The sequence below is a fragment of the Phoenix dactylifera genome, chromosome 4 (genome assembly GCF_009389715.1).
Source record: "Phoenix dactylifera cultivar Barhee BC4 chromosome 4, palm_55x_up_171113_PBpolish2nd_filt_p, whole genome shotgun sequence".
Taxonomy (NCBI): Eukaryota; Viridiplantae; Streptophyta; class Magnoliopsida; order Arecales; family Arecaceae; genus Phoenix; species Phoenix dactylifera.
Window position 1 is genome coordinate 6,388,868 of NC_052395.1, and position 71,170 is coordinate 6,460,037.

At 43.2% G+C, this 71,170-nt stretch overlaps 4 protein-coding genes, 1 long non-coding RNA gene and 2 pseudogenes across 7 annotated transcripts; 3 read left to right on the forward strand and 4 right to left on the reverse strand.

Annotated features, from left to right (window-relative positions):
• Nucleotides 1-2,726: 2,726 nt before the first annotated feature.
• LOC120110442 lies at nt 2,727-4,873 on the forward strand. The gene is made up of 2 exons (XR_005511406.1): nt 2,727-4,148; nt 4,296-4,873. It is a non-coding gene; the product is annotated as an uncharacterized LOC120110442 (long non-coding RNA).
• Nucleotides 4,762-11,557, reverse strand: LOC103721273 (dual specificity protein kinase splB-like). 3 transcript variants are annotated; one of them, XM_008811412.4, is made up of 4 exons: nt 11,388-11,557; nt 9,306-11,073; nt 6,020-6,475; nt 4,762-5,293 (listed from the first exon to the last, which is right to left on the reverse strand). In XM_008811412.4, the coding sequence occupies exons 2-4, from the start codon at nt 10,842-10,844 to the stop codon at nt 5,030-5,032; spliced, it is 2,259 nt and encodes a 752-aa protein (XP_008809634.2). In that variant the 5' UTR covers nt 10,845-11,073; nt 11,388-11,557; the 3' UTR covers nt 4,762-5,029. The 3 variants fall into 3 exon arrangements, with proteins under 3 accessions (XP_008809634.2, XP_008809635.2, XP_038981332.1); XM_008811413.4 differs by having other exon boundaries at nt 9,306-11,076; XM_039125404.1 differs by having other exon boundaries at nt 9,306-11,557.
• A 2,416-nt stretch (nt 11,558-13,973) lies between these two features.
• On the forward strand, nt 13,974-29,070 carry LOC103721278 (annotated as a pseudogene).
• A 727-nt stretch (nt 29,071-29,797) lies between these two features.
• Nucleotides 29,798-31,773, reverse strand: LOC103721272 (pentatricopeptide repeat-containing protein At2g27800, mitochondrial). The gene has a single exon (XM_008811409.3). It carries the CDS (start codon nt 31,573-31,575, stop codon nt 30,169-30,171), a length of 1,407 nt encoding a protein of 468 aa, XP_008809631.2. The 5' UTR covers nt 31,576-31,773; the 3' UTR covers nt 29,798-30,168.
• A 2,308-nt stretch (nt 31,774-34,081) lies between these two features.
• LOC120110408 lies at nt 34,082-37,183 on the forward strand (annotated as a pseudogene).
• Nucleotides 37,184-37,711: 528 nt separating this feature from the next.
• Nucleotides 37,712-38,446, reverse strand: LOC120110409 (non-classical arabinogalactan protein 31-like). Its single transcript, XM_039125232.1, has 2 exons — nt 38,240-38,446; nt 37,712-38,136 (listed from the first exon to the last, which is right to left on the reverse strand). Exons 1-2 carry the CDS (start codon nt 38,439-38,441, stop codon nt 37,823-37,825), a joined length of 516 nt encoding a protein of 171 aa, XP_038981160.1. The 5' UTR covers nt 38,442-38,446; the 3' UTR covers nt 37,712-37,822.
• A 27,395-nt stretch (nt 38,447-65,841) lies between these two features.
• LOC108511871 lies at nt 65,842-67,075 on the reverse strand. Its single transcript, XM_017846663.3, has 2 exons — nt 66,791-67,075; nt 65,842-66,458 (listed from the first exon to the last, which is right to left on the reverse strand). Exons 1-2 carry the CDS (start codon nt 67,008-67,010, stop codon nt 66,151-66,153), a joined length of 528 nt encoding a protein of 175 aa, XP_017702152.2. The 5' UTR covers nt 67,011-67,075; the 3' UTR covers nt 65,842-66,150.
• Nucleotides 67,076-71,170: the final 4,095 nt, after the last annotated feature.

Sequence of the window (71,170 nt, forward strand, 5' to 3'; positions counted from 1 at the left end):
TGGTCATACAAAGTCACAGTGAATAAAATTATATTTTTTTCTGCTTTTACTATATTTTCTTTTTCTGCCACCTAAATGCTATGAGCCGAAGAGAGAAGGGCGTCAACCAGAAGGACCCAAGTCCGTTAGCATCATTAACAATGAAATCGATTTTTTGTTGCAAATCCCGAGCTAGCAAAATGAAGGCCCAAGAAAGATTGCAGTAATGGCCAAGAGGACGAGTCCCTTTCCATTACCTTGTGTACATGTAGGCAGCTCACCGTTGCATCAAGCAACAACCTTTCCGGATCTCAAAACCACAGCAATTGAATGATCCATAGATACTTTGGTCGAAGGATTTCTTTCTGTAAATTATTGAAGCAACCAAATTTTCAATAGCTGCTAGGAGGCAATTAATGAATTAATTACGGGTGCCCCACGCCAATGCATGCACAGAGGTTGGAAAGTGATGCTTCTCTGCAGTCTAAAACTGGAGCACTACTTTTGCCCGGAGATGGATACTTTGGAAAAGATAGAGCTGGGAAGGTCTGCAGATGGAGAAAACATTATGGGCTCGTTTGGTTCGCGGGAAAAGAAGGGGGGAAAGTGTGGTCAACGGGAAAGTAATGAGATGCCTCTTGTTTGGTTGGAGTTTTCAAAGGAGAGAGAAGGGAAAGTAGTATTCCCATGGGAATGTGATTCCCACATTTCATGGGAAAGTCTTTCCCATGAGAAACATGGGAAAGTTACTTTCCCATGAGGCGGGAATCACTTCATTTTTACTTTTTCCCAAAAAGTCCCTTCAGCATTAAAGAAGCATTAAAGAGGCATTAAAAACTTAATTTTTATTAAGGGCATAATAGGAATTATATATAACTTTCCTAGGAAAGTAGATGGCCAACCAAACATAAGCACCTTGGAAATTTGTCACTTTCCCATGGTCAACCAAACATGCCAAAAGTACTTTCCTAGGCATCCTCTTCCTAGGAATTTGTTTCCCAGGAATCATATTCCTAGGAAGCAAAATGCTTCCCGCGAACCAAACGAGCCCTATTATATGAAACATGCAATAGAAGCTAGCCGCAAGCCACCCAATACAGTGAAAAAACAGTCTATAAGAACTTGCCTTTATCCTTGAATCCATTATGCACCTTCTCAAATTAATAATCTTGTCAACTCTGATTTTGATTAGAAAGCACATTCAACTTCAAAACTAGAAATTTATCTCTTTCATTTAATTGAATATAGTTCCTTTTGAAACACGAATGTTGAGGATCATGTGTGAGTTTAGTCCTATACAAAATAATTAGTGACAGATAGGCTAATATAGATGACTGGATTTAAAATTTAATGGCCTAAGCTTTTATGCTAAATTAGGTTCCAACATACAAATTATGGCCCGTGATATGTTTGGTCAAATTCTATAACGAGTGAAATCCTCTTTTTATGTTGCTGAGAATCGGCATGTGCCTAAACAGAAATTGTCATCGAAGTGAGCCGAAGAATCAAATGACGTGCCAGCACTATTATTTGTAGCTATGCTTTCAGCAAGAATTTTATCATTGAAAGCTAGCGCCTTCATAGTAGACAGCAGTATACTGAATAGGTATGGCAAGTAGACTCGATGGGAAGAATGTTGAGATCATATGTATTTTTTGGGGAGTACATATCAAGATCATGGTTTAAACTTTTATGTTATATTGCATCCAATGTACATAGCATGACGTTGTCATAGTAGGACTCGAACCAAACATTGCAACAAAAAAAGACGTTTTTTCCTCGCCTTTCACGATTAAGTCACGTTCGTGCGGCGTAATTAGGACTAGAGCGCCGGAGAGAACGAGGATGGGAGGAAAGGGGGAAAAAAGTGAAAAAAAAAAAAAAAGACTCGTGTCTTCGCCAGGATCCCCACCGATGCGTTTCCTTCAATGCGGCCGAACGGTCGGCAAAGAGTTAAATTAATGCTGCCGAACGGTCCTCTTGAGGACAGTTACACGTCAATCTATGGTTAGGAAGACGTTAACATCCGAGTCCTTCGAGTCTTAAATTTTTGGAATCTAGCGGAGGTTCGCATTCTTCCCCCTCCAAGGAAGGTGACGAGGCCCACAGAAGGAACAAACCCGTGCTGCCGGAAGGAACCGTTTGACCTCGCCACCGAGGCGGGGTTCCTTGACTCCCGTATATTAATTCTAGCTTTACCGGTTTGATTCCCCCGATCTAACATTTGGATGGCTTCTGAAGGCGAGCTGGAATACCCGCGTTTGACTTCTAGGATGGAAAATCTTGGGCGTCCTTCCATGGGATTGGCTTTTAGATTCCCATATCCATGCTGCTCCTCCTCGATCACTCGCCCACTGACCTCCGTGGCTATAACTGCGAGCAACAATCCATGGAAAAGTATTTGGAAATAGGATGGGAAAAGGAACAAGGATAAACTAGCCATTGGTGATGATGGTGGTGAGCAATGCCTATATGTGCTCTCATTCAACAGCTCTTACCCGAGACCATATGCTTGTGGCGTGGCGCCACATCCTTGCCCTCGTATCCTTGGTTTCCATTCCGTTGATCCCAACCTTCAAGGCTGTGATGGGACTAATGCCCATTATGGTCAATATGGTCGGCCGATTCTAGGTAAATTAATACTTTTCTCAGTGCAAGAAGTTCTAGTGAGAATTGAAATTGATTTTTTTTTTTTGAAAAAAGAGAAAAAAATGGCTTTAATTGTTTGTTTACCAACATGAAGCATTTGTGGCGAGGAACAACCGTGCAACGCTGGTTGTGGGGACCCCATGGGTTTCAGGAGGTGCAAGTCTTGGGTGAAGCTAGGCATAGCCTTCAAGCGACAGCCCGTTTTGGTCATTGCATTCGTATCTTAATCCTACTTGAATGGGGAAGATGGAGGAACCGTGCCCTTTTATTTGGGTGGCAGGAATTATGTTCATCTAACAGGACTGATACTATACCAGCGATATGTAGCTTCCACGGCAAAGAAAGACCAAGAAACCATGTTTGCTTGAAGTAGATATGGCTTGAGCAGTTGGGAGAGCTGGAGTTCCCTTCCTGTAGTAGTTGTGCATGAGGTAGATTCAGTCTTCTATGAACCAAAATGCTCTCTTTTGTTTCCTTATACCTCTCGCGAGCAATCAAATATGATGCAGGTTCCCACCTCTTTCTCAACAATGAAATTGTAGATGAGACCTGTTCATCTAGATGCAACGCTAACTCTAGATGAGACCTTTTTATCAGTGGAAAGTGCGGCCTGTTATGAAAGCATCCAAAACATGACCTTCCAGGTTCCAGCTACTGAGAGTACCTATTAGTAGATATTATCCATTAGTTTTTGTTTTTTTTTTTTTTGGAGATGATAAGGGAGGCTGCAAGGCGCAGCCACCCTGCTTTTATCAATTTGAAGAGAAGAACCAAGTTACAAAGAAGACAAAAGAGTTTCAGGAGCTTTGTCCAGTCAAAAAAAGAAAACCAAACGGACCAACAAAAAGCTCTATGGGACAGCAGATACACAAGCATGAGAGACAGAACAGATAGTTACAGTGAGATAGAGCAACCAAGGCAGACAAAATACAAACGAGAACAAACCAGCAAAAAGGCCACAGCGATTGATCAGAACTGCGATCGACGTCGAAACAGAGGCTGTTTGATGATTTGAGTCAGATATTTCCTCAATTTCCCTCTTTGAGGTCCAAGTGAGATTTTCTGTGGGTCGCCAGAAGCATATCAGCTGATAGAGGAGGGCACAAGCAGCGAATCTAGTAAATACAAGCAGCGAATATCGAAGTCAAGCTCCATTTAGCAACCTGGGCAATCTTTTTTAATCTTGAACCAAAGCTTTCCATGCGCCACCACTAACGCCTTGATATTACAGACATTCTACCAAAGATTGAACAATTGAATACATGGAGGAATGCTTGTTCAAGAACAATCTAGCGTTCCTTTCTTTCCAAGAGACCCATCTCATGGCCGCGATCAACATATATAGTACAATCACCTGATGACCTGATGTTGAGAAGTTCTTCATTCTCTATGCCAAGCACAAACCTTTGCAAGTCTCACGGGATTGCAAAACTTCCAAGAGTTCGTAAACGGTCCTCCCAATGGTGCAAAAGAAGCGACAATCCAATAAAAAGGTGATCGACGGACTCCACAAAGTTTTGGTAAAGAATACATCTCCTATCCATTAGAATAATTAATATCATCAAACTGACAATCTTGTTGAGATAGTTCTGAGCTGATATAGATCTTATTATTTTATACATTTCAACTACATTTCCACTGACTGATGCTTGGGTTCTTCTCTCCAGGAAATGCGTTTTATTTTCTTTAGAAGATGAGAGAGAGAGAGAGGCAATGAACTGGGATGGGATCTACAGGGGCTATTGACGCGTTCCCAGCCCACCTTGGCAGACGACAGAGTGAAACCGGTTACGTTATACTACGGCACAAGAGTTCCAGTTCATGGAAAGCCATTAGGTTCGCTAAGGGTTCTGCTGACCACCTTTTTTGTTCAAAAAGGCTGGACGGGCGTTTAAAGACTCCAAGTAGGCGAGTACCTCCATTCATGCAGGGCTTATCATATGATGTCACTGTTCCTATGATAAGCAAGTTAATAACCCAAGGAGAATAAGTTAACAAGGAGATGTGAAGTCAGGAGGAATACATACTTATATAACTCTGTTACCTGTAGTGACAAAAGTGGGTCTTGAGTTATCATACAAAAGCCTAGTCTACTTGCTTACATGCAAAGCATGTGCCAGAGTGCGTGCAAACTCCCCGTAACTATGAATTCTTTGACATATACAAACAACGAAGTTAGAAACCTCTTGAGGGCAGACAGACTGAGAACTAACATGAAACAGAATCTGTTTCCTTACACAAATACTATGGATATGTTGTGTGTCCAAAACCAGTGATGGCTTGTTCGGCAGAACCAGCTGTTTACTTAAAAATTTTCTGAAAGCAACCTGCAGCTCTATTCTGTTGGAAGGTATAATAAAAGACGATATAATTACAAAGGCAGAAAAGCTACTTAGTTGATTCAGGGGAGAGATTCTACAGCAGTTTGAACATGCAAGGGTTCGAGCTTTTGGATCCAATGGAACGGCGGCTTCTTGTCATTCTGGTTGGTCAAGTTGTGAAGCCCGTCGAGTGTTCCATCACAAGCAAAGGCAGATTGAAACTGCTCTAAGACCTTCACTATCTGCCAAAACTGAGGCCTCTTCTCTGGATGCAGAGCCCAACATTGCTCAATTAAGCCTTGTAAGGGTGCTGGACAGTTCGCAGGAATGACCGGCCTCAGGTTCTGAAAAGTGCATTCACAGTTGTTAGGGCATCATAGCAAGCTGCCAGCAATGTTCTCCTTTTTTAAGTTAAACTGAGAAATCTAGACATACAAACATGGTGAAGCTTGTTCCACTGTATCAAAGAACTATGAGAGTAGTGATTAAAACATACAAAGGTATTACAAAAACTTTTCCCTGGGAACACTAAAGTGTTATATAGAGGAATGAAGGATACAGAACTAAACGCTGTATCGAAATGGCATGTGAATAAATTCATCTACAAAGATGGCTCATTTGAACTCCACATAATAGCAAAATAGAATAATGGTCGTGATTTTGTATTTTGATCAATTTGTAAACAATGATGGAAAGGTCAATAAACTATTCTCTTTTTGAACAGAGTCATCACTTCCTGTACCATCATCTCTGTATATTAATAAATGGATTTTACAATGCAAATGCAGGTAGTGAAAGGAAAATTAATACAGAATAATTACTTGCAGAACACTGGCCAGCTATATAATTGAAAAGAGGTGACTTTTTCGAAGTACTGACATAAATTTGCAATCGCACCACCAGAAGGTTTTTGGGCAATATGATGGGTGGATGTCAGAAAATGCTACCTTGATGAGTCTATTGCCATCGATGAGATTGCATAACAGTAGCTAAGACAAAATGCTATCCACAAAAATGATATTGGAGTAAAGATCTTAAAAAGGAACATGTGTGATACTAGAAAATCATACCTTATTAACCACTGCAAAAGCAGCCTGGATAGGCGTCATGTCTTCATAAGGGACAGTTCCTGTCACCATCTCCCATAACAGTAATCCAAAGCTGTAAACATCAACTTTCCGCCCATAAGCTTTGTGTTTGATCATCTCAGGTGCCATCCAGCGATAAGTGCCAGGGTCCTCAGCTAATGCATCACAATATGCTTCCTCACATGCTATTCCAAAATCAGCAATTTTTACACGAAAGTCTTGATCGAATAGAATATTCTCAGGTTTCAAATCACGGTGGATGACCCCTTGTGAGTGAATATACTCCATTCCACGAGCAATATCCAAAGAAATTGCAATCAGCGTTGGGAAAGGAAGGGATTTGTGCTCAAGTTTGTGCAAGAATGCTCTCAAAGAACCTCCCGATAGATATTCTGTGATGATGCAAAAGACTGGTGGATTTTTGCATGCCCCTGCCAGCTGCACCAAACCAGAAATAATCAGATTAAGATAACACAGATCATTTTGACATGTAATTGTATTATAATAGAATTCCATGTCTTTTCGATCAAACTTGATTATTCAATAGTATAGAAACATTAGCAAAATCAATCTGACAGAAGACAATATCTATGTTGCAGCAGCATATGTGCTAATCCACCTCATATCATGTTATTTTATACATGCTAGGCTACAGTGTGCATCTGTACCAGCTTGTAAAGATATATAGCATTTTTGTATCAGCCCATACCATAACATATTACTGCATTATGCTACAGTTAAGCTTGTACAAATATAAAGGTGTGATTTAACTGCACATTCATACAAGTGAACTTTTAGTGCTTCATTGATAGTATTCCTCTTCCAGACCTTCTCGATCTCCTATGAGTACTTTATCTTTGTTTTTGCTTTTCAAGCCCAATATAGTGCCATCCAACGTAGTTTATGAGTTGGATTTCTTTGCACGTGTGCACTTAGAACATATAGGTGAGCAACAACAAACATTCCTAGCATCTTAGAATGCTACACTTGTTATGTTCAGGTCAAAAACTATGTTTGAGTGTTCACATGTGTAGCTTTTAGTAGAATGAATCACAAGTACTCTATATGAGAAAGAGAGAAAAAGAGTGGTCCGTCATGGCATGCTAGTTAAATATCTCTAACAGTTTTGCTTATATTCTTGATAGCAGTTCTTGGCCCCTTGCTGAATGCGGCTGTGTGGTACAATATGCAAGATGTGCTAGCTATGGACTGGAAAGGGCACCATGCATGACTCTAATCCTTGTCTCAGAAGCAGGATTATGATGCATAACCAGCGGCTATAATTAGATCCCTAGATATTCTCTCTTCCCATGTAAAATTCAAAATACTTGCTACGTATATTAACCCTGGCACAACTTTAAGACTAAAACTGATGACTAATCTTTCTTTTTCCTTATGCATCCTCCATCATTCATTATCAACGTAACACAGTTAAATCTTTCCTTTTCCTTAGGGGTGCCAGGTTACTTTAAGAGGAAATAATGTCATTTCTAGAACAGTTGAATTTTTTTTTTTGCCTTTTGCATTATATTCTTTTATTTCTGAAACATATTCCTTTTGTCTCCTGATGTCAGATTCGAGAATAATCAATTTTTTGAGTAGAGAGACATGGTAAAGGGCACAAAGGAGTATGTATTTGATAATACTAATCAATTTTTTAGCTATTAGGTTCAAAAGAAATGCCTTGGAGAGGCCCCTACCTTTCCAAGCAAAGACCATGATTTCTATCAAAAGAACTTGGGGCAATTTCAAGGCAAATTGTAACAGAGTGAGGTTTGGACCATGACTATGGGAGATAATCTCAATGAACAAACAATCACCAAGATTATAACAGTGCATTCAAGAGAACCAGGTCGAAGAGAAAATAGACAAGTCAAGGAAAAAACTTAAAAAGTTACCAATTAGACTCCAAAAAGATAGGCCCCTGCTAAGGGGGTGTCATATATGGGAAAAGATCTTGCGGTCTCTAATTGCTATCTTCCAGTTCCTCAGTTGTTTAGAACAGGAAAAAGAAAAATAAAAATCTCTAGGAAAAAAACTATTTAGAGTTCAAAGAGATAAGATGCCTACTAAGGAGCTGCTATTTGAAGGAGAAATCTATTTTATCATGGGATCTCAAAAATCCAAGTTTAAAGGTGTGGAAGAGTGGCGATTGTTAACTGAAAGTCCTATACGGAAACAGACTAGGGCTGAGCCGGGTTTTAATGGGAGATGACATTTATTATTTTGAAAAGTGGGGATGTGCTTTGTCCTCTAGTCTTCTAGCCAATAGCTTATAGATATTTAACCTGTACCAGTTAGGATGCACGCGGAGTGCACGTGATTGCTAAAGATTTTAGATTTAGGATAATATAACTAAAATCTAAATTCTGATATTCTGAAAATAATTAGTTTATAACTTGTCAATGCATTATATCTCACCTTTGTCTCGTGGTACTAAAATATCTTTTTTCAGAAGTTTTTGGAGTCCCTTCTTCTATAGTTCATATTATATAGATATGGTTATAAATATGTCCATATATACTTGGATAATAAATAGTTCGTTGGACCAATCCTAGTAGTTTGGAAAAAGAATCACGTATTCTTTGCTAAATATTATGCTAGACTTGAAAATTTCCTGATGTAAGAGCCAAAAAATCGATATGCAACTATGGTGGTATCGTAGTTTATCAACTTGAAGTGTCAAGGAGTGTCATGAAGTGTCCAAGTGTCAAGGCAAGAAAAAACACCCAGATTTTAAAGCGTCCAGGTAGCACTGCATAAAGATAAATCTTCTTTGTGCACATAACCAATCTAAAATTTGAGCATACAAACAGAACAAATATAACATAAGGAATCATATAGTGAAATCTCACTCTAGGCTCAAGGAATTTATCTGGAGAATTTTTTTTCTATTTTTTAGAGAAAAATACAGTGGGGACCCCACCACCAGGATTTGAACCCTGAAACCTTCTCCTAAGTGAGGAGTGCCAACCAACTGACCCTAGGCTAATTAGCACCCCACTTTACTAGTTTGCATCTTTTTAATAAACATAAAAAATAATTGGACTAGACCAATCAATTTATTAAGGATTCACTAGTTGGCACCCTTTTATGAAGTTCAAGATTGGTTGAAGATCACTGAAACTCAGTGGACAACTACAGGGAGGTGCTAGCAAACTAAGTCATATTGCATTTATCTTCTCAACATGCTGATGCAAAATTTATTTACAGATTATTAAAAAACTGCAATAAAATGTCAAAAAAATGAAGATAATAGAGCAAGTACCTTGATCACATTTCGATGATAAAGATGAGACAGAAAGGTGACTTCCCTAGTGAACTGCTTCTCCAATCGTGCAGCCATCACTCCATTTTCATCATCATCAGGTTGCCTGATAATTTTCACAGCAACAGACTGATCCTTATAAATACCGTGGTATAGCCTGCTATGAGCTCCAGAGGCAAATCGAAGCCCGACGTACAATTTGGAGAGATCAACTGTCCATTTCTCCATGGTCTCCAAGGCAGCAACTCTCCCTCCTCCATGATCAAAATATTTTGCCCAAGAAGAGTCCTTCCTGCTCTTCAACTTCTCAGAGGCTTTAACTGAAGACAAATGCCAAAGAGGACTCGGATTGAGAGGTGATGAGGAAGTGAGCTTATGATGCTCGTGGGTCTTATCAGCTCTCTTCCTGCTAGGAGGTGGAGTAGAAAATCTCTTTCCAATGGATCTAGCTTCTTTAAAGACATCATTGAGGACAGTAGTGGGAAAAGGAGATTTTGACCTCTGCTTGGGTTTAGTGTTCCTACTATTAGTCAATAGAACAGAATTATGAGAAGCAGGAAGTGTTTTAGTCCTCCTGGAATAGATAGAAACCATGCTTGAACCTGAAATGTTAGAATTCGAAGTAGTCTTCAAGTTCTCAGAGGCTTTAATTGAAGACAAATGCTGAAAAGCACTCATTTTTGGAGGTGATGGCAAAGTGAATCTATGACTCTGAAGGGACTCATTAGAATTTTTCCAGCTAGGTGGTGGGCTTAAGAATCTCTTTCCAATTGACCTCTGAAGGGGCTTATTAGAATTTTTTCTGCTAGGTGGTGGGCTGGAGAATCTCTTTCCAATTGATCTAGCTTCTTTAAAAACATCAGACAAAATGGTAGTCGGAAGAGGAGATGATGACCTCTGCTTGGGTTTAGAATTCTGCTTGTTGCCATTAGTAAACAAGCTAGATTCTGGAGACTTATTATTTGTTATAGCTCTCCCAGAAGATATAGAAACCTTACCAGACTCCAAGTTCTTCAGATTCGAGTCAGGTTGTCTGTCGGGACAGAAAGAGAAATCAGAATAGCGTAAATCTAAGGGATTACCATCTGGTTGGAAAGAGAATGGAACTGACAGCAAATTAGGAGATTCCAAGCTTGTATTCAATGTTTTTGGTCCCAGTCGTACCCGAGATGGATTAGACAGCACAGATGGACCTGAACTAAAGCTCTTCGCTTTCAAAACTGGCTCGTCATCAGGTTGGACAGAGAACTGGATCCAAGGCCCATTTGAAGACTCTAAAACCGACACCTTTGGCTTGAGTCCCAGGTCAGAATTGAGTTGTGCCGATGATGGAATCGCAGAGCTAGATGAATCCAAACTCGAGCTCCTTGGTTTCAATTCCAAACATGAACTCCTGTTCTTCAATTCTAGACTCAAGCTCCTTGGCTTCAAATCCAAATCACAATCACGAACCACAGGCAACCTTGAAGGATTCGACCGGTGATAAACAGTCTGAGAAAACTTCGCCCTCCTGACCCAAGAACTGAAGTCTTCCTCCATTTCTTCCAATTCCACTCAACAATACAACCACCGAACGATCAAATCTTCAACCCCAAATCCTTCAATCTGAAAAGAACCTCAATCAAAGAAACCTCGACGACCAGAACATGGATCCCAGAATCCCTCCAAATCCATCACAGAAGCACCAGCAGCGGGCCCTCTTGAGTCCTACGGCCATCCCCATTGAATCTTCCAAGCTCCACTCGGCTTCCTCACTCCGATCAAAATCCTCCTCAAATCGTAAAAGAAAAACATCAAGAAAACAAAGTCTAATAGAGGAAAAAGCAACATGAGTTCCATTCAACGAACGGGGGATGAACCCATCACTGTCCTTCACCTCATCAACATCGAAATAGGATCAAAATCTTTCCCTTTCTACGAAGTGCAGGGGGAGAAGAAAAGAAAGGAAATGAAGAGAAAGGAAAAGAAAGGAGCCCTTTTTACTGTCGGGGCACGGGTTCCTCGCCATCCGAGGGGACAAACAAAAAAAAAAGGGATTTTATCCGATGAACGAGGTAAGAAGAGAGAGGGATAAAGCGATACCTGGAACCAAAGAAGAAGAAAAGGGATAGTGTGAGAGATATTAAAGCAGCGCCGCCTCTTGCTCCTCGTAGGCTTGGCGTTCGCCCTCCGAAACGGGGAAGAAAGAGGAGACCTTCATTTGGCTTGGAGAAGGTAGAGACGGGTGTCACGGCTTTGCCCCTCCTCATTTGGCTTCGTTCGTTTTGTTTTAGGCTTTGGTTTGGTTTGAGAATGTGGCGCGACGGCATCAGCGACGCTGCTGGGTGCGCCTACGGGGGGGGGTGGGGTTGGTTCTATATACACCCCCCCTATTGCTCAGGACACCCCCCAAAAATTAAAAAAAAATTAAATACTCTCTACACCCCCCCATTTGCTAAGGACACCCCTAAAAAATTAAAAATTCCTAAATTACCCCCCACCCTCCCCACCCCCTCACCTAAATTGCTCTCTACACCCCCCAAACCCCCCCCACCCCGCTCTTCCCCTCCAAAACACCCGCCGGCTTCTTCCTTCCGCCCAAAAAACCTCGCCTCAAGCACCTTGCCGGCGGCCAAACCCCCTCCGTCTCCCTTTGAACTGTTCCGCCCAAAGCACCTCGCCAACGCCCAAAACCCCTCCGTTCCCCCTTCTCCCTCTCGTCACCGGCATTCTGTTCGGCTGCACAGAGCCGGACAGAACCCTTCTGTTCGGCTGCACAGTGCCGGACAGAAGCCTTCTGTTCGGCACTGTGCAGCCGAACAGAAGAGTTCGGTTGAGGGTTGCCGAACAGAAGGCTTCTGTTCGGCACTGTTCAGCCGAACAGAAGCCTTTTGTTCGGCGATCCAGTGTCGAACGGAGCACGAACCGTGAAAAAAAAAAAATTTCAAAACAAGGTGGAACACGTACCTTTGCGGCCGATTCTTCGTCCCAAATCACTAGTTGCTTGTCCATGCTTCGAATGGGGCTTAAATCTCCTTCAAAGATCGCCTAAACGATGTAAATGGATCGAGGGGTTTAAGGGGGGTTTGAGGGGTGTTTTTTTTTTTTCTTTTCAAAACGAAACGGAGGAGGAGGAAGGGGGGGTGTATTGAGAAAATTTCAAGGGCAATATGGTAATTACACTAAAGGTTAGTTTGGGTAAATTTTTTTTTGGTTTTTGGGGGGTGTCCTTAGCAATAGGGGGGGTGTATATAGAACCCCCCCTTGGGGGGGTTTCATGCGTCGTTGAAAGTTTCGGAGCCGTTTCGCTTGCGAGCACAAATCGATCATGCGTCCCACGTGCGGCGACCGCTGGAAAGGAAGCTGTAGCGGAAACTTGTAAGCAAATAAATGGAAGGAAAGCCGGAAAGCCGGACAAATTGGACCATTTTGATCATATTGTACTCGACGTAAGGATGCAAAGATGTAGGTCGATAGGGTTGCAAGTTTGATAATTTGAATAGATTTTTTTTTCACTGGAACTTGGATCCAAGAATTCAGTTCTGCTCAATTTCAAGTCCTTCGGTTTTTCATAGATCAAGGTTGGCTTGTTCTTGAACTTTATAATGCCAGTTCCATTTGAGTTCAGAAGTATAGGATTTATGATTCCAAGGCCCGCAGCCCCGTAACAAGGAATAAAATGAGGTACAATTCGAAACATGCAAAGAAATTCATAGGAAAAACCCATCCAAAATTAGGATAGGAAACTTTGTGCAAAGAAGACCAATTGTTAACTTGACCGACACCATTACTTCCATGGGCTTTTTCAACCTCTTTGTTGTCCTTCACGCCATCAAACTTGCGTAGTCGTTAACTATAGAATGTTGATTTCTCATAGGGACTAGACAATCATTCTTGTTTTTGTTCGGTTCGCATGCTTGGTAGTATTAAAATTAGCATGTAATACACACGATTCATATGCTTTATTCAAGAGAAGGAAGCGTTTGATGATCCCCACACTTAATCTCATCAACCTCTCTCTCAATTATTTTAGAGTGATGGGAGTCCCATCTCGGGCAGGAGACTATGGGTGGCGAAGTGCTCAGATCTGGTGCAGCGCATCTAGAGCAGGTTGAAGAGCTGGAGGACAGCCTCTCTCTTCATGATGGATAGATTGACACTGGTTAGATCAGTGTTGGGGTCCAGGCCAGCAAGGCGGGCCCAAGCTGCCCCAGCCCAAAGAAAGGCCCCCGTCCCTCCGCTGCCGCCTTCACCTATAACGACGACCGCACCACCACCCTCCTCCACGCCGAGGGCACCATCCCCACCTCCCGGCCTCCATCTGGCTCCTCGAGGCCTAACGGCGCCCCCCCCCCCCCCCCCCCCCCCCACCCCGCCGTCTTCCTCTGTCCCGTTCGGGGGACGCTTATAAGGCCTGACCACGCCCACATTGACCCCTCCGGTGATGTCGACGCCACCTACCTCCGCTCCTGGCGCTTCCCCACCTCCAACCTCGTCTCCTCCCTCTCCCTCGTCTTCATCCTCGATCCACCCCTCTACACTAAGCCCAAGCCCAAGAATGAGCCGATGGAGGTGAAATGGATCTTGGAGAAGGTGCAACGGGACCTCGCCGGCTGGGAGGCAGAGTTGGAGGGGTTTCTTTGAGTCCAGGTGGAGTTGAAGCAAAGAGAACAGGCGATCGCACGTGGAATGAGGGAATTGGAGGAAGCGAGGGACAACTTGGAGCAAGAGATTCAGGTGATTCGGATGAACACAGATGTGATGGAGGTTGGGTATGGGAGACCAAGGGGAACATCAGAAGGAGATGGAAGGGCAGGAAAGTGATCACTGATGATGTATTTGATCCGTCTGATGTGTATTCAAGGCAGATGATGGAATGCACAACGATGGATTTCGCGTTGGAGGACACCATTTATGCGCGGGATTGGGCAGCAACTGAGGGATGCGTGCCTTCTCACGTGTACTTAAAACACGTGAGAGCGCTATTGAGAGAGCAGTTCTTCCACCAGAGTATAGCATTTGAGGTCCAAAGCATGGCAGCCAGAGCGCCGCTTGATGTGGATAGGGAGTTACAGTCGTAAAGCAAGAGAAAGTACAAGAACATAGGTCTCAAAATAGAGAGTGGGACGATCTTCAAGACTGACAATCTTTGATGAGTCGAGAACGTATTTGAAAGAGTATGGATGGCGAGGATAGAATCAACTTGATCTAAAAAAGGTTATAACTGGCTATGGACGTAAATTGTTGGCACTTTTATATATCATGTAGATTATATTCAATTGCTCAATAAGATGAGACAAAGACATTCAAAAAAAAATATAAATCTGTCTTCCTTGATTATTGATGTAATATATATAAAGGGTTACTCCCAGGAATACAAAAGACCCATAAGGTCAAGCAAGATTCACTATATGTTAACGTAGATGGATAGTAGGAAGTTGCAAAGTGATACATTGACGTTATATCTAGGAACGTTTGTGTCTTGGAGAACTAAGATAGTAGGACGTTATATCTAGATGGATAGTAGGAAGTTTGTGTCTTGGAGAACTAAGATATTATCTTTATGGATTACAGGCGTATCTCTATAATTACTGAAAAACATAACTTATTCTATATCAACTGTACAAGACAAAGTAGTGATTGTCTTACTTGCTTTATTTGATAATATTATTTTTAGATTCAAATGTCTAATAGAAAATATTAACGTGGCTATAAAAATTTTGCACTTATAAAAAAAAATTTCCGCATTTTTTTTAAAAAAATGCCTTCTTTTTAGTGAGTTCGCCTTAGGCCGCCAAATGCATTAGGCCGCCAAATGCAGGCCAGTATATCTTATGGCCAACACTACAGTACCGAAGACGGTTCTGTTGAGGATCGAGTGACTTCTTCGGAATTTCTTGTGGAGGTCACACAGCAGAGGTCATGGGGTGCACTTGGTGGCCTAGGAGCGGTTTGCCTCTCCCTAGTGAGGGTAGTCTGGAGGTGCAGTCCCTCTTGGAGAGGCACGAGGCTTTCATTACTCGGCATGCAGTTTGGTTCATGTTAGAGCCACATGGGCTCTGGAGTCAGTGATGAGAGCTAGATATGGTCGAGGGGGCTCAAAGCGGGTAGCACTAAGTAGTCGTAGAGTCTCTTTCATGCGGCGGGAGATTGGGAGGTACTTGCCGACTACTTAAGCGCACACCAAGTGGTTGATAGGCGATGGGCGAAGCATCGATGTGACCGGTGACCCATGGATGGACACCCTCCCCCCGAGGAGCTGGCCGACTATAGTTGATGCTGAGGCAATAGAGGGATTGTGGGTGTGCGACCTCCTAATACCATAAGGGGCAGAGTGGGATGAGACTAGGTTATGACAGCTGTTCGGGGTGCATCTTGTTGAGAGGGTTTGGTCCATTACAATACTGAGTTGTGCGAGGCCAAATATCCAGGTTTTGGACACCTCATATAGGACCAGTGTTAAATTGGGGGACCTTTCTCGAGTTATCTAATGGGAGCACAAGCCAGGGCCAGACTGCACTTGGATCTGGAGGTCTAGGCTTCATCCGAGGACAACATTCTTCTTATGAAAGGTGATATGAGACCGCCTTCCGACGAGAGCAGTGTTGAATAGACGTGGCTTGGAGATTCCCCCTGAGTGCGGGATGTGTGGTGTTAATGAGATGGTAGACCACGTGCTATTTCAATACACATGGGCGAGGTTGACATAGCAGTGGGTAGGGATTCACCAGGAGGCTCGAAGTCGGAGGACGCAGTTCCTACAGGTGATTCGCCAGTAGTTGGGCAGCCCACTGACATGTCAGAAAGCCGTTAGAGCAACTTGCACAGCGCATCAGATTTGGCTGGCAAAAAACATCCGTACTTTTGATGAGCGCAGAATGTCACCGAGGTTTGTGGCGGAGTACGCCCGAGTGCAGACGGTAGAGATCAGTCGCACCTCTTTTTCAAATGGACTTTTGATAGCTCGGGACACCTGGGGTTTTCCTTCTTCTCAAGCAGCCTCTCAAATGGAATTCTTCATCTGGGAGCTCCCACCTCCGAGTTTTCTCAAGGTCAACTTCGACAGATCTATTCAAGATGGAGGTACGAGGGGAAGTATGGATTTTGTCATACGGAACCCGCACTCTAGGGTGGTGGCAGCGGCGATTGCCAATTGTTCGACACGTCGATTCTCAAGGCGGAGTTGCGGGTTGCTTGGGCAGGTCTTCGACATGCGAGACGGGTGCTGCAGGCCAGTTCGGTTATCTTGGAGGGCGATTTAGCCACGATGATCGGTTTGATCTAGGGGGTCCGAGAGGCATGAGCACGGACCACCCTTTGTTCCGGAACATTGGGCCTTTCAGGCCAAGCATACTTTTAGAGAGGCCAACGGAGCGGCCGACTGGGTGGCTGCCTATGCGGCTCACCACTCAGGGAATACTTTGTGGTCAGGAGAGGGAGAGTTGCCTCGGGCACTCCGTGAGCTTGTGTATTTTAATTTTATTGGGTGTAATCGTACACGTTTTGTATGATGGACCCGCCCAAAAAAAAAAAAAAACCGAAAGAGAGGTCATATATTTTCTTTTTCTAAACAAAAACTGCATAGAAGGTACATAAACAAAAAGACACCGTAAGCGATGCATTTAGAGACTAATAGTAGGAGATAGACCATGGAATAGCATGTGCTGTAATACTACAGATTTTTCTTATTATTTTTATTGTTATAACAGGCATATCAAAAAAAAAAAATAAAAAAATCAAATAGAACTACTGAATACTAAACACCCACAACGGCTTGCAAGAAGGAAAATTCAAAACTAAATATAGACAAATCCTACTAAAATTTGGCCCGTTCTTGTTGTCGACCATAACTACTTAATTCACCAAAGCTCTATCAAATAACAATTTGATCCAACAAACCAATACGCAAATAATTTGATCGCCTATAAAAACAAAGAGGAAATCAGAATCTCATATCAAGACCTGTTGAAAATTTCAACCCAACTTGACCCAATAAGCTGATCGGTCCCGATTCACGTGGATGAAACCGGAGTAGGAACTGGGTATCGGCAGGTGTATTCGTATCCTTTGTCCTCTGCGGCTCGAACACTCGTTCGATGCCCGCCTACTGTTCGATCCAATTCCTCACAGGCCTATTGGGCTCCTCCGTCGCCCTCCCTCACCAATAAAGCCTCCTTCCCCTCCTCCGGGCTGCGAGAAACCCCCATTCGGCGACATCAAAGGGAGTGAAGTTGGAGCTTAACCTCACGAAGCCTGACGATTGGCACCTCCACCTTCGCGATGGCGACCTCCTACAAACCGTCGTGCCTCATAGGTTTAGCTTTCTTTTATTTTTTTCTCCTCCTTGATCTTATTCATAGCCTATGGAGCTCTAATGCTTATTCTTCACCTAAGCAAATAGTTTGCGTTGAGTGCAGTGCTAGTCATTTTGGAAGGGCAATTGTCATGCCCAATTTGAAGCCTCCCATCACCACCACGGCCGCCGCCATGGCTTCCCAGGAGTCTGTACTGAAGGCGTTGCCTCCAAACAGTGGTTTCGATCCGTTGATGGCTCTCTACCTGACCGGTAATACAAGCCCCGAGGAGATCAAGCTTGGCAGGGAGTTCAAAATGAACTACACTGAACAAAATGTATACCACCTTGAAGGTTCTGCAAATAATATTGCTTTATCCGTTGCATGATATTATAAAAATTGTTGACGAAATTGGATACTACTACATTTATATGTTTGACTGACCTCCACGTACCTATCTACGGGCCATGGACTTAGGCATCGTTTGGTATCGGTTTTGCTTTTCAGTATTTGTTTTTCAGAAACCCAAGAAGAAAAATGAACTAAACTGAACAGCATGTATACCACCATGAGAGTGCTGTGTATTGCTTTATGCTTTGCATGAACTTATAAAATTTGTTATGGAAATTTTGACACCACCACATTCATATGTTGACGAACCTTCACATACATAGAGTGTGGAGCGGCATATTTAATATTCGATAGCATCTCTAAGATCCACCCACCCCCCCCTCTTTAAGAATTAGCATCTTTGCATCAGATCAGTAACCTGGCTTATGATGGTGGCATACAGCAAATTTTGTAATTAGATCGACTATTTTTCTTTAATTTCAGGACAACTTAAACTTTTTTGCCTGCAGTTCTTCATAATGTTATGCGAGGATGGGACTTTCTTTGCTTTTGATATTGTTACAATCTCGTGCTGTTTTAGCTATTGTATTGTCTTGTTGACAAAGTTGATGTCAATTGTCAGGAAAGAGTGGAGTGATGTTTGCTGTGAAACTCTATCCTGCTGGAGCAACTACCAAATCAGAGGAGGGGTTGCAGATATTTTTGGGAACTGTCTAACAGTCCTCGAGGAGATGGTAGAGCAGAGGATGCCTTTCATGGTAGGTAAAATCCAGACGTACAGACACCAGTTTTGGTGTCATGGACAAGAAGAATGAATGCATGTCGAAAACGTCAAAATAAAATTTGTAGTTAAAGAGCAAGGTTAGTGTAAATGGTTCCAAAGCATGCTTTTAATTGATACTGAAAAGAAAGTGCTCCAGATAAATGCTACCAACTTAGGGTTACCAAATGAAATGGTTTCTGAAGTAGTATAATAAAAACTGCAGGAATTGGAACAACCATACCCTGCACTGTTCCTATTACAGTCTATGTCGGTATATGCAATCAAATTTTGGTTTAGAACTGTTTGATGCTGACCCTTTTCAAACAAAATCATTTAATTCAAACCCATAGACATATGATTTTATCATTTTGTCCTGTGATCAAGGACAGATGAAAATGGCTGGGTTTATCTTAATTTGAGTTGAAGACCACGAAAAATAATGTGGAGGGCTGAAGCTTGCATAAGTTGCACTTAGCCTGATACTTATATTTCAAAATTTTGTTGAACATTTGTTTAAATTTCATAATTTACATGTAAGATCTTCATTGCATATTTGCATGTTTTTTGCTGTTTGGATAAATTCTGGAATTTTTTTGACTCCCTCTGTTGTTGTTTTAATTTTAACCATTTACAGAAAAATTTAAGGAAATCTTAGATCCGTCCAAATTTAGTACAATTTATCTATTAGAAATTTTGGATTTTTAAGAATATTTCCATTTTTACTGGGTATTGATGTTTATTAAATTATGATGTCACCAAGAAATGATGAACTTTATGTGCTAAATTCAGAGATATGCCTCCATTATGATTTGTGAATGAGAGCTAGGTTGCACTTGCATTTTCTAAGCCATGTGCAGCAAAACTGAACTTTTAAACGATCATCAATTTTGTTCTGGGAGTTTAGAAATAATATTTCTGGTTGATATGTAACTATTTCAATCATTACTTGACTGCAGAGTGTTGGAGATTTTGAGACACCATGGCCGAAAGAGGATTATCGAGTCAAAGAAACTAAAAAGAAGGCCATTTTCTATCTAATCAGTCCAGAAACAGTTTTAAAATTAAAAAAATTAAAGTCAAAATTTATAATTCCACTTGTTGCCCATCAGTTGCCCATTCATATTAGGATGCATGGCAGGTTTATTAAAAACAATCAGCCTTATGTTTGTTGGCCATGGATGATGAATGAAGATGTTTGCTAGTTTCGTGTCAAGTAAAATTTCCGAAATAAGTACATTTTGAACATATATATAAAGCTTTTATGAGTTTAAACAGTAAAATGTGTTGAAAAAAAAAAACTTAAATGCGCACGCGGCCAAAATCTCGGGCCGCGTGCGCGTTTGAGAAAAGGTAACGCCCAGCGGGCGTTACGCATTTGAAAACGGACGCGTTTGAAAACGCGTCCGTAAATGACCAAACGGCCCCTGTAAAAACCCCTATTTAAACCCCTTGATTTCATCTCTTTGTGAGCACGAAAAATTTCAGAAAAATAGTGGAAAAATTCTTCTCCCTCTTAGCCACTTCCAAATTTTATTTTTACATTTTTATTCAGTTTATTTAGTTCTTTTCATTCCGTTCTTTGCTGGATCTGCAAGTTCGATAGGGTTCGCTTTGACTTCTTCCGAGACGTGCCGAAGAAGAAGTTGTAGGGTCGTCGTATCTCCGAGAAGGATTGCCGGGTGACCCGTACGTGGGGGCAAATACTTCTTTGGGACAGCGTCTACGCGCTTCGACCTGCCTTCAATCAGGCTACTTTCTTCTACTTTTATTTTTAATTTAATATTAGTAGATTTGTAGGATTTGAAATTCTATAATATAAATTTATTAAATGCATAGATTTATTTTGTGCTAGAATAGATTTATTTTGCATTAAAATAGAATTATTTGGATGCCGAATGATATGCATGTATATTATTCCCTTTAAGATTTTCCATTAATTGAATTAATAGAATTATTGTTTATTTATATGATATATTGCTAACAATCCAAAGAAGTATTTGCTTTTGTTAGTAATATATAATTAATTAAATTTTTTTTATTACAATTATGGCATATTAGATTTTAATTGCAATAATTGTTTTTGCTAGCACATCATTAATAATAAATTATTCTAAAGAGGTAATAATTTGGTTAACCTCCAAGAGGTTTATTATACCTCCATTTGGACTCCTCAAGGAGTAATTTCCAGATCCCATTCAAACGGAAAATTCGGAAATTGGTTGATACATAATAATTAATCTATTGAATTGACCTATTAGATCTCAATCAATTATTTTAATAAAGGAATAAATCTTTTAATTCATTGAATTGACTTATTAGATCTCAATCAATTATTCTAATAAAGAAATAAATCTTTTAATTCATTGAATTGACATCTTAATTACATAATTGATTTGCTACAAAATTAGTAATTAATTATTCTAATAAGAAAATAAATCAATTCTAATATATATAATTTATTGAATTGATAAATTAGATTTCAATTACAATAATTGTTTTGCTAGAATTAAATTTAGTAATCAATCGTTACTAATTCGGAAAGGTCAAACGAAAAATTCAAAAATTAGTTAATTCGTTTAAATTTGCATTTAGGTTATTTTAAATATTGAATTTGTGTGATTTCTAGTGATTATATCCACTAACTAATAGTGTCTAAGAAAAGCTTGTCAAAAAGGCATACGTGCCTAAGAAAGGCTGGTACTTAAGTGAGCCTAGTGCTCCACCACCGATCTGGAGCTGATCTGGCTATTAGTTTTTTGAATATATCAATTAGACATCCAAAGTTCAATATAAATATTAGTGCAACCTTTTGACATAGATTTTTTGCCTTCAATCAGGTTTCTGTCACTATTCTGTAACCCTGATCCTATGGCCTCAAACACTAGTGACCATCTTAGTGCCAAACCTGAAAAATTTGATGGCCATAACTTTAGGAGGTGGCAGAATCAAATGCGGTTCTGGCTCACCACATTAGGGTTAATCTCAGCCATAGGTGAAAGTACGACCGAAGTTGATAATGGGTCAAACCCAACTACCTCTTCCAACACTGAACATTCTGCCTCCACTAGCACACCCTCTAGGACACCTGATGAGATAGATTATCATTGTATCCATAGAATCCTAGGTGCTCTTTCTGAGAGGCTGTATGATATCTATTACACAGCCAAGAGTGCCAAAGAACTCTGGGACACCCTAGATAGCAAATATGGTCTTGATGATGCTGGGGTAAAGAGGTTCAAGGCCTCCGATTTCAATAAGTTTAGGATGGTGGACTCAAAGCCTATGAATGACCAAATTCATGAATTTGAAACCCTGATCCACCAGCTTAGGGCTAATGGAACCAATTTGGATGAATCATTCCAGGTAGCCTGTCTGATAGATAAACTACCTACTTCCTGGTCTGATTTTGCCAAGACCCTGAGCCATACCCAAGGAGTTCTCACCCTAACCCAAGTCTTAAACTCCATTAGGATTGAAGAGCAGCATAGGCTCAGAAATAATACCTCTACTGGACCCAAAAATAATGCATATAATGTAGAAGCTCCTCCTAAGAAAAATCAGAACCGACCCTTCCGTAAAAATTTCAAGAAGAAACCCTACAACCCTAGAAACCCTAACCACCACTACAATGGGAAGCCTATTCAATCCCAGGAGCAGAAGAAGAAAAAAAAAAGGTGGTGCTCGTTTCTGTTATGTGTGTGGTCGGACCAACCATTTGTCTCCCCAGTGCTTCTATAAGAAAACTGCACCTCTTCAATCTAAGAAGAAGGGTCCACACACATCCAGTGCTCAAGTCAACATGGTGACTTCCGGCGCTGGCTCCTCTGAGACAGCTTTCAGGTCTGTTTCCTTCACTCCTGAAGTTAACATGACTTTACAATCACTAGATTGGTGGATTGATACCGGAGCTGGTATTCATATTTGTTCGGATCGCTCCTGGTTTTCTTCTTACCAGATCTCAAGTGGAGGAGCTGTGATCATGGCAAACAGCTTGGAGGCGCGTGTGTTAGGAGTAGGACGTGTGGACTTAAAGCTTACATCTGGAAAAGTCCTGTCCTTGCACGGCGTCCAACATGTTCCAGTTGTTAGGAGAAATCTCATTAGTGGTTCCTTGCTTGTCCAGCAAGGCTTTCGTCTTGTTTTTGAGTCCAATAAGGTTGTAATTTCTCATGGTGTAATGTTTATTGGAAAAGGATTCCTTAGTGAAGGATTGTTCAAGTTGAATGTAATAGCTCCTTTAATAAATGAAAATCATTTGATTATGAATATAGAACCCCCTTCTATTTGGCATGGTAGATTAGGTCATGTAAATTATAATTCAATTAAGCAACTTATGAACCTAAATCTAATACCAAAAAGTGATCTTAAGAACCATGAGAAATGTCAAATTTGTGTAGAAGCTAAACTCCCTAGGAAGCCTTTTAAATCCGTTAAGAGGGATTCAGATCTATTAGAGTTGATCCATAGTGATGTTTGTGACTCTGGTAGAACTTCTAGGGGAGGTAACAGATACTTTGTAACATTTATAGATGATCTATCGAAGTTCTGTTACATCTACCTAATTAAAACCAAGGATGAGGTGCTCAGCAAATTTAAAATTTTTAAGATTGAAGCTGAGAACCAACAGGAAAAGAAAATTAAAATTCTTAGATCAGATCGGGGAGGTGAATATACATCAAATGACATAACTCAATTCTGTGAAGATCATGGAATCATTCATGAAGTGACTGCACCCTATTCTCCCCAATCAAATGGAGTAGCAGAAAGGAAGAATAGGACTTTAATGGATATGGTGAACTCCATGCTCAGGAGTGCCAGAAAATTTGTGGGGGGAAGCTCTTGTTTCAGCCTGTTATATCCTTAATAGGATTCCCTCTAAAAATAATGATCTAACCCCATATGAAGTTTGGAAACATAGAAAACCTAATCTTAGCTATTTAAAAGTGTGGGGGTGCTTGGCAAAAGTAAAAATACCTGATTTTAAGAGAAAGAAAATAGGCCCTAAAACAGTGGATGCCATATTCATAGGTTATGCAGCCAATAGTAATGCCAATAGATTTCTGGTGATAAGTTCAGAAGTAAATGATATTAGTAACAACACTATCATAGAAGCTAGAGATGCAACATATTTTGAAGACACCTTTCCACTTAAGACTAGAGTAGATAGCGGTATAGCTAGTAGCTCTAGTAGAATAAGGACAAGAAAAATAGAAGTAGAAGCAGAACCTAGGAGGAGTAAAAGATCCAGGGTAGAGAAAACATTTGGAGATGATTTTTATACCTTCCTAATAGAAGACTCTCCAATTACCTTTGAGGACGCAATGAAATCCTTGGATTCACCTTTTTGGAGAGAAGCTGTGGATAATGAGATGCAGTCAATTATCCAAAATCATACTTGGGAATTGACTGATCTTCCTCCTGGTTGTAAAACTATAGGGTGCAAATGGATCTTTAAGAAGAAACTCAGGCCTGATGGCTCTGTAGATAAATTTAAGGCTAGATTAGTTGCCAAGGGCTTTACTCAGAGACCTGGGGTAGATTTCTTTGATGTTTATGCACCTGTAGCTAGGATTACTACTATTAGAGTCCTTATAGCATTAGCCTCCATTCATAAATTAGTGATTCATCAGATGGATGTTAAGACAGCTTTTCTAAATGGAGACTTAAATGAAGAAATTTATATGGACCAGCCAGAGGGATTTAAAATTCCAGGCCAAGAAAATAAAGTTTGCAGACTAGTCAGATCTCTTTATGGTCTTAAACAAGCACCCAAGCAATGGCACTTGAAATTTGATGAAACCATACTGACATTTGGATTTGAAATCAATAGTACAGACGAATGTGTATACCACAAGAGAGTTGGACACAAATTTGTGATCTTGTGCCTCTATGTAGATGATATACTGATCTTTGGGACAGATCTTCAGATAATTGATGAAGTAAAACAATTCTTAACTCATAAGTTTGATATGAAAGACTTGGGACAAGCTGACTTAATTTTAAATACCAAAATAATTAGAAGTGCAAAAAGTATTGAGTTATCCCAAAGTCATTATGTTGACAAGATACTTAATAAATTTAATTATTCCGATTGTCAGCCTGTCTCTACTCCATTTGATCCCTCTACTCATCTTAAGAAGAACTTAGGAACTCCTGTCCTTCAAAGCCTATATGCTCAAATCATAGGCTCACTAGGATTCCTAACAAACTACACCAGGCCAGACATAGCATATGCTGTAAATAGACTTAGTAGATATACTATTAATCCAAATAGAGATCACTGGACAGCATTAGAGAGAATTCTTAGGTATCTTAAGGGTACCAAGTCCTATAGTTTGCACTTTAGTGGGTTTCCTGCTGTTCTAGAAGGCTATAGTGATGCCAACTGGATCAGCGATACCTTAGATGTTAAATCCACCACAGGATACGTCTTTCTCCTAGGAGGTGCTGCTGTGTCTTGGAAATCCACCAAACAAATCTTAATATCTAGGAGTACCATGGAGTCTGAACTGATAGCTTTAGACACTACTAGTACTGAGGCTGAGTGGCTCAGAGATCTACTAATAGACCTTCCTGTAGATGAGTCACCTTTACCACCTGTCTCCTTACATTGTGACTGTAAATCTGCAATAGATAAGTGCAACCAAGAAAATGCCAATGTAAAAATGAACAGGCACTTAAAAGTGCGTCATAAATCATTAAGATATAAATTGAAAAATAATGTTGTTGCCTTAAATTTTGTTAAATCAGAAAATAACTTGGCTGATCAGCTTACTAAAGGCTTGTCTAGAACAGTAGTTCTAGAGTCGTCGAGGGGGATGGGGCTTAGCCCATAAAGATAGATCACCACGGTGGGAACCCAACCTTAAAAGGTTCAATGGGTAGAAACAAACCGGAGTGTGACTAAGAGGAGCACTATTTCATGTTTTCCTCATCCCTATGGCGCTAGTGCTCATAAAAGCAAGCGGTAGGATGAGTTCGTTTGTATAACTCTTAATGAGTCCGAGACCCAAGAGGCAGGAGCTTCCTTGCTAGCTTCCTTATTAGGACTCACCTATATGTGCAGTCGTGAGGCCGCGATTATGGAAAATGGGCGATTCCCTAAAAAGCACATGATAGATATCTGCGCATGGCCATAACAGCGCAACCCGCTTAGAACCCAGATCGGGCTATATTATGTGTGTTGTTGATTTAATCTGAGCCATGGACCGAGGTTCAAGGTTAAGACCACCTTGGCTCCACAGATGTAATCAATTGTCACTAAGTGAAGGTTCAAACCGAAAGGTACCTACACCTATTACATAATATAAGATATCCAGCATTTTATTTTGATTTTAAAATTATTTAAGTTTTTTTTTGTGGGGGATTGTTGAAAAAAAAAAACTTAAATGCGCACGCGGCCAAAATCTCGGGCCGCGTGCGCGTTTGAGAAAAGGTAACGCCCAGCGGGCGTTACGCATTTGAAAACGGACGCGTTTGAAAACGCGTCCGTAAATGACCAAACGGCCCCTGTAAAAACCCCTATTTAAACCCCTTGATTTCATCTCTTTGTGAGCACGAAAAATTTCAGAAAAATAGTGGAAAAATTCTTCTCCCTCTTAGCCACTTCCAAATTTTATTTTTACATTTTTATTCAGTTTATTTAGTTCTTTTCATTCCGTTCTTTGCTGGATCTGCAAGTTCGATAGGGTTCGCTTTGACTTCTTCCGAGACGTGCCGAAGAAGAAGTTGTAGGGTCGTCGTATCTCCGAGAAGGATTGCCGGGTGACCCGTACGTGGGGGCAAATACTTCTTTGGGACAGCGTCTACGCGCTTCGACCTGCCTTCAATCAGGCTACTTTCTTCTACTTTTATTTTTAATTTAATATTAGTAGATTTGTAGGATTTGAAATTCTATAATATAAATTTATTAAATGCATAGATTTATTTTGTGCTAGAATAGATTTATTTTGCATTAAAATAGAATTATTTGGATGCCGAATGATATGCATGTATATTATTCCCTTTAAGATTTTCCATTAATTGAATTAATAGAATTATTGTTTATTTATATGATATATTGCTAACAAAATGGAGATGGATCATATTTACTGAAAGAGAGAACTGATTGGTTTACCTAGTGTTTTCGTGTGTTGTGGGACTGCCTTTGACAGGCCTGATTACTTTTTGTGGTACAGTGACAGAAAAATTCCCCTTCTTTTCCAGGCCAAGTTCTTTGCAATATCCCTAGAAGTTGATTGTTCATTCAAAGAAGGGTATAATGCACGAAATATCCTGATTAGAAAAGCAGGTTACTGTGAAATATCATATGTTTAAAAGTGTAACAGATTTGATGATCCTTGTTATATTTTCAGAATACTATTTTTATATTTTGATAACTATGAGCAATAAAATAGCAGTTTTAAATACGTTATGCTAGAGATAGGAAACTTTTTGTGTTTGAAGACATTTTAACATTTGTATTATCAGTATCAGATAAAACTCACTTTTTGAACAACCTGCATCCTGAACTATTAGAGTTTGCAGAAATTGAGAAGCTGATCCTTTTTTCTTCATCACTTTTGTTCCTTAGAAATATTATTGTACCTCAGAGAACTAATTTCCACTTTTTATATCATCTCATATACCTGCTACCAGAATTGTTTGTTGGCTCTGACGAGGCTCTGCCATTAAGGTTTCATTTATCCAGTTTTCAAGTGGTCATTTTTATATTTCCTCTCGAGAATCCTTACTGCAGTCTTTCACAGTCTTTTCACTTCTGATCAGCGACCTTGTTATCGAGTGCATGTACTAATGAAGCTGCTTTATCTTGGTGAACTCTATTTACAGGTTCATGGGGAAGTTACAGATCCGAATGTTGATATATTCGAGTGAGAAAAAGTGTTCATTGAAACGATTTTGCACCATTGGTCCAGAAGCTTCCACGACTCAAAATTGTAATGAAACACATTACTACTATGGATGCAGTCAGGTTCACTCAATCATCCAGTGAAGGTATCTTTTGTTACAAAATTTCTTTTTCTATTTTCCTTTCCTTGTTTCTTTTGAGGGTTCATTTTCTTATTAACATATTGTAATTCTTTAGGCCATGATGCTGCAACTTTGATGCCACAGCAGCTTCTTCTCAATAGAAATTCATTGTTTCAGAATGGGTTGCTGCATCACAATTACTGCCTTCCAGTATCGAAAAGAGAGACTTATAGTATGTCCAGTTATTCCCCTTTGCTAGCTGAAGACAGTCTATACATATATACATACATATATGTACATATGTCTACACATGTGTATATGTCCATATGTATCTTGTTTCTAGTTTTCTAGTATATATGCAAGGACTTAAAGAACTTAATGCTAAGAACTAATGCAATGATTATTACCCGAATTTTCTATTAACCTCCACAGATGCCGGCACAACACCCTCCCCCCCCCCCCCCCCCTCCCTTCTTCTTCCCCACAAAAAAAAGAAAGAATTTAAGAAAATATAAGAGTGATAAGTAGAATATTTTTGATGATCATAAATCTATTTTTCTCAAACTGTATGAAAGACTTTAAAATGCCATTGCTGTCGTGTGAATCCAATACTAAACAATCTGTATTTTTTTATGTTTTGTCTGTGATGAGATAAGTTTTGGTTATGTTATAAATAAAGGTCACTAAACTAAATAGATCTCTAAATAGTTATTAGGAGTGTGAAATTTGACATTATCTTATCTTGCTTTCCTACATATTTATTAGATTAATGCTAATGCAAAAGCTTATTGTCAAACTTTTGCAATGAACAAATGTGATAATGGAACCAATTTATGTTGTTATTTTTCTCTGAGAAATTCAAGGGAACTAACTTCTCTTTCCTACTTTTGCACCATTTTCAATAATTTCAGTCATGAATTGTTTTTATAGGACAAGCTATAAAATATCAGCCGTTAGAAGTGGAAGCAGAAGATATTTTCTTGGGACCGACAGTGCTCCACATGAGAGACAGAAAAGATTGTCCGCGTGGATGTGCAGGCATATATAATGCTCCTGTTGCGTTGTCACTTCATGCCAAAAATATTTGAAGAGGCATCCAAACTTTTTGTTTGATGAAATTCTGAAATCCGTTTTCATTTGGTGGCACATAGCTCCAGCATGGTCAAAATGCTGTCACAAACAACTAGGAATTAGAAGCCTTGCCATCTTTCTGATCTCAGCTTTGGGAGTTTATTGCTTCACTGAGGATTCATGTTTTGAACACGTAATCCGACCCAGTACGACATTATGGGGCTTTCAATGTCTTACAAAGCTTGCCATCTTTCTGGTCTCAGCTTTGGGAGTTAATTGTTTCACTGAGTTAATTGTTTTGAACGCATCTAATCCAACCCAGTACAACATTATGGGCCTTTCAATGTCTCACAAAGACATTTATATACAAGTCTCCTCTCCATCTACCTTGTTTGGATTCTTTACAGCTTTTATTTATCTCATCATCCTTATATGCATAATATCTATGATAATGAAGATAATCGGAATGCAGTCTCTAGTTCTTTTTAGTGCATATATACATGAAAAGTTGGGCAGTTCGCCTGATGTTGATGGCGTAATTGGCAACCCTGTTGTTGATGATCTGGTAGGTTTCTTTCTGAGACATCTCTTGCAAAGTTAAATCTTACAGTATCTGTTTGGTGTTATCTTCATTAGGCTGGCGGTAGTGGGTTTTGTTTTGATTGAGAGGAAACACGAAGCAGGGATGTGATGCTGATCAATTGCGGTTGATAGAATTGTAATCGAGGACCCTCACATTTTGTCTAGACTTTTTTTAAAGTATTCATAGATGTTTCTGTGTCAAAATAATTTGTGACTTATTGCTTAAAAATAAAATTTATAACTCATTCATATTTTTTTTGTTAAATAAAATTAGTTTTTTTTTTTTTTGGTGCTACAACGGATGGCTTATATACCTCTAATATGGATATATCTAAAAAAAAGTTAAATGGCAATATATTACAAAGTGCACTAAGTAATTCTCTCTCTAACCTATAGCGTACTTCCAGAATGATCAGGCACATACGAGTCCACCTAGTTTGTACGTCTCTTGTTGTTTTTTTTTTTTTTTTTAAGATGATCAAGCTTATTTAAGTGGGTTGTTTCAGGTCTTCAAACATAAATGTGTAAATTTCTCATAAATATTTCCAAACATAAAAAAGAATATAAAAATTATAAATTACAACCTTCACAGCTGTTCTTCCATTCCGGCGGTGGTCTCATTTTACACCTATACATTATTGTCCTCCAGCCACCTCGCCAAACTGTGTGCAATAACTTTCCACCGAATCACTCCCCTCGGTCACTGCAACTTCAGCCAGTTTCATCAAATAACCTTCCGCTCGGTCCATTTCGCCGACCCGCATCTGTTTGCGAAAATGCCCCAATGAACAGAGCCGACCATCTAAACTCATCCTGAACAGAGGAGAGGTTTCTCTCGGTGCTTTCTTCTCGATCAATTGCCACCACCATCTAAACTATCACCAAACTCATCCTGAATCCCATGCAGCAGCTCCCGGTACATCCTCCCGTCCACCAACTCCTTCTCGTGCATCTCCCTCAACAGCCCCACCGCGTCGCCGACCCTCTCCTGCCGGCAAATCTCCTCCAGCAGCGTCCGGCACGTGATTCCGTCCACCGCCCGCCCGATCCACGCCACCTCCCACATCATCTCCACCGCCTCCGCCACTTCCCCAGCCATCGCTAGCGCGCTCACTATCGAATTCGCCGCCCTCCCGCTGGGCGCCAATCCCTTCCCCCTCATCTCCGCCCACAACTCGCTCGCATTCTTTGTCCGCCCCTGCGCGCAGAGGCCATGAATCAAACAGCTGTACGTGTTCTCGTCAGGCTCGACGCGGTACACCGGAACCATCTGGTGGAACACCCGGAGGGCGTCGTTGAGGTGGAGTGAGCTGGCGTAGCCCTTGATGAGAGAGTTGAGGGCGAATACGTCGGGGGCGACGCCGGAGTCGAGCATCTGGCGGAAGAGGGCGCGGACAGAGTCCATGTAGACGTGATGGATGTAGGAGTTGGCACCGCGGCCGAGGAGGGCGGCGAAGAGGAGGTTGTAGGTCCGGGAGGTGGGGCGGGCGGTGGGGTCGCCGGCGGCGCGCATGCGCTTGTAGACATAGATGGCCTTGGAGAGCATGCGGCCCTCGGCATAGAAATATATAATGGTGTTGAAGAAGGGCTCGGAGAGGCGGAGGGAGGGAAGGGAGAGGACGAGCGAGGTGACGGCGTCCATCTCGCGGTAGAGACGCGCGGCGCCAAGCTTCTTGATGGTGATGAGAAAGGGGGAGAGATGATCGTCGTCGTCGTCGTTTGCGGCGGCGGCGGGGGCGGGACCGCGGAAACGGGGATGGCGAAGGGCGGCGAGGAGGAGTTCGTGGCAAAGGCAGGGGTCTGGGTGGCGGGCGAGGGCGGCGGCGAGGTCGGCGGAGGTGAAGCGCGCGGGGAGCTCGGAGATGGCGCGGTCGATCTGGGCTTGGTCTACGGGCGGCGGGGCTCGCTTGGATCGTTTACTTCGCGGGATTCGCCTGGATCTGGTCGTGGAGTAGGGGAAGGTGGGAAGTGAATCGGGACGTGCAATGGGGGAAATTAGGGTTAGGATTTTGGGATGGGATGAGATTGGTTGTGGAGTGGATGGAGAGTGGAAGGAGGAGAGGATGAATCTGGTGGAAGAGTAGAGATTTCTCCAGCGATGGCTGAGAAGAACCCGACTCATCTCTCTTCGATAGTTTCCAGAGCAAGAGAGGGATCCTTTGGCTGCCGCCTGCCGGCGGTACGGCGACGAGTTATGTAGTGGACCGGGACGAGGGTGGTTGGGCTGGTGACCGGACCGGAGTCGCAGGACCCGGCTCATACGAATGGGAAGCTCGGACCGGGAATCACGGCCGTGGTTTGTAACGAGCTTGGATGCAGTTGGTTACGATGGGAATCGGTCCTTGTTTCGTCTTTCTTCTATTGGTCCTGACTTGGTTTTGGTCGACTCTCTTATTGTTTACCTTCGAATTCTTGTTGCAGGTTGCTGGGTTAAGAAACGATACGAAAGTCTTCTGTTTTCCTTTTCCTATCCCTTCTCCTATACAATGCCTGAGTATTGTTGTTGTTTCCTCCAATTCTTGATCTTCCACTGGCATTGTATTGTGGAAGGCTCGGTGATTAAGAACAATGCTTCACCAATTCAACAACATACGAGAGAGAATCTAAATATTAGGCCCTTAATATTGGAGGAAAAATGGATTGCCCCAAAATACGTAGATGCATCGCCGGCACGTGATGGCGAGCGCAACAGTAGCAACTCTCAAAGGCGTCCGACCTCAGGGGGCCCGACCTGAAGGCGCTTGACCTTAGAGGGCCCGATCTGAAGGCGCTCGACCTCAAGGCGTTCGACCGCAGAGCCCGCGGCCTTGCCGCTTTGATGTCGGCCAAGCCGAACCCGATCGACCTCAATTCCGAAGAAAATCCGGTCAAAGAACGAAGCAGACTTCTCCACCGGAAATCAAGCCCTTCTCCTCCTCATCCGGGATCCAATCCCGCGATCTCCGCCTGAGCGACTGTCAACAATTAAATGCGCACGATCTCCCCGGACCTCCAGCCAACCCGAAATTTCAAGCCATCTACGGCAACTCATTGATTCACTCAATCACGTCCAGTCATCCACGGCAACTCATTAATTCACACAATCATGCCCAATCATGACGATAACTCATTAATTCGCACAATCATATCGCAGGTAACCCTGGCACCCACACCTCGCAGTGCTTACATCTCTCGCCTATCGAAGTTCTGTTCAAAAACCTCGTACGAGAACTTGTATAGAGAAGGATTTCCCGCGGCGCAGCAGTTCTTCCTCCTATAAAAGGAAGACTCCCTCTTTTCAGAGGGGAGGACTTCTGACTTTTCACTTCTACATGCAATCTCTCTCTTTCTGCACAAGAGCCCCCCTCTGACTTAAGCATCGGAGGGCCGGCGCCGGAAACCCCGGCCACCGGCTTCTTGCAGGTCCCCTAGAGGACGCAGCCCACCACCGCACCACTTGCCGGAGCTCCTCCTTCTCAGCCAGTGGTCACTTCCGGATCTAATTTCCAGCAACAGTTGGCGCTAGAGGAAGGGACCGAGTTGTGACCATGAAGCTAAGGAGCAAAGGAGCCTCTAACGACTTCCGGCATCACGCACCAAGCCCTGGACACTCAGTTCAGAACTCACCACCAAAGTGCTCGACCACGGATCGCAGCTCGGCCTCGGCAGCCTCCATTTTTGCGGTGGCCTGCCTCCGCACGGCCTCGACTTCGCCGAGCTTTCTCTCGGCCTCCTCCTGCCCTTTTTGACTCCTCCGAGCCTTATTCTGACCCTCAGACACCACGAGGACCAATATGTCGACTTCATGAAGATGCTGTAGAGAAAGAAAGTGAAGGTGAGTAAAGGTCAAGGATTCAAAAGGATGCGAAAATTAAAGCAAGGAAATAACTTACTCGGATGGCGGAGTAGTAGGTCTGATCGACAAGACTGCTAAGATCGGCGGCCTCGAACTCGGCTCGGTCGGTTGGGAGCGGCGCGCAACGAAATACTTTGCATGCAACATTGCAGTCATGGAGGGCCGAATCGCCCTCGCAGACCGACCATTCCGGGCAATAGGGCCTCCTCTCAGAGCGGCTCTCGGCCCCTGAAGAGCTCGGAAGGTCGGGCCTTGCTGAGCTCGGCAGAGAAGAGCTTGGGACCCCAAGATTGCTGCCCAGCTCGGGACCCGAGTGCCGCAAACGAACGACCTGGCAACTTGGCTGCTGAGAAATAGGGGCCGGGCAAGCTGGGGCCGCTGGATCCCTCGAGCGCTCGGTGGGGGAAGCTTCCTTCCGAATGAACTCGGAAGTCCCGACCTCAGGGCCCCTCACCTCGGTGGGAGCAGAAGTCGAGGCCGACCTAGCTTTCTTCCTAGGCACGGGCTGAGTCCCGCCGGCCTCGGCTACCCTCTTCTTGTACCTGGCGAAGAGGGCTGCATTGTTGGTCACCATCTCTGCAATGTCTAAAAAGAAGAAAAAGCTCAAGTGTCAGATCAGCACCAAAAAAATGATGATAAAAAGAAAAAGAAACAAGTAAGACGAAGGACGACGAAACAGAGGAGGAGCAGTACAACCGCCCTTACTCTCGGGGCGTGCCGAGCTCAGGCCGACGTTCACCAGGGCCTCCTTGCTCAGGAGGTCGTTCAGAAGAATGTCTCCCTCGAGGCTACGAAGAGCATCGAGAATCCTTTGCTCGTTCGCCGAAAGCTTGGGGGGCTTGTTGATGGCCTTGAGCCGGGGCTGCCCCCACCTTGGGTCAAACTCCCACGTGCGCTCGGAGAAAAAGAAGAAAAATTTCTCCTTCCACCCATGAATGGAGGAAGGAGCACCACGGAAGAATGGCTTACCGCCCTGAAGGACGAGGTAGAGCCATTCCCCGTCCGCCAGGTTGGACTTCAACATGAAGCACCACCGAAAGACGTTCACCGAGGCCGGTATCCCGTGCGCGAGGCAAAGGGATAAGAAACCAATGATGGTCCTCCACGAGTTCGGAGCGAGCTGCGCTGGGACGAGCTGATACGCCGCCAGGAGCTCGTTCACAAACCTGTGCAGGGAAAAATCGCAGGCTGGCCCAGAGTGTCTCTATGTACACTCCAATCCGACTTGGAGGAGGTCTCGTCATCCGGTCTTCAGGCCTCGCGGGCTCAAGGTGAAACCCGCGCTGAGGGAAAAATCGGGCGCGGATCAGCTCCAACTCCTCTCGGTCAAGCTGGACCCGACTCCGTTTGGGCCATGATCCATCTCCGACGCGACCTCCCTCCTGCGAGACAAGTCCCTACCGGAGAATGAGGCACCGCCTGACATTGCTGTGCTCACCGAATAGATGAAGACGAAGAAGAAGGAAGGAAAGAAAGAAACAGAAAAACAAAAACCCTCCGAGCAAATGAGGGTGAGAGACCTACTGTGGGCTTGACCGGAAATGCTGCCAACCGAAGGTGAGGGATCAAGGCGATCACCAGAAAATGCCTTGGATTATCGCCGGAGAAAACTAAGCAACAACTAAAAGAAAAAGGGGGAAGAAAATGAAAGAAGAAGAAGGCAACAGCTGCGGCGGCCAAATGAGAACTTTAGGGCCAGGCCGGGGTTTATATAGACCCCCCCGACGGCCCAAATCGACGGCGCCAGATCCCGCCTTCCGTCTAGATCACGCCATGTGTCGTCCTCGGAAACCGAAGCGGCGTATCAACCTGGATCGACGCTTTAAAAGCAGAATCGAGATAGCGTCCCGTCGGATCCCGTAGCCTCATCATGAACCCGCGGCTCAAAACTGCCTCAAAAAGCAAAAGGCTGTCGCCTCATGCTCTCATTAAAGACACTCCGAAGCGCGTGGAACGGCGGAGCAATTTAAATCTACCTGATCCCACCAGCGTGATAAAGGCAATTACTTCCTTCACCCGAGCTCGTAAGCGGCTAGAACTCGGAAGTCGGGGGTAATGTTGGGGGAAAAATGGATTGTCCCAAAACACGTGGATGTATCGCTGGCACGTGATGGCGAGCACAACGGCAGCAACCCTCAAAGGCACCTGACCTTAAGGCGTCCGACCTGAAGGCGCCCGACTTCAGAGCTCGCGGCCTTGATCTCAGCCAAGCCGAACCCGGTTGACCTCAAGTCCGAAGAAGACCCGGTCAAAGGACGAAGCAGACTTCTCCACCGAAAATCAAGCCCTTCTCCTCCTCATCCGGAATCCAATCCCGCGATCTTCGCCTGAGCGACTGTCAAAAATTAAATACGCACGATCTTTCCGGACCTCCAGCCAGCCCGAAATCTCAAGCCATCCACGGTAACTCATTGACTCACTCAATCACGTCCAGTTATCCACGGCAACTCATTAATTCACACGATCACGCCCAATCATGACGATAACTCATTAATTCACACAGTCACATCGCAGGTAATTCTGGCACCCCTCCTATAAAAGGAAGACTCCCTCTTCTCAAAGGGGAGGACTTTTGACTTTCGACTTCTATATGCAATCTCTCTCTTTCTCCATAAGAGCCTCCCTCTGACTTAAGCATCGAGAGCCAGCGCCGGAAACTCCGGCCACCGGCTTCTTGCATGTCCCTCGGAGGACGCAACCCACTGCCGTACCACTTGCCGGAGCTCCTCCTTCTCAGCCAGTGGTCGCCCCCGGGTCCAATTTCCAGCAACACTTACCATTCTAGCAAGAAGAATGGACTTTTATGTACAGAAGAAGAAAGCCCGCAAAAGTCCATAGGAAGGTCGTACGAAAACCGTATTTTAAAAAATATTTTAGTGTTGTTATAGTATTCCTAAAAGTTTCATTAGTTTATTTGATTTGGGGTTGGTTGTTTTTTAAATTTGTTCAGAGTAATTCTTGTTTTCCATAATAACAAAAATAAGGGAAGAATTATTCCTCGAAGGAACTCCTCTTCAGAGTCGTACATGGAGCCTCAGTCTATTTGAATGGGGTGCAACTTCTAAGCTGTAGCACAGTTGGTGTCTTAGCGGGCTTAAATTGAGCCTGTGAACGGTCAAAAACAACTATATCTATGATTTAGAATGATAGAATCACATTGGAGGGATATTGGAGGACAGTAGTAATTAATATGGATTAATGGTAATGCATGTTCACAACATCCGGCATTGAGAAATATCACGCAGATCTACTTTACTAGGCCTATTAACAAGCCGAATTGCTCGAGCTTGGCTTGGGCTCGGCCCGGTAAAAACTCGGCTCGAGCCCGGTTCGTTAGTCAAACGAGCCCGAGCCCAAAATGAGGTCCGTTTAAATCCGAATCCGAGCCCAAGCTCAAGCTCGAGCAGCTCACGAGCCCAACACCTTCACCTATCTCGTCGCCTTTCTCGCCCACTCTCCGCCTCTCCGCGCCTTCGCCGGCCCCTCCGTCCTGTTCTACGACGTCGGCGTCTATGCCTTCAAGGGCATCGGCATGATCCTTCCCCTCAAGTCTGAGGCCGCCGACAAAGCCAAATTCGGTAGGACCCTTGGGCTCTTCATGTTGTTCATCGCCGTCATGTACGGATTCTTCGGCATCCTCGGCTACTTCGCCTTCAGCGATGACACCCATGACATCATCACCACCAACCTGGACACCTGCGTCGTCACCGTGCTGGTCCAGTTGGGTCTCTGCATCAACCTCTTCTTCACGTTTCCGGTGATGATGAATCCTGTGTACGAGGTAGTGGAGTGGTGGTTCTGCGGGAAGAGGTACTGCGCTTGACTCTGGTGGTTGTTGGTGGCGGCGGCGAGCTTGGCGGCAATGCTAGTGCCCAACTTCGCCGACTTCCTCTTGCCAGTGGGGAGCAGCGTATGCATTGTCCTCGCCTTTGTCCAGCCCGCAGCCTTTCACCTGAAGGTGTTCGGGATGGAGATGGGGTGGGGCTCGGTGGCCACCGACCTGAGGATCCTGGTGCTGGGCTTGCACTGGTAGTGTACAGAACCATGTCGTCTCTTACGCCTTTGTTTTCGGTCAGAAGATACTATCCCATTGGAGCTTTCGCGCTGTTGGTTGGTTTGAGCTCGTAATTGAAACGAGCTTTACGAGCTCAAGCTCGAGCCTTTGCTTTGCTAAGCAAGCTCGAGTTCGAGCTCAATACAGAGCTTGGTACCGAGCCTGAGCCCGAGTTCGAAACCAAGATTTTGTGAGGCTCGGGCTCGACTCGGCTCGGCTCGTTAATAGATCTACACTTTATTTTGTCTAACTTCTCCTGCACCCGCAAACTATGGAAAGTTAATCAAGTAGCACAAAGAACACGTTCCCAATTAAAAAAAAAAAAAAAGGCACGTCCCCATCCAAATATCAAGCAGCACAAAGAACGTCTTATCAAAATAAACAGCGCAACGAGCATAACAGAAATTTAATTAAGCTATGAAACCGTACAATGGTGCAACCAATTATTCTTTCGACAACGGTATTATTGATGAAGAATCTAAAACACATTGAAGAAATCATATGGAATACATTTGACTGGTTCGATGACATATCGAACTCTTATTAATCCAAGAGACCGTTGCTTCTATAGTTTTTTATCGGCATAACATCCTATCTCGAGGCCCGATGGCAGATCCCTCAAGGCCTACGGGGACAAGAGCTCCCTTTGGCAGGAGCAAATGCGAAAGCCCCCGCAGTGTAGAGTGCTCGTTGGCCAGAACCCAGCTTTATGATCCTCTCAAACTTTAGGGGAGCCCCAGACCTTTGGTCTGCAGGATACACCGGCACATTGCAGTATGATAACGGCGACGATCCGAGGAATACTCGGCACTTGTGCGCTCCATAGTTCGTCACCGCGTTTGTTTGGATCAAGAAATAGCCATTTTTATCTGTTGTTCCCTTCACTGTCACACCAGGTGCGCTACTATTGCAACGTAACCATGCAACAGCACCTATATATATGCCAACAAGAGAAAATGAGAATAGATGAGCGATTGTGATCAAAAGAGAGATTACTGTGATAGAGGTTGAAGGTTAGGAGGAGGTGGAGCAAACCAGGAAGAGGAGAGGCATCCATGGACTCAACGTAGCCGGGGAGCTTGCATGACCTGCAGTAGATGACGCCTTCCACAGCGATGGGCAGGCGTGGAGGGGTGGTTGCTTTCGCCGTGTCAACGCCCTCGGCATGAGAAAGGAGAGAGCCCAGAAGGACGACCAGAAGAGGAAGAGAGAGAACTAGAATCCAGTTTCGTGCCATCTTAGCCTTCGCTGCCTCCAATGAAGTCAAAAGAAAAAAAGTGAGAGGTGCGTTGAAATAGGTTGGTCTGTGAGAGGCCATTTATAGCCGGCCCTTGCACCATTGCCGCTGGTTCGAACTGATAAAAATGGTCTCATATAGTGTGCCATGCTGAGACTGCATGCATGAATACAGTGTCCCCATTGAAATGGTGTCACAAACTGCAGGTGTGGAAAGCCCATGGCTTTGCTGTATTGCTTGTATACGGGTTTCGGGTCAGGGCTCTGGCTATGTCCCGGAGGGGCCCCTATGGGACGTAGGTGCACACGGATTTAGGCACGAATTTTACTATTTATTTTACCATGGAGGGCGAAAATTCCATCTTCTGGTGGAGAGGACCGCGGCTATTATTAGCATTTGTTACGGCATAGCAGCATATTTTAGATTTAATAGTAAAACAAACGGCACAGGAAGTATTTTATAATTTAGAATCGTAGCGTGCCTCAGATCGGCGGTTTTGCTCCAAAACAAGCAGCTAAGTTCCGTTCAGACGACACAGGACCATATATAGGTTTATGCAATTTAATGCAATTCTACATAATCTGATCGATCCATGAATAATTTAATGAGATTTAAAGATGGGTCAAATATGGTAGGGATGTGGATCCAATAAAAGACAAAGAACACAGTAAGCTAGGCAATAAACTAGTTCTTGAATTTATATTCATATTCATATTCGTACTTTCAATTTCTGATTTGTATCCATATTCGTTCAAAACAAATATGGATATAAATTTTTACATCCAATTAATATCCACATTCATATTTATATTTATCAAATAAAATAAATATGGATATAGATATATTAGTATTCGATCCATATTCGATTCGGTTTCCGCCTCATGTAACATACATCCTAAAGCATTTTACTTTCTGAATTGTTTAGAACCTAGCTTATCTAAATCTCTATTCCCTCATCTAAAGCAGGCACCATCGGATTTAATTTATATCCTAGGGCTTATATCACTTTTAGAATTATATTATTATATTTAAAAAAAATAATAGCTAACAAGTCTTCTCTAGCTAACTTCATCCATTGTCAGGGTCAATTGACTCGTATCGAACCCACAAGCCCACCGAGTCATGCTAGTCCAGGCTGGATTGGGTTGGAGAAATGGATGCAGATTAGAATTGCCACCTACATGTGCACATATATAGATTTTCAATGTCTCAGCTTACTTGCGAGAGCCTTCATGGTGGCTCAACAAGGTTGTAATTGCTTTGATGTTGCTTTTCTTTTGTTCACCTTCTTTGATAGGACCAACAAGAAAACTCACCTAAAAAATACATTGCCATGGGTTAGCAGCGGTAAAAATCAAGTGCTAAATATGGCACCCAAGTCAATAGGGATCATCAACTTCCAAAACTTCGTATCTGGACATGATTAGCTACCTAATTAGCAACATTTGTTGCTTCCTCGTGTGATAAGGTTGAGAGCCCGATTGCTTGATACATGATAGCCCTAGCTCCAGCACAACTGCCATAAGAAGTCACTGAGCCATGAGTAATTTTAAATAACTGTAGTCATATTGGTTCCAGGGAGCCCATATAGCGTCCATTAGATGTGGTTTCGCCATGCAATGGACCATAAAATTCTTCTTTAGTGCACTCTTTCCCACCTGCAAAACACATGTTAGTACGTTATTTTATTGGAATACACGCTATTCTATATCAATGCGAACAAGTATCCGAATATTTTATTCATTCTCAAATCGAACAAAATAATTTTAACTAATATTGAATTGAGATGCTTTCGGTAATAAATTTAAAATTAAAAATTATTTGGTTTTATTTATAATTTTAATCATTTTTTCAAGCCGAACCCAATTTAAAACCAAAACTTATTCTGAAAATAAACATTATCAATATTTAACAATCATATTACCTTTTATATTTTGTTTGAATTCAAATTATTAAATTTATGAGAATGGCCATCAGATAATCTCAATGTACTATTCCACTCATTCTAGACCGTCCATTTAAAAAATTATTAATTGAGTTTATTTGTTTACATCAAATTTCACTTGTATTGGAAAGGATATAAGGTTGACGAAAACATCATAAGGCCATGAACTCTTGACTACATTAGAGATTGCCCTCTATCCCTTTTCTGGTCGCTTGGAACACCACCGTGCGGAAAGCTCGAAGTGAAGCTTGTAAATTGTCAGAATCACGTTGGAAGCTTGTAAATTCTGTGATAACCTGGTGCTCAACCGTGAGGTTCTCCACTGCGCTTGCCCTCTTTTGAACGATGAGGCTCTGAATTCAATTCCTCTGTTATTTTTTATTTTCTTTTATGTTCCCTATAGTTTGGCGGTAAGGGTTATCTATAGAGTGCTGCCTTTTGGTTTGACCGAACATATAGGAGTTGGGGGTGGTGTTGGCTTTGTTTTTGCTTGAATGGTTAGTCCAATTCTTAAATAAAATAAAACATAAATTATCTATAAGAAAATAAAATTTGACATTTTCTATTTTCAAGCCCGATCCATAACCAACTTTAAATTACCCAATAAGAAAAGCAATTTGGGGGTTGTGGTACCATTGCCACGAAAGGGTTGCTTCGAGATGGGATGTTGGCCCTTCTCATATTCTCTACTTTAGAGGCATCCCAATACATTTGAAGTTGTCCTGATTTATCAATGATTTTCTGAATTTAAATCGTTCCAATACTATAAAAGGTCCCAGAGAGTTACATGTTCAAGCATTGAAGGTTCTAGTTGTTTTTGTGAACCTCGAGATCTCTACCTATAAAGCTTAATATGGTGTCAATGCCAATTGTCCCTCTTGCCTATTGAGTATTGACGCCTTTGTACTCTAGTTACAATGCACATATTGCTCCTTTTTAGGTTCCGCTTCTCGCACTTTCCGTGTACTTGAGAAGGGGTGCTGAGGGATGAGTTCAGATCCTCTCCAAACGAGGGTTGGATAATGTACCAATCACGACTGTACGCGCATAGCACGATAGTTATTATGATTGAGTGGACCCTGCAAAGTAAATTGATAACATCTTTGAGTGGGACCCTACCTATGATTAATAGATTGATCCTCTCAAGTCCAACATTTGAATGGAGAGGATTTTGTCTCTTAAGAAATAGTATGCTATTTGTTCTCATAAAGCCATGAGCCCATCCACAACTAGACAGTTTTTGGGTTGGATTATAATAGAGAATCAAGCTAGCTGTTCCTCTTATTCTTTCAATGTTCCATCTCCAGGCTCAACATATTGGATTGGTTGGGAACTATAAGTGGTCTCATATACACATAGGCCTCTCGTATCTACAAGTTTAAGTTTTTAACCGGCCTTTGACCGTTACACATTACAAATTAAAAGAAGTTAATAGAACCTTATCGAAATTGTTGTAGCTTAGACAGACAAATTTGTCCCAGTGATCACATCCTTTCAATTATCAACCCAAGATGCTAGATTCATTTCATTGGTAACGCACTGACAAAAAGTCCAATACCCAAATCGGGTATTGGATAGATACAAATCGGGTCGGGTTAGGCATAAACAAGTCGGGTCAGATACAAATCGGGTCAAAAAATTTTAAACCTAAACCCGACCTGTTTATTAAACAGGTCAGGAATTATAATCTGAATCCGACCTGTTTAATAAACAGGTCACCTGACCCGACCCGTTTAAGACCCGTTTAAGGAAAGAAAAAGATGGGGGCCGGCGGGATGGGAGGGGAAGAGACTCGAGAGAGAGGAGGAGGAGAGACCGAGAGAGAGAGAGGCGGAAGGGTAAAGGAGAAAAAAAAAATAATAACTACTCATCTTCTTCCCCGATCGGCCTCCCTCACCACGGCTACGCCCGAGCCGCCACCCCGCACCGCTCGCGGCCTCCGCCTTGCCGCGTCGCCGCCGAAGCTTCACCGATCGAACCACTACCTTGAGATCTGCCGCAACCGCCGCTGTGCTGCCGTTGCAGCGCCGCACCGAGCCGCCACCGCTGAGTGCCGCTGCCTCCGTCGAGCGTCGCCGCTTCTGTCGCTCCGCCGCTCAGATCCAACGCCCCCTTGCCTTTCCGGTCGGACGCTCCACCGCCTTATCCGAGTCGCTCGCCTTTTTGATCGGGACTCGGGATTTGTTTCAACAAGAGAGGGAGAGCCGGAGAGGTGGGAGGCGAGGAGGTTTCGACGGAGAGAGAGAGAGAGAGAGAGAGAGAGAGAGAGAGAGAGAGAGAGAGAGAGAGAGCCAAGTCCATGGAGGGTTCAACGCGACGAAGGGAGAGACGAGGAGGTTCCCTTGACGGCTTGACGCCCTGACCCCATCCCATCTCATTAAATCACGCTGGACCAATGGGCTAAGCAACCTGTGAGCTGTGGAGATAGGTAGTAAACAACAGCTATTGCTTTCCTTTGGGCCGAGGCTTGGGCTGGCCCTGTTTGATCCAATCCAACCCATATATTAAATGGGTTAAACGGGTTAAACGGGTCAGACATTTAAAATATATATCCGACCTAATTAATAAACAGGTTAAACGGGTCAATCTGTTTATGACCCGAACCTGTTTAGGCCAAATCCGAACCTGTTTATGGCGGATCGAACATGGATCGGGTTGGCGGGTCGGGTCATATTTTGCCATCCCTATCGATAGTGTAGCTGAGCCTCCCTTCATAAATTGCACGAGCACAAATCTTATGAAAATACATTGGCCCGTCAGATTCACACACACACACACACACACACACACATATATATATATATATATATATATATATTTGCTAAAGCGGATGTATCATATATGGCGGGTATGAATACATCCAAAAAAGTCAAAAGATAACAAGTTCCGGATAGGATCTCCTTCAGATTCACATACTTGGCAAACCACACCATAATTCATCACATTGGTCGTTTGGATCAAGAAATGACCACAATTCCATCCGTCGTTCTCTTTTTTTTCACTAAAATGGGTATTTCATACAACACGGATACGAATACACCCAATAGAATTAGAAAACCATCCGTGGTTCCCTTCGTCATTGCTATTGTATTATAATTCGGCAATGGCACCTGCATGGACAAAAGAGAGGGATGATGAAGGTTGAAGCTTGGGGGCAGAAGATGATCAGACCAGGCGAAGGAGAGGAGGCATTGATAGGCTTGTCGTAGCAACCCGAAGTAGATGATGACGCCTTCTACAGCGATGGGCGGTGGGAGGCATTGATGCCGCGCCATCTCCCGGAGTTTCGCTGCCACCTATAAAATAAGCAATAGTGCTTTAGATAATCTGCGTTTGAGTGCCCTGTCCCCCACCAAAAGAAAATGGTGCCACAAACTACTGGAGGTGTAGAAATACTACCAATCTACTATATTGCCGTTTGTATCGCTGGCATATGTCTGAACATGGTATTCTGGGAAGGGTTTACATATGGACCAGGGCTTGGGCTGGACACAGATAGATAGGCAGGTGGGCGTACTCGGATTGAGGTGCATGGATTCACCATTTATTTATGGTAAAACGGATAGATTATATATTTCTAGTATGAATACATTTCATATGGTCAAAAATCAAAGTGTGGCTCTGTAAGGTAAATTGAGAATACATGCATGTATTTAGAATAATAAATAATCATCATGTATTTAAAGAACTTCTCTAGAGTGCTCTGCCACAAACAAGGTGATCCTATTTACCATTTATTTCAAGACTCCAAGCAAACACATGTTTAGTGAGGTTTCGTTTCAGATGGCATGGGTTACCATGGTTGTGCATAATTAAACATGATCTCGGAGCATTCTGATGCAAATTAAGTATAACGTATATTGGACCTAATATGACTTGCACATACCATGCTTGGACTGCAGAGAGTAACAGAAGAAGAATAAAACAAACTTAATCTTCAAAAGAGTAAATAGCAGAAGGGCAGAACTTGGATATCAAATTAAAATTTTCTTTTAATCAATCATTGTTTCAGTTTTACTAATATTAAAATGAAAATGCTTCGCTTTGAATCACAGGCAAAGTTGGCATTTTGAACCTTATTAAACCATCTATCTGACTCCTTGGCGCGAGAAAAAAGAAACAAGGTTTACATCCATTTTGGGGAGTTCTTGGGTCGACAGAACATCGTCCTATTAAGAAATGACAGGCATGCACGTCAGGAAAAATGGAGATTTGTTTACAGAAGCGGAAAAGTAAAAGAAAAATACGTTCATATAAAAGGATTTAGTCTTACTGCTTGGAAAGTAGCAAACATTTTCTTACCTGGTTTGTATGATCTTACATACATTTAATTGGCCATTGCTTGGCCATCATCCTCACGAGCGACAAAGGTGCCAAATCTTTCATGGTCGAGCCGTTTGTGAGGATCCTTGATTAATTCTCGTCTCCTTCCACCTTTCTTGAAGAGATGGTTAGAATTTGATGAGAGCCGCATAGAGGGCTACAAAGTACCTAGGAGGGATTGCTGGACCTTGTTATTAGGTATGGATGGTATGGCACATATTTGGAGAGATCGAAGGCTATATTGATGCATGAATTTGGTTGTGGGCATGTCAATACCCATTGAGGCAAGGGATCGGGAGGTTGTGGTATCATTGTGATGGAAGGGTTGCTCTGAAATGGGATGATGGCCTTTCCCCTATGCTCTCCTTTGTAGGCATCCCAATACATTTGATGTTGTCTCGATTCACCGACAATCTTCTAAATATAAATCATTTCATTAATATAGAAGGTTCAGATGTACGTTCATGCATCGATGGTTCTAGTTGTTTGACAGTAATTATAGTCCAGCTGTAAAAGTTCATGGACCTCATGACCTCTATCTATAAAGCTTAATATAGTATCAATAACAATTGTCCTTCTTGCCTATTGAAGCCTTTGTACTTCTATTTACTAATCCATATGTTGTTTCTTTTTAGATTCCACCCTAGGCTTAACATGAGCATGAGAGGGGGTGCAGAGGAATGAGTTTGGATCCTCTCCAGACCGGGGTTGAACTGGAGAGGGCCAGTCTACCAATCATTGGTGTATATGTATGACATGACAGCTATAATTGAATGAGCCTCACATAGCACATTGTAATGGCCCAATCCTTTTGGGCTAGTGGGCCGGCCTGAAGAGGCCAAGCCCACTAGTATCCAAATGCGGGTATGTTGCTCGTGATGGGAAGAAGGCTCTGTTCCTTCCCGATTCCGCCGGGCTCTGAGAATGCAGAGTTGATTCGATCACTAACGGGATCAGACCGGGATTCGGTCAATTTAAGGCCTCCTCCTTCGAGCTCCATCAACGAACACTCGAGACAACACTGTAGGTTTCAAGATTTCTATTCGAATATCATCCTTCGATCTTCACCGGAGAAGCCATCGGATCACCTAGTCAGACCGAGGTGAGTGTTCTACGTCTTCTTCTCTATCTTTTTCTGATATTTTAGCCATTGTTCATGTTGATTTGGGCCGGCAAATTGCCGGAATTTCATCCGAAATAGGAGCGCTTTGTTTCGGTCTCTTTCTCCTATGCTCATTACTGCCGGCTGTCGGATTTGGCTGAGCTCTATAGCTGAGGAAGATGCCATCGAGGTAGAACGGGACGCTGCCCCTCTTCCCTTACTCGGTTTCGTGCACGATTGGAGCACAGCTACTTGTGATGATTCACACTAAAAGAAGATAATAGACCCTTATTGGAATTGTTATAGCTTAGACCCCCACAAATTAGTCCCAATGATCACATCCTCCCTTTATTTAATAACCTGCATCACTCATAATATTTTCTTTTATCAGCATGGTTTTGTGTCAACCTTTATTAGTTTCCTTAGCATAATCTTATTAAAATAATTTTAGGGATCACATGACAATCTGTATCACCTATGTTGCCCAGAGATGGTCACCCAAGAGGGGGTGAATTGGGTGTTTTAAAAACTTTTGACTAATTAAAAATAAAACACACGAATATATGCACTAAAGTAAAGAAGGAGGAATGAGAAAGGTCAATCGCAAACACAAGGTTTTATAGTGGTTCGGAGCTTCCACTGCTCCTACATCCACTCCCCAAATCACCTTTGGGAATTTCCACTATAATCCACGATTACAGTACGGTAGTTTTGCGAGTTTACTACCCAACTCGTTGTTTTACACCGGGCTCACAACAAACCCTAAAACCCCCAATTTCACTTAGGCTTGGGAAGCCTTTCCCTTGTTCCAAGTCCCTTGACTGGAACAAGCACCACAACGAAAGAGTTTACAAAAGAAAGGAAAAGCTCTAAAAAGCAAATATTGCAATTATGAACAATAGAACCCGGAAGAATCCTTTTGCCGTTGGAAGCGTGGGAGATATTGATTCTTCCGATGTGGAGCGCGTAGGATTGAGTGTGAGCTTTGAATCCCAAGCGCACGAGAGTGATTGAGCTTGAAATCACTTGGGAAGCTTGAAAACACTTGATTTCTTCACTTGAATGCACTCACTCCCTTGAACTTTTCTTTCTTACTTCTCTCTTGAATGATCTAGCTTTGGGTTGGTGAAGAGTTGTTGAGAAGCACTTAAGAGGTCCCTTTTATAGCCCAAAAAGCAAATATAGCCGTTAGAGACAAAGAAAGAAGGATTTGAAATTCAAACCAAACCTGAAAAGCTGTCAGTCGCGTCCCAGTCACTCCGGGGACGTCTCCGCTTCAACGGGAGACGTCTCGGCTACAAGATTTTACTTTTTCCGTTGTCTGGGGTCGACTCGGCACTTTCAGGGGACGTCTCGGCTTGTTTGCACTTTTTGAATGGGGACGACTCCGCTGATCTGGGGACGACTCCTCTTCTTTATCTCCGAAGAACATGTCCTCTGGTATTTCCTGAGAGAGTCGACTCCGCTCCTTCAGGGGACGTCTCGGGTTGTCTGCACTTTATGCATGGGGACGACTCCGCTGTCTCAGGGTCGACTCCGCTTCCTTATCACCCAAAAAACCATTCTCTGGAAAACCCTGAGAGAGCCGTCTCCGCTATCTTGGGGACGACTTGGGAAGTCTCCTTTTTACTTGCGGGGACGACTCGGCTTACTGTGGGGACGTCTCGCGCATATCTCTTGAAAACTGCCTTTCTGCCGCCACTGAGATAGTCGACTCCGCTACTGAGAGAGTCGACTCCGCTAACGCGGGGACGACTCGGCAGGTGTCGGGGACGTCTCCAAGTGTGCCGGTTCTTCCTGTTTGTGCCAGAGACGTCTCTGAAACTATCCGGAGACGTCTCGGCTGTCCCTGATCTGTTTTCTTTAACTCAAAATATTCTTCAATAAATTCATAAAAATTATGGAAACTTGCCTAGACATTTCTTAACAATATTCTTAATAAGACACATGAATTTCTCAATTAAATTGTTAAGATATAATGGAATTTTACTCTAGTGTTTTGTATTCATCAAAATCTATTAGGGGGTCAACAATCTCCCCCTTTTTGATGATGACAAAACACTGAGTATATGCAAAATTTGAGATTTAAACATATACACAGTATTTGATCAGATGTACAAGTATAATGTTTTGATTAGAACTAGATACAATGTGCATCACTCAAAGTATTCAATTTTCAGTTCTTTCTTTGTGCATAAGATTGATCTTTATAGTTCTTAAATGATTTTAGCATATCAACTGAATTTGAATCAAGTTAAAATGAAGTATTGATGCTGAGGATAATTGAAAGCTAGATTCTTTTTGACTCCCCCTTTCTTTTCCAGAAGGGCAATTATCTTAAGGTCAATATTCTTCAATTTTATCTTTTCTAAATCAACTTTGGAGTATGATTATAAATTTTGCATTCCATATTCAATATCCATATATATAACTGCTCCCCCCTTTCACTATCTCTACATTCAATATCTACTCCCCCTTTTTGTCATCAACAATGAAGGGGACAAATTATCTCTATATTCAATATATTCAGTGTTCATTTTACTCCCCCTTTGATATTCAGGTTGTGCTCCCCCTGTTTCATATGCTTTGATACGTTGTGCCAAATCTGAATACTTAATGTATGTTATGAGATTCTTATGACACATCAAGAGGCACATTCACATTCATAGAAACACATACATAGAGTTGGCAATGTACACAGTTTTCAAAAGGGATTGTATTCATGTATCATTGTGAACCTTTGAAGTCAGTACATAGTCAAAAAGAAGAAATCATTACAAGTATTGATTTCTAATACAAAAGTGTTTCAAAAATGGCCTAGGATTTACAAAAAGAAGATCCTACAAGATATCCATCATCGGCGACGTTGCTCATGGGCCCTACCAGCTGTATTTTGTTCATAAACCTTACAAGCTGCATCTATGAATGTGTTGATGGAATCCATGAGGGTCTTAAATTGATCTCCCTGTGACTTGTGGAAACCTGCCACAAGTGCCTCAAACTCTATAGTTGCCATTTCAATTCTTCCTCTGAGTTGGGCAACTAAGGTGCTCACATTGCCATCTGGTTTTGTTAGCTCTTTAAGACTCTTGGAAATGCTCTTCAAGCTGTCCTTGAGCTCTAATGATCTGATGGTTTGGGTGGCACCCACACCAATTATTTCTTGTGTTGTAGCTTCAATTTGACTTCTAATATCCTTCATCTCTTGTAGAAGCCCGTCATGTGAAGCTCTGATGGGGGCCAACTCTGTGGAGATCATGGATCTCATCTCCTCCCTCATCTGCTGGCAAATGGCAGATGCTAAGGTGCGCATCTGATCCTCTGACAGAAAGGAGGGCCCACTAACTGGAGGAGGTGGTGGCATGGATGTGGAAGGTCCAGCTGAGCTGGAGGGAATATCAGGGATATCCATGTGGCTAGGTGGAGGAGAGTGATGGTCAGACTCATGATGTGGGATCTCAGGCTCTAGGATTTGGGTTTTTCTCTTTGGTACCTTGACCCACGATCCATCTATCTTATGAAATTCCATTCTTCTCATTGTGCCCTCATTGTAATAGTCGGTGTTTCTCAAGGGCTTTGCAGGTTCATTTGTTGGAATGGGAACCTTGAAGTGTTTAAAGATTAAGGTAAAGATCATGCCATAGGGTATACTAAACCTAGAATACCTATGACATAGGGCAATGTAATTTAGCATGAGTCTAGGGAGGTTTAGAGGGATCCCTAGTAGGATGTGGTGCATTATAACTAAGTCTCGCTCCGAAACAAAATCGAAGCGACCGGTTTTAGGAAATAGGACCCGGTTGACAATACTTAAGAGAAGTCTCATCTCTGCATTTAGGTCCTGGGAATTGACAACATCAAGAGGGCCGCAGTCCTCTCTTCCTAAAAGTAAATTTAGGGCTGACTCCCTTTGGGGATGTGAGGTTGGAGCCTCACCGTCCCTAGGAATTTGTAAGACAGTGGATAGGACATCTTCATTGACTTCTACTAATGTCCCTTGGACATATCCAGTGTACCCTAGGTCCTCTAAGGCCATATTGCTAAAAAGTTCTCTAACTAGGCCGGGGTAGGTCGAGGTATTGAGGGTACAAAAGTGTTCCCACCCTTGGGCTCGGAGTCTCTCTCCAATAGAGAACCCCTCATGATCTAAAAAGGAGAAATCTATGTACCTTCCTGTCGTGACTGTGCGATTTGCACAGGAAATAGTCGTGGTTGGCGGAGCAACCGGAGGAGACGGCGCGGAGGGTTCTTCCCGTCGTTCCTCACCGTCGGCCGCTACCCTAGGTCGCCTTCCACGGGTCGTCCTAGCCTTCTTTGGTGCCATGGATGCTAGGGTTTGTGATGTAGAGCAAACGGAGGCTAGGATTTGAGGTGGAGAGCAAATGGAGACTAGGGTTTTTCGTTTTGGTCGGGAATGAAGGAGAAAGCTCGAGTCGGCTCGAGCGATTTCGACCTATTTAAAAAGCCCTCCTTCGGTCCCCGAGACGTCTCCGCGACTAAGGCGAGACGTCTCTCCTGGGGGGACGTCTCTGCGATTTGCCAGAGACGTCTCCGGCACTGAAAAATTTCAGACTGAATTCTATCTTCTCCCAATTTTTGTTTAATCACCCTAATCAACATGATTTTTTTGATAAACTTAGAGTGAATTTGTTTGTGATCCTCCCCCTTAATGATACATCCTATAATAATTTGATAATGATTTTTGAATTATTAATATTGAAATGAGGAGTGTTTGACCAAATTTCGAATATCTATAAAATAGGCTCTGAAAATATCTCCATGAAGAGTCCAAGGAAGGGTAACCATCCTCCGAAAAGTCAAACAGTTCGTCATTTAGCTTAGATGAATTCATGTTTTCACTTATGTTTACCTTGAGGTTGATTATTAGTTTGAGTAGCAAAGCAATGCAATACAAATTCAACTCATTTGCTAGGATCATACAAGCTCAAGGCATTCCTTAAGAAATTGAATCTTTCTTTACAAAGGGGCTTTGTAAAGATATCAGCTAATTGATTTTCAGTACATACATATTCAATCATCACATCATTTTTCAGCACATGATCCCTAATAAAATGATGCCTAATCTCTATATGCTTTGACTTAGAGTGTTGGACAGGATTTTTGTTAAGTTAATTGCACTTGTATTATCACATTTAATTGGTATATTATCCATTTTGATACCGAAGTCTTCAAGTTGTTGCTTAATCCAAAGAACTTGGGCACAACAGCTTCCAGCTGCAATGTACTCAGCCTCAGCTGTGGACAAGGCAACTGAATTTTGTTTCTTGCTAAACCAAGAAACCAAATTGGCACCCAAGAGTTGACATGTGCCACTTGTGCTTTTTCTGTCGAGTTTGCACCCGGCAAAATCAGCATCGGAATAAGCAATTAAGTTTATGTCAGATTGTTTAGAATACCATAAACCTACATTAGATGTCCCTACTAGATATCTAAATATTCTTTTAACAGCTTGCAAGTGTGATTCCTTAGGACATGCTTGGTATCTAGCACACATACAAACACTGAATAATATATCTGGTCTACTAGCAGTAAGGTAAAGTAGAGAGCCTATCATACCTCTGTACAATTTGCAGTCTATACTTTTACCTTTTTCATCTTTGTCAAGCTTGCAACTTGAGCTCATGGGTGTGCTGATTTCCTTTGCATCCTTCATCTTGAATTTTTCCAGCATTTTGTTGATGTATTTGGACTGACTGATGAAGATGCCTTCCTCTGATTGTTTTATTTGTAGCCCAAGGAAGAAGTTGAGCTCACCCATCATGCTCATTTCAAATTCTCCCTGCATAAGCTTGGCAAACTCTTGACAAAGACTATCATTAGTAGCACCAAAAATTATATCATCCACATAAATTTGTACAAGCAATAAGTCATTTCCTTTTCTTTTAATAAAGAGGGTTTTGTCTACATTTCCTCTCTTAAATTTGTTCTCAATTAGGAAATTGCTTAATCTTTCATACCATGCCCTAGGAGCTTGCTTAAGTCCATACAATGCTTTATGCAATTTATACACATAATCTGGATGGAAGTGATTTTCAAAACCTGGAGGTTGTCCTACATAAACTTCCTCCATTATATAGCCATTTAAGAATGCACTTTTTACATCCATTTGATAGAGTTTAAAATCCATGAAGCATGCATATGCTAAAAGCAGTCTAATAGCCTCTAACCTAGCAACAGGAGCAAAAGTTTCATCAAAATCTATTCCTTCCTTCTGATTATATCCTTTGGCCACTAGCCTAGCTTTGTTTCTTATTACTATTCCATCTTCATCTAGTTTATTTCTATACACCCACTTGGTGCCTATAATTGAAACATTAGGGGGTCTTTTCATTAGAGTCCAAACTTCATTTCTTTCGAATTGGTTTAATTCCTCTTGCATAGCATTCATCCAATTATCATCTTTTTCAGCTTCTTCTAGTGATTTAGGCTCTATTTGCGAAACGAAGGCAAGATAATTACTAGTGTTTCTTAAAGAGGATCTAGTTCTTATACCTTGTGAAGGATCACCAAGGATTAGATCCTTTGGATGACCATGTGCATACCTCCATTCTTTAGGAAGATCTTGATTTCTTGATGGAGGTTGATCTTCTTCATCTCGCTGATTTGTATCTTCTTTGATCTCATCCTCATGTTGTTTGTCTTGAGTGGAGAGTTCCTTCATTTGGTCTTCAAGTATACCTACATCACCATCTTCCTCTTTTCTAGAAGAATCTCCATTAGTTTCATCAAAAACAACATGAATGGATTCTTCAACAACGAGAGTTCTCTTGTTGAAGACCCTGTATGCTCTACTAGATGAGGAGTAACCTAAGAAGATCCCCTCATCTGATTTAGCACTAAATTTACTGAGATTGTCCTTTCCATTGTTCAAAATAAAGCATCGACAACCGAAAACATGAAAATAACTTATATTTGGTTTCTTACCTTTTATCAACTCATACGGTGTTTTCTTTAAGATGGATCTAACTAAAGCACGATTTAAGATATAACATGAAGTATTTATTGCTTCAGCCCAAAAATACTTTGGTAGATCCGATTCGCACAACATGGTACGAGCCATATCTGCTAGTGTGCGATTCTTCCTTTCTACCACCCCATTTTGTTGGGGTGTCCTAGGTGCCGAGAAATTGTGATTGATACCATTTTCATCACAAAACTTTTCAAAGTGCTGATTTTCAAACTCGGTACCATGATCACTCCTAATTGCTTTTAGTTTAAGATTGAGTTCATTCGAAACCCTATTATGAAACTTGATAAAAGCAGGAAAGGACTCATCTTTATGTGCAAGAAATGAAACCCATGTAAAACGTGAAAAATCATCAACAATTACAAGACCAAATTTTTTACCCCCTAGACTAGCAGTTCTAGTGGGTCCAAACAAATCCATGTGAATTAGTTCTAAGGGTTTTGTTGTTGAGACTATATTCTTAGACTTGAAGGAACTTCTTGTTTGTTTCCCTAATTGACATGCAGCGCAAATTTTATTCTTCTCAAAGTCTATTTTTGGTAGTCCTTTGACTAGATCTTTTGTAATTAATTTGGAGATTAAGTCCATGCTAGCATGCCCTAACCTACGATGCCATAACCAACTAGTCTCATTGACTTTGGGATTCATGGCTACAAGACATTGGCCATCCTTCATGGTGAGATCATCAAGATCTACTATGTAAACATTTCCATGCCTATGTCCTGTGAGTATGATCTCATTATCATTTGGACTACTAATTATGCATAGTGATGATTCAAATGACACTTTAAAGCCCTTGTCACAAAATTGACTTATACTTAATAAATTATGTTTTAGTCCATTAACTAACAATACATTATCAATAAATGAGGAGGGTGATATGGAGATTTTACCCATACCAATAATTCGGCCTTTAGCATTATCTCCAAATGTGACTACTCCTCCTTCTTTTGATTCCAAGGTGACGAAGAGACTCTTGTCACCGGTCATATGCCTTGAGCAACCACTATCAAGATACCACATTCTCTTTTTATTCCCGGCTGCAAGGCATACCTGCAAAATGATCATGTGAAGCTCTTAGGTACCCAAGTTTTCTTGGGTCCTTCGTGGTTAGTGTAGTTGGTTCCCTTAGGCACCCATACTTTAGTTATGCTTTTAGCTTTTACAAATGTATTCTTGTTAGTTTGGATTTTTCTTTGAATACAAGAGTAGGCTTTATGTCCATTCTTTCCACAAAGAAAGCATGTTGGTTTTTCAGTTTTTACGTCTTTTGCTTTTACAAAGAAATTCTTTAGATACTTTTGTTGCTCATTAGTTTTATATCCTAATCCGGCTTTATTAAAAATAGCTCTTTGATTTGAAAGAATAAGATTTAATTTTTCAGAGCTTTGTGTAAATTTTTCAACAATTGGTTTGTATTTATGTACCTCATTCTTAAGATTCAAATTTTCTTTGACTAGTTCTTCCTTATCCTTTTTAAGAGATTCAACATTTTGTGCAAGTGAGGTATTATTATCGAGTAGGGATTTTACTTTTAGATTTAATTTCTTAATTAGTGTTTTTGCCTTTTCATTTTCAATGCTTAGTTTTGAATTTTTGATTTCTAGGTTAGTAGTGTTAATATTTTTAATGCTCTCCTTTTCAATTAATAAGTTTTCAATATTTTCCTTTAGTTTTTGATTGGAGGCTTTTAATTCTTTATTCTTTGCTCCTAACATACTACAATCACCCATAAGTTCTTGAAAAGCCTCATATAATTCTTCTAAAGTAAAATTTATGGTTGGGTTTTGACATACCTCGTCGTCTTCGAACGCCATGAAGCATAGATTGGCGGTCTCTTCCTTCTCTTCCTCGGAGGATGATGTGTCACTATCATCCCATGTTGCCTTCAATGCCTTCTTCTTCTTCTTTCCAAAATACTTCTTTTGTTGAGGGCATTCGGAACGAATATGTCCCGGTCTCTTGCAATCATAGCATACGATTGGGTCTCTTTCTTTTTCCTTTTCTTTTTCCCAATCATTTCTCCCTCCAAATTTCTTTCTTGGGAAGGGTTTCTTTCTTCTCATGAATTTTTTAAACTTCCTTACTATCAAACCCAAGTCCTCATCTTGACTTTTTTCTTCACTCTCACTGCTCTCTTCTTCACATACACTTGAGGTAGCCTTGAGTGCGATTGTCTTTTTCTTTGGCAACTCTTCTTCATGCTGCTTCATCGCGAGCTCATGCGTCATCAATGAGCCCAAGAGTTGTTCTAGCCCCAAAGTGTTGAGGTCTTTGGCTTCTACAATCGCCGTGACCTTTGCTTCCCATGCTTTTGGCAGTGACCTGAGAATTTTACTCACAAGTTCGGGGTTAGTGTAAGATTTGCCCAAGCTTTTTAGGCCATTAATAATTTCGGTAAAACATGTAAACATGCATGTGATGGTTTCATTAGGTTCCATCTTAAACAATTCATATTTGTGAACTAGAATGTTCACTTTGGACTCTTTGACTTGATTTGTACCCTCGTGGGTAACTTCTAGCCTATCCCATACTTCCTTAGCGGAACTACATGTAGAGACTCTATTGAACTCATTTACATCTAAAGAACAAAATAGTGAGTTCATGGCTCTAGAATTGAGTTGAGCCATCCTATCATCATTCTCATCCCAATCCTCCTCAGGTTTGGGAACTCGAATGCCATTAACCACATGTGATGGTTCTTGTGGTCCCTTGACTATAACCCTCCACAAGGCATAGTCTTGTGCTTGAATGAAGATTCTCATTCTAGTCTTCCAATAGGTATAATTTGTCCCATTGAAGAGTGGAGGTCTATTGGTTGCTTGCCCCTCGGCAGGGACATTGTTAAAGGGTGTTGCCATCTAGATCTTTGGCTAAGACGGTTAGGTCTTTCAAGAAATACACAGAGCACCAGCTCTGATACCACTTGTTGCCCAGAGATGGTCACCCAAGAGGGGGGTGAATTGGGTGTTTTAAAAACTTTTGACTAATTAAAAATAAAACACACGAATATATGCACTAAAGTAAAGAAGGAGGAATGAGAAAGGTCAATCGCAAACACAAGGTTTTATAGTGGTTCGGAGCTTCCACTGCTCCTACATCCACTCCCCAAATCACCTTTGGGAATTTCCACTATAATCCACGATTACAGTACGGTAGTTTTGCGAGTTTACTACCCAACTCGTTGTTTTACACCGGGCTCACAACAAACCCTAAAACCCCCAATTTCACTTAGGCTTGGGAAGCCTTTCCCTTGTTCCAAGTCCCTTGACTGGAACAAGCACCACAACGAAAGAGTTTACAAAAGAAAGGAAAAGCTCTAAAAAGCAAATATTGCAATTATGAACAATAGAACCCGGAAGAATCCTTTTGCCGTTGGAAGCGTGGGAGATATTGATTCTTCCGATGTGGAGCGCGTAGGATTGAGTGTGAGCTTTGAATCCCAAGCGCACGAGAGTGATTGAGCTTGAAATCACTTGGGAAGCTTGAAAACACTTGATTTCTTCACTTGAATGCACTCACTCCCTTGAACTTTTCTTTCTTACTTCTCTCTTGAATGATCTAGCTTTGGGTTGGTGAAGAGTTGTTGAGAAGCACTTAAGAGGTCCCTTTTATAGCCCAAAAAGCAAATATAGCCGTTAGAGACAAAGAAAGAAGGATTTGAAATTCAAATCAAACCTGAAAAGCTGTCAGTCGCGTCCCAGTCACTCCGGGGACGTCTCCGCTTCAACGGGAGACGTCTCGGCTACAAGATTTTACTTTTTCCGTTGTCTGGGGTCGACTCGGCACTTTCAGGGGACGTCTCGGCTTGTTTGCACTTTTTGAATGGGGACGACTCCGCTGATCTGGGGACGACTCCTCTTCTTTATCTCCGAAGAACATGTCCTCTGGTATTTCCTGAGAGAGTCGACTCCGCTCCTTCAGGGGACGTCTCGGGTTGTCTGCACTTTATGCATGGGGACGACTCCGCTGTCTCAGGGTCGACTCCGCTTCCTTATCACCCAAAAAACCATTCTCTGGAAAACCCTGAGAGAGCCGTCTCCGCTATCTTGGGGACGACTTGGGAAGTCTCCTTTTTACTTGCGGGGACGACTCGGCTTACTGTGGGGACGTCTCGCGCATATCTCTTGAAAACTGCCTTTCTGCCGCCACTGAGAGAGTCGACTCCGCTACTGAGAGAGTCGACTCCGCTAACGCGGGGACGACTCGGCAGGTGTCGGGGACGTCTCCAAGTGTGCCGGTTCTTCCTGTTTGTGCCAGAGACGTCTCTGAAACTATCCGGAGACGTCTCGGCTGTCCCTGATCTGTTTTCTTTAACTCAAAATATTCTTCAATAAATTCATAAAAATTATGAAAACTTGCCTAGACATTTCTTAACAATATTCTTAATAAGACACATGAATTCCTCAATTAAATTGTTAAGATATAATGGAATTTTACTCTAGTGTTTTGTATTCATCAAAATCTATTAGGGGGTCAACAACCTATAATATTTTTCATTGTTAGTGAGATCCTATATCAGCCTAAATTATTTTTCATATATAGAATATGTACAGAAGTATATATAACTTCTGATTTGTACTGAATATGAAGGGAACAGAGAAATAAAATCATTTTTCTCTCTCTGTCTTTTACTTTTGTTTTTCTCTTCTTCTCCAAATACTTTAACATGGTATCAGAGCCACCGATCACATAACCTGCTGCCATCATCTCTTCCGTCTTTGTTGTGGTCGTCATCGCTCGCAGGTTCTCTATTTCTCCTGCCTCGTTTGGGGAGGGGGAGGGGGGGTAATCGGGGCTCTAGCCTCGGCAGGTTTCAAAGCCTCTTTCTTCAAATTTGAGAGAAAATTAGCCCTTTCTTTTTCTTCATCTTTATTGCGATCGAAGAGATGTCGGCCCGGGCTTGTGTAGGCATTGTAGTCGCCCCTCCTAGCTACGCCCTCGCATGGAATGGCTCTCTTCCCATGTTGGGACCATTTTTCAGCGGCACTGCGACAACGTCGGCCTTCAAACACATCTCCTTCGCAGTCTACGCACCTCACACGCTAGCCAAGCCCACCTCTTCGCCTCCGAGCTCTGGAGAAATAGAGAGTGAAGATAGGGAATCCCTAACTCCCCATCCTTTTTTGATCTGATTCCACCCCTCAAATCTCTATGGATCCTTGGTAGTGTAGTCTACGATCGCCAGTTCCTCCTCATTCTTCACCAAAAAGCTCGGTAGTGGCAGCGAGCTCAGTGACAGCGAGACTGAGAAGGCCGACTCGGCATACACTGCCGCAGTCGCCGCTGCAGTCTTTAGAACCCCATACCGATCTACTTCGGGACCATTTTTGAGTCCGGCCCCATCATCCCCATCCTGAACACCGCCGCCGCCGCCGCCTTCGGCTTCCTGAATGCGTCCAGCGGCTCTTCTCGCTTCAGGATCGTCACCTGCCCCACCGCTGGCATTTTCCTTCGCCGGTCTTGGCTGGCTTGATGGAGCCCTCCCGCCGCTTCTCCGGTTGATCCATCTAGGTCCCTTTGCTGTTCGATTTAGGGTTCTCTTGATCATAGAAGTCGTTTCTTCGTTCTCTTCTCGATTTCCCCGACCAAGGTGCTGGTTTGGGGGATCCTCGGATGTGCCGCGACTATGGGCGATTCTGCTCGGACAATGGCGATCTGGTGAGCGCAGGATCCAATCTCTCCTCCTCCGGCTATATCCATTTGATAGAAGGAGTTTTTTTTGTTACGAAAGCCTCTAGTGGTCTAGTGAGCGTGGGATCCAATCCTCCATAGCCTCGTTGGATGAGGACATGTCGGCGCCACATGAGATAAGGGAGTTAATCTCCCTAATTATCCACTTTCAATGCTTCCGTTCCTCTATGTCAGTGGCCTCCTCCTCCACAGCCTTGTCGGGCGAGGACACGCCGGCACCATCGAAGATGAGGGAGTTAAGCTCCTTAAGCACCTGCTTCTGACGCTCCTGTTCCTCCATGTTGATGACCTCCTCCTCCATAGCTTTGTCAGACGAGGACACGCCGACACCACCAGAGATGAGGGAATTAAGCTCTCGAGCACGCGCTTCCGGTGCTCCTGTTCCTCCATGTCAGTGGCCTCCTCTTCCACAGCCTCATCGGGTGAGGACACGCCTGCGCCACTGGAGATGAGGGAGTTAAGCTCCCTGAGCACCCGCTTCTGGTGCTCTTGTTCCTCCGTGTTGGCGACCTCCTCCTTCATAGCCTCGCGGACGAGGTCACGCCGATGCCATCAGAGATGAGGGAGTTAAGCTCCCTGAGCACCCGCTTCCGATGCTCTTGTTCCTTCGTCGAGGTGGCGGTGCCCAAGGGAAGCCCTGGAGGTTGGTGGTGGTGGCCATGAAGGCCTTTATCATAAATGCGTTGTTGTCGGTCCATAGGTTCATCTAGTGCGCGATAGTACTCGAACTCCATCACATCAAAGGGATCCGGCCGGCGGGGTAACCGCGGTATCCTCAACTCTGGGATGGGACTAGAGCTGCCCCTAACTCCTTCATCATCCCGTTCGAGGTCTCTTGCTCTTATTCTGTGGTGCTTTCATCTACAAGCATCATCGAGCTTCAGTTGCCTTCGATCTCTATGAGATCTATCCTCGCTGCAACTTTCATCTTCTTTATGTCTTCTCGCTACCAAATCATCAGACAAGCCAATCAGCCACCTCGATAGGCATGTCAGTCTGTCACGTTAGTCAGACAAATCATTCTGCCATATCGGTTTTTGAGTTGTTATGTCAACTCCTAATCTGTTGCATCAGCTTTTGAGCTACTACTCCAGCTCTTCATCTAGTATGTCAGTTTTTTGGTACATTCACAATCTAGTTTTCAAACTCAAGTTAGCACGTATAGTACCATCTTTAGTTTGAGGTGGGATGCTAGAATAATTTTAAGGATCACGTAATAATTTGTATCATTAATAATATTTTTCTTTATCAGCGTGGTTTGTTGCAACCTTTATTAGTTTTCTTTGTTAGCATAATCCTATTAGAGTAATTTTAGGGATCACATAACAATCTATATCACTTATAATATTTTTCATTGTTAGTGAGATCCTATATCAGCCTATATTATTTTTCATGTATGGAGTATGTACATAATTATATATAACTAGTGAGATGTACTGAATATGAAGGGAATAAAGAAATAAAATTATTTTCTATCTTTTTTTTCTTCTGTTCTCCAAATATTTCAACACTTTTTACTTGATTATTTCAAATATTCCAAAAAAAATGAGATCCTGTATCAGCCTATATTATTTTTCATGTATGGAGTATGTACATAATTATATATAACTAGTGAGATATACTGAATATGAAGGGAATAGAGAAATAAAATTATTTTCTATCTTTTTTTTCTTTTGTTTTCCAAATATTTCAACACTTTTTACTCAATTATTTCAAATATTCCAAAAAAAAACACGTCCCCATCCAAATATCAAGCAGCACAAAGAACGTTCTTATCAAAATAAGCAGCACGACGAACATAACAGAAATTTAATTAAGCTATGAAACCGTACAAAGGTACAACCAATTATTCCTTCGACAACGGTATTATTGATGAAGAATCTAAAAACACATTCAAGAAATCATATGGAATACATTGACTGGTTCGATTACATATCGAACTCTTATTCATCCAGGAGACCGTTGCTTCTACGTACAGTTTTTTATCGGCATAACATACTATCTCAAGGTCCGATGGCAGATCCGTCAAGGGCTACGGGGACAAGATCTCCCTTTCGCAGGAGCAAATGCGAAAGCCCCCGCAGTGTGGAGTGCTCGTTGGCCAGAACCCAGCTTTATGATCCTCTCAAACTTTAGGGGAGCCCCAGACCTTTGGTCTGCAGGATACACGGGCACATTGCAGTACGATAACGGCGACGATCCGAGGAATACTCGGCACTTGTACGCTCCATAGTTCGTCACCTCGTTTGTTTGGATCAAGAAATAGCCATTTTTATCTGTTGTTCCCTTCACTGTCACGCCAGGTCCGCTACTATTGCAACGTAACCATGCAACAGCACCTATATATGCCAACAAGGGAAAAATGAGAATAGATGAACGCTTGTGATCAAAAGAGAGACTCGTGCCTACTTGAGGTTGAAGGTTAGGAGGAGGTGGAGGCATGGAGCAAACCAGGAAGAGGAGAGGCATCCATGGACTCAACGTAGCCGGGGAGCTTGCATGACCTGCAGTAGATGACGCCTTCCACAGCGATGGGCAGGCGTGGAGGGGTGGTTGCTTTCGCCGTGTCAACGCCCTCGGCATGAGAAAGGAGAGAGCCCAGAAGGACGACCAGAAGAGGAAGAGAGAGAACTAGAATCCAGTTTCGTGCCATCTTAGCCTTCGCTGCCTCCCAATGAAGTCAAAAGAAAAAAAGTGAGAGGTGCGTTGAAATAGGTTGGTCTGTGAGAGGTCATTTATAGCCGGCCCTTGCACCATTGCCGCTGGTTCGAACTGATAAAAATGGTCTCATATAGTGTGCCATGCTGAGAGTGCATGCATGAATACAGTGTCCCCATTGAAATGGTGTCACAAACTGTAGGCGTGGAAATCCCGAGGTTTTGCTGTGTTGCTTGTATACGTAGACCATGGTGCTACTTACGGGGTTCGGGCCAGGGCTTGGGCTTTGTCCCGGAGGGGCCCCTGTGGGACGTGGGTGCACACGGATTTAGCCACGGATTTTACTATTCATTTTATCATAGAGGGGAAAAATTCCATCTTCTGGTGGAGAGGACCGCGGCTATTATTAATATTCGTAACGGCATGGCAGCGTAGATTAGATTTAATAGTAAAACAAACGGCCCAAGAAGTATTTTATAATTTAGTATTGTAGAGTGCCTCAGATCGGCGGTTTTGCTCCAAAACAAGCAGATGTCAGCTAAGTTCCTTTCAGACGACACAGGACCATATATAGGTTTATGCAATTTAATGCAATTCTACATAATCTGATCGATGGATGAATAATTTAATGAGATTTAAATATCAGTCAAATATGGTCGGGATGTACTGCAATATATCCAATGAAAGAGAAGAGCACAATAAGCTAGGCAATATACTAGTTCTTGAATTTATATTTATATTAATATTCGTACTTCTATATCTAATTTATATTTATATTCGTTCAAAACAAATATAGATATAAATTTTAATATTTAATTAATATTCACATCCATATTTGTATTTGTCAAACAAAATAAATATGGATATGGATATATTTGTATTCGATCTAGTTTCAGTACCACGTAGCATACATTCTAAAACATTTTCTTTTCTAAATTGTTTAGAACCTAGCTCTTCTAAATCTCTGTTCTCTCATCTAAAGCAGGAGCCATCGGATTTATATCCTACAGCTTATATCACTTTTAGAATTACATTATTATATTTTAAAAATTATACCTATCTGTACTCTCAGAGACCTAACAGTTTAACAAGTCTTCTCTAGCCAACTTCATCCATTTTCAGGGTCAATTGACTCGTATCGAACCCACAAGCCCAACGAGTCATGCTAGTCCAGGATGGATTGGGTTGAATAAATGGATGCAGATTAGAATTGCCACCTACATGTGCACAAATATAGATTTTCAATGTCTCAGCTTACTTGCGAGAGCCTTCATGGTGGCTCAACAAGGTTGTAATTGCTTTGATGTTGCTTTTCTTTTGTTCACCTTCTTTGATAGGACCAACAAGAAAACTCACCTAAAAAATACATTGCCATGGGTTAGCAGCGGTAAAAATCAAGTGCTAAATATGGCACCCAAGTCAATAGGGATCATCAACTTCCAAAACTTCGTATCTGGACATGATTAGCTACCTAATTAGCAACATTTGTTGCTTCCTCGTGTGATAAGGTTGAGAGCCGATTGCTTGATACCTGATAGCCCTAGCTCCAGCACAACTGCCATGAGAAGTCACTGAGCCATGAGTGATTTTAAATAACTCTTTGTTATATTGGTTCCAGGGAGCCCATATAGGGTCCATTAGAGGAGGTCTTGCCATACAATGGACAATAAAATTCTTCTTTAGTGCACTCTTTCCCACCTGCAAAACACAAGCTACTACGTTATTTTATCCGAATACACGCTATTCTATATCAATGCGAACTGATATCCGAATATTTTATCCATTCTCAAATGGAACAAAATAATTTTAACCCATACTGAATAGGGATGCTTTTGGTCATAAGTTTAAAAATTAAAAATTATTCAGTTTTTTTATAATTTTGTTTATGATTTTTATTATTTTTCCAATCCAAAACCGAATCGAACATCAAACTAAAATCTATCCCAAAACTAAACATATACGATATTTAATAATCATAATAACTTTATATTTAGTTTGAATTCAAATTATTAACTTCATGAGAATAGCCATCAGATAATCTCAACCCACTATCCTTCCAATCTGGACCATCTATTTGATAAATTATTAATTGAGCTTGTTTTTTTCATCAAAATTCATTTGTATTTGAAAATTTATCATTATATTTTTTTTGATATAATTGGACTTATTTTTAACTTAGATTATTATATTTGTTGAATAGTTGTATTATTATTTTTGAATTATTAAATTGTTGGATAGTTGTGCTATTATTATTATCATATATATTTATTAGATGAGTTGGTATTAATTATATTATGAAATTATGGATAATATCTATAATTTGATTATTTATATATGAAAATTTTGAAATAAGCAAATAAATAAATGATTTTCAGTATTTTTTTTGGATGGATTTTATAATTTTTTTAATTCACAAATTGTTGAACTGCTGCTGCTGCTGCTTTTTCTTCTTATTTCTTTTTCTTCTTCTTCTTCTTAGGCAAAAGGGAAGAGGGGGTGAGGATAACCTCACCCGCATAGCAACCCCCACTAGACCCCCACCAACGTAGCAGCTCCATCCACGTGTGAGTACGTCACACCAGCACCACCTAAGTACCGGCAGACCAGATGACGACTTCACCGGGTAAATCGAGCATGGGGCATCCGGTACCCACATTTAATCGATGCCCGCGCGTTTCGAACTTAGGCCACTCCGATAAAATTTTAGCTCCACTCTAACCGTGCTACCACCTCGGTGGTTCAGCTTCTATTTCGGTTTTAGAGAGTTGCAGTAGATTTCAATTTTAGTTTCTATTTTTACGTTAACTGTACGGCAATGCTATCGTGTCACCCTCACCATCTTGGACGATGGTGGGCCAAGCAGATCACCCAAGTGGACCATTGCCCAACCACGAGGTGGTTTTAGTAAAAAAGCCAAATCTGGAGGTTGCTAGCCCAATATGATCCAAATTGCCTCCCAAAGTTGCTATCCAAATTAAGATAGGAACCAGGAACCTCATGAGAAAATGAGTGTTATCCTCTATATTGCTACAACAAAATTGCTTAGGATCATCCTAACAACATGAGCACCAAAAGTATCCTGCTGTCAATTAACAATGAGATCATGGACATTCAGAGCAAGGGCTTTGGATCTAACAACAGTGACTTGAGATTGTCTCTTGGACCTGAATCGGAGAAGGTTAGCATGGATTGGTGCAACGGCTGTGACTAGATAGGCCCCACATAAGATGTTGCTGTATGTATGGATTGCAAAGGTTCGGGAGAGTTATATGTTCATGCACCGAAGGTTCTAGTTGTTTGAAAGTAATTATAGTCCAGCGGTAAAAGTTCATGAACCTCACGACCTCTATCTATAAAGCTGAATATAGTATCAATAACAATTGTCCTCTTCTTGCCTATTGATGCCTTTATACTTCTATTTACTAATCCATATGTTGTCCCTTTTTGGATTCCAGCCTTGGGGCTTAACATGAGCATGAGAGGGGGTGCAGAGGAATGAGTTTGGATCCTCTCCAGACCGGGGTTGGACTGGATAGTCCAGTCTACCAATCATAGGTGTATATGTATGGCATGACAGCTATAATTGAATGAGCCTCGTGTAGCATATTGCAATGGCCCATTCGTTTTGGGCTAGTGGGCCGGCAAGAAGAGGCCAGGCCCACTAGTATTCAAACGTGAGTCTGTTACTCATGATGGGAAGAAGAATCCGTTCCTCTCCGATTCCGCCGAGCTCCGAGAATCCGGAACTGATTCAATCACCAGCGGATAAGACCGGAATTCGGTCTATTTAAGGCCTCCTCCTTCGAGCTCCATCGACGAACACCTGAGACAACACCGCAAATTTCAAGTTTTCTATTCGAATCTCTTCCCTCGATCTTCGTCGAAGAAGCTGTCAGACCACCTCGCTAGACTGAAGTAAGTGTTTAACGTCTTCTTATCTATCTTTTCTGGTCTTCTAGCCATTGTTCATGTTGATTTGGGCCGGCAAATCGCCAGAATTTTATCTAAAACAGGAGTGCCCTGTTTCAGTCTCTTTCTCCAGTGCTCATCGTCGTCGGCCATTAGATTTGGCCGAGCTTCACCGAGCCCTATAGCAGAAGAAGATGCCACCGAGGCAGGACAGGGCGCTGCCCCTCTTCCCTTGCTCGATTTTGTACACGATTGGAGCACAACTACTTGTGATTCAAATTAAAAGAAGCTAATAGACCCCTATTGAAATTGTTATAGCTTAGACGCTCACAAATTAGTCCTAGCAATCACATCCTCCCTTTATGTAGCAACCAAAGATGCGGGATTCATTTCTTCGGCAACGCATTCTCAAAAGGTCTAAGACAGTGATAACTATAGCATAGTTCAACTTCCCTTCCTATATTTCCCAAAATTCATATAATGGGAACTAAAAATGAAAAATATGAAGATAAAAATCTCACACTACAAGATTGCATGATCGTAGTGTTGCAATACTTTCATCTCTGCCCTATGGCATCAAGCCACATATCAAGAATTCATGATTTGAGAAATTACATATTTTCAAAATTCGGAATTCAAGATTTTTTAAATTATAGATTCTTAATATATGGTTTGATATGAAGCTGAGACGAAGATATTGCTAATAGTAACTTATTAGTTTCTCCATTGTTAGCAACTTGCACTAGATTTCGTACTAAGCCCATTAGTAGAACAAGTTGTAAATCAGCTGTTTGCTCCATATTCCATTCTTTTGGCTCACGCTAGAAACTCTCAACAAAATGTTTAAATTAATCAAAACATCAGCACGGTAATCAGAACCCTAGGAACATATTGGAAACTTAACAAGAGAAAGGTTGATTAAGGGTAACTGAGCTGTTAGTCCTTAATTATAACAATGCAGCAGCCACTTGGACTAAAATGTTCATAGCACATACGAAGAAGAACTGCAATGACGCTAAAAACTCTCTTAATTCACATACTAGGCTGTGGGACGCCGCATCTCAAAAGGCTTGGAGCCCCCCCTTGGACATCAAGGGTGGTGGGGACACGAGGCAGCTCTAGCCGGGCCCACCTTGAAGAAGCCTGCGGTGTAGAGGGCTCGTTGAGCGGACCCCATCGAAATGTTTCTCTCGAATTTGAGAGGAAATCCCCTCCATTTGCCTTGTCCTGGCACATCGCAGCCCGGCAACGGCGACTTCGCCAAGAAAAGCCTGCATGCAGGGATCATAGAGCTCGAGACCTTGGTCGTTCGGATCAGAAAATATCCTCTAACATCCGTAATTCCCCTCATCAATACCCTCTGCTTGCCATCGTAGCACAGCAACTTGGCCACCGCACCTGCAACAGCATAAATAAATAAATAATAATAATAATAATGGAGAGGAAGAGGAAAGTGAATGGAAATCATACAAGGCGTTTTATACTGGTACGAATAAAGATATTAAAACATTCATAGTGTCCCTCTTTTTTTTTTTGGAATAATACTTTGAGACGCAAATATTTTTTCTGCCGTTGCTATAAATCTAATACAAGCATTAATTATTATGACTTGAAGGTGTCAAGCCTCTTCATCGAATTAATCCAAATCCTGTCTTCAACAAGGTCTACGGGGAAGAATGTATTGTTGCAGATGGGCTATATTTAAAGCAAAAATTTTAGTAAGAACAAACCAGGGAGAGGTGAAGCTTTCAGAGACTCGAGATAGCCTGGGAGCTGGCACTTGCAGTAGATAACACCCTCTACTGCGACACCGCAGTACTTAGGTAGCATCCCGGGGAGCTGGCGTAGCCTGCTGCTGGGGTCAACAGAGCCATTGGTTGGCAAAGAGAGAGAGGCTAGAAAGATCACTGCAAATATCAGACGTGCTACGAAGCTCTTATAGCCAACCATCTTCCTTGTTACCCTGACGGCACCTCAGAGTACTCTTCTACTACAAAGCAAAGCCAAGCAAAAGATATGAGGCAGGGAAAGAGTCTCTTACTTAGCATTATTTATGCTGAGCTCTAGCCAGGATTCTCGGCGGTGTGGTCTCGTCCTGGTCCAGACGCTGTCACCAACTCTGCTATCCAAGACGTGGGTAACGATATTATACTAATATCATAAGATTTTTACATAGACGTCGGTGTTCGGGTTTTGGACGGGTCAATTGCTTAACAAAGAGAGGGCAAGTGACTGCATAAAGTGAGTGCGTGCATGGACTGTGTGGTGGAGACGGCAAGGTGTCATAATATGATAAAAAAAGCCATGCTCTGCGATCTATACAAGCTGGAAGCAGGATTTATTCCGTATGCTGTACTTTGGCGGATTGCATGTGTACTTGAATTAATTTCTGTATGCTTCGTGTTGTTGCTGGAAATTGGACCCGAGGGCAATCTTCGGTCGAGGAAAGGGAGCGGCGAGTTCTCACGGCGGGGCGGCGGTCCGTCGGCGAGCGGCGTCCTCCGTCTGGGGCGGTCGGAGAGATGGGACGGCGGGTCCACGCGGCGAGGCGCCGATCCGTCAGCTGGCGGCGTCCTCCGTCCGGGTGCCTGCACACGAGCCGGTGGCCGGGTTTTCCGGCGCCGGCCCTCCGACGCTCAAGTCAGGGAGGGGGCAAATAGTGTAGAAAGAAGATAAACAGTGTCTGTAGAGTGTATCCATCCTCCCTGAGAGGCCAAGGCTCCCTTTTATAGGCGGGGGTCGGTTTACCTGCGATGTAACAGGGCGAAGCCGTAGTACGGCTCGGCATGTCATTCGGGTCGGCGCGCGGTCAGGCGAATCATTGCACCGATGTCGGCGGTGAGGGCGTCGTACAGCCCGAACTAGCACGCTATCAGGCGAATTATTGCATTGGTGTCGGAGTTATGGCCGAGATCGAAGACTTATCATAGTTGACTAGACTCTGCTGGGCTGATTTGCCGTGGAGAGCTGAGAGTCCGTAGATGACAGGAGCCATGCGCATTTATTGTGGAGTAAGCCGGAGATCCGCATTTATTGTGGAGTAAGCCGGAGATCCGCATTTATTGTGGAGTAAGCCGGAGAGTTACAGCGACCATGCGCAATAAATGCCAGAGGGGCGTCAGGGTATGGTCCTCGGCCAGACCTCTGAGGCGCACGGCCGTAGTAGGTGGCTGACAAGAGTAGACCTCGAACATCGGGGTTTTTCTTAGGTCGGAGGTCTCGAGGTCGGGCATTCCGAAGTCGGACGCCGACTTCGGCCGTCCGGGGTCGGAAGTTGTACGGCTTCTTAGGGGCATTTATGTCATTTGGGAAAAAATCTTATTCCCCCCAACACTACCCCCGACTTCCGAGTTCGAGCGACTTGTGGGCTCGGACGTGGAAAGTAAAGTCTGTCACTGAGGTTGGGGGGCGAGTCTCGTCCGCCCCCTTGCGCTTCTCGGAGCTTTCATGGTGAAACCTGCGCCCTTTGGCGTCTCGAGGCTGCTTTATTCGGTGAGCTTATGATGAAGCTCGCATCATTACGCTTCTTGAAGCGGAGGTGGCGTCTCTTGAATCGCCAGGATCGCCTTACGGCGGATTAATGATGGGGGTCCTCGAGCTCGTCGAGGCGGTGCCTCAATCCCGTAATCGAGGCTTCTCGCTCATTAATGAGTGTGCCGTTACGGGGTTTAAAACGGACACGCGGCGTGACCCAAGGTCGGACGCTTCCGATTTCGTGTTACTGGATCACAATTCCGGAGAGGTGGAGGCCACATCGAGGCTCCACGTGTCCCAGATCTTATTAAATGAGGGGAGCGGGGCAGCGCCCGCTCGTTCCTCAAGACGATTTGATTTTGCAGACCCATGATGAGGCCCCGAGATCCGATGGGACAACGCTTCGATTTCGTACCCGATTTATTAATCCGGAGTGAATTCGGTGCCTCGGCTTCCGAGGTCGACACGTGGCGCAACCCGATCGGGGGATGGGAACCGACCCCATCGATCTGGGCCGTCAGGGGGGTTTATATAAACCCCTCGAGGTTGCCCTAAAGGTCTTGTTTGGCTGCTTCTTATTTTCGTTGCCTTTCTCCCTTGCCTCCTTTCTCAACCGAACCTTGCCGTCGGTGCCCGGAGCGATTTCCGACGATGTCCAGTAGGTTTTCACCCTGTTTTCACTAGGGTTTCCTCTTTTCTTCTCCTCCCCAGCTTCCATTTTCCGCTTTTTTTTTTTTTAACTTTTATTTCGTTCTTCTGTGGGAATGGGTTTGGGTCCTGAGGAAGTGGGATCGAGCCTGTCGGGGGAGGAGTTGGAGCTGATCCGCTCCCGGTTCTTCTTCCAGCCCGGGTTTCGTCTTGAAACTGCGAGGCCGGAGGACAGGGTGACGCAGCCGCCCCCAGGTCGGATCGCGGTCTACCGCGAGACACTTTGGGCTGGCCTGCGTTTTCCCGCCCACGAGTTCGTGAGCCAGCTGCTGGCCGAGTACCAGCTCGTCCCGGCGCAGTTGGCTCCGAACTCGTGGAGGACCATAATCGGGTTCTTGTCCCTGTGCCTCGGGCACGGGATCCCGATCTCGGTAGGCCTCTTCCGCCGGTGTTTTCTGTTAAAGAAGAACCCGGCGGACGCAGGGTGGCTATACTTCGCCTTTCGGGGCGGTATGTCACTCTTCCAGGGTGCCCCTTCCTCGATTCATGAGTGGAAGGGGAAGTTTTTCTTCCTGGCGTCCGAGGTGCCTTGGGGGTTCGACCCGAGGTAGGGGAACCCTCGGTTGAAGACCCTCAATAAGCTCTCCGAGCCCTCGAGGAGGGAGCTGAGGACCCTGGACTCCGTGCGAGCCCTCGGGAGGGGCAACGACCTGACCGAGCTCCTGCGGGAGGACGCCCTGGCGAGCGTAGGTCTGAGCTCGGCGCGCCCCGAGGGTAAGGGTGGTTACATTATTTTATTTTTTCTTCGTTCTTTGCTTTTACTGTCACTGGTCTGACATTTAACGAAATTTTGATTTCAGATATTCCCCGCCTGCCAACCAGCAACACATCACTTTTCTCTCGCCTGAGGAGGCGAGAGGCCGAGGCCGGGGGAGCTAGGCCCCAGCCCCAGAAGAGGGCGAGGTCGGACGGCGCCTCCAGTTCAGCCGGCACGAGTGGCCCCGAGGCGGGGGCCCCTGCAGCCGACCCGAGGCGGGAGCGGGTCGTTAGTGATGCGGGCCCGTCGGCCCCTCCTTGCCCTGCCCCCCTTGCCCAGCGGGGGGAGTCGTCCATGGCCCCGCAGCAGCCAGAACCCGGGCTTGCTCGAGGCCCCGAAGCGAGCGGCTCCGGGACCTCGGGCTCGGTCGTGCCAAGCTCTTCCCGGGCTTTCCGAGAGGAGTCGGTCGAGCCGGACTCCCCTATTCCCGAGGGGAGCTCGGCCTTTCAGGATGCCGAGGTCGCGCGCTCCATGTTGCGGCGTGCGGTACTTCCAGCGGACCGGGCCGTGTTCCGGAATGTTTCGCTGGAGGAGGTCGTTGGCAGCGCTTACTGCAACACCGCCCGGGTAAGCTTCCTTCTTAATTTCCTTGAGTTACTAGCGTACTTGTGTGCTTTTCAACTCACAATACCCTCGCTTCTTTCTTTTCAGCATATTCTCGAGCTCGACACCTTGGCGTTCATCGCCCACGGGTGTCGGGAAGAAGTCCGACAGCTCGGCCGACAGCTGGAGCCGGCCAAGAAAAGAGTCGCCGAGCTGGAGGCGGCGTTGGCCGCGGCCAAGGCTCGGTGGGCGGCCACCGAGGCTGAGCGCCTCGCTATGGCGGAGGGGCTCGAGGAGGAGAAGGCCGCCCACGCCCTAACCAGGTCGGCCTTACGCGGCACGGAGGCGCGCTTAGGGGAGGTCCAGGCCGAGGTCGCGGCCCTCAGGTATGAGGACGGGGTCTCCCGCCTCCGAATCGAGCAACTTGAGGCCCGGGAGAGGAGGGCACTCGAGCGAGCCGAACATGCCGTCGAGCTCTTCAAGGAGTCGCAAGAGTTTCGCGACATGTTGGAGGAGGAGACAGTGGACGGGTTTCTCCGAGGTTTCGAGAACTTCCGGGCTCAGATGCGCCGGTACTGCCCTCAGTACGACCTCTCGACGGTCCGTCCGAGGGAGGACCTGGGCCTGG

Bases quoted from the DNA above. Each gene is read 5' to 3' on its own strand.
- LOC103721273 (XM_008811412.4), bottom strand. From the start codon at position 10,844: ATGGAGGAAGACTTCAGTTCTTGGGTCAGGAGGGCGAAGTTTTCTCAG. The intron at 6,476-9,305 runs GTACTTGCTCTA...GGTTTGGTGCAG, and splicing joins ATCATCGAAATGTGATCAAG to CTGGCAGGGGCATGCAAAAA. The intron at 5,294-6,019 runs GTATGATTTTCT...TGCACTTTTCAG, and splicing joins CTTTTGCAGTGGTTAATAAG to AACCTGAGGCCGGTCATTCC.
- LOC103721272 (XM_008811409.3), bottom strand. From the start codon at position 31,575: ATGAGCCGGGTCCTGCGACTCCGGTCCGGTCACCAGCCCAACCACCCT.
- LOC120110409 (XM_039125232.1), bottom strand. From the start codon at position 38,441: ATGGCACGAAACTGGATTCTAGTTCTCTCTCTTCCTCTTCTGGTCGTC. The intron at 38,137-38,239 runs GTTTGCTCCACC...GCATATATATAG, and splicing joins GGATGCCTCTCCTCTTCCTG to GTGCTGTTGCATGGTTACGT.
- LOC108511871 (XM_017846663.3), bottom strand. From the start codon at position 67,010: ATGGTTGGCTATAAGAGCTTCGTAGCACGTCTGATATTTGCAGTGATC. The intron at 66,459-66,790 runs GTTTGTTCTTAC...ATGCTGTTGCAG, and splicing joins GAAAGCTTCACCTCTCCCTG to GTGCGGTGGCCAAGTTGCTG.